The sequence below is a fragment of the Citrus clementina genome, unplaced genomic scaffold (genome assembly GCF_000493195.1).
Source record: "Citrus clementina cultivar Clemenules unplaced genomic scaffold, Citrus_clementina_v1.0 scaffold_3, whole genome shotgun sequence".
Taxonomy (NCBI): Eukaryota; Viridiplantae; Streptophyta; class Magnoliopsida; order Sapindales; family Rutaceae; genus Citrus; species Citrus x clementina.
In genome coordinates this window covers 31,448,396-31,520,484 of record NW_006262339.1, presented here as the reverse complement: position 1 = coordinate 31,520,484, position 72,089 = coordinate 31,448,396, and the positions used below count along the sequence as shown (strand labels likewise).

General features: G+C 33.0%; 6 protein-coding genes across 10 annotated transcripts; 1 reads left to right on the top strand and 5 right to left on the bottom strand.

The window, feature by feature from the left end:
• Positions 1-4,073: 4,073 nt before the first annotated feature.
• Positions 4,074-5,814, bottom strand: LOC18047992 (probable LRR receptor-like serine/threonine-protein kinase At3g47570). Its single transcript, XM_024187363.1, has 2 exons — positions 4,575-5,814; positions 4,074-4,429 (listed from the first exon to the last, which is right to left on the bottom strand). The coding sequence occupies exons 1-2, from the start codon at positions 5,812-5,814 to the stop codon at positions 4,074-4,076; spliced, it is 1,596 nt and encodes a 531-aa protein (XP_024043131.1).
• Positions 5,815-5,991: 177 nt separating this feature from the next.
• LOC112099859 (receptor kinase-like protein Xa21) lies at positions 5,992-8,704 on the bottom strand. The gene is made up of 2 exons (XM_024187362.1): positions 8,152-8,704; positions 5,992-6,587 (listed from the first exon to the last, which is right to left on the bottom strand). The coding sequence occupies exons 1-2, from the start codon at positions 8,702-8,704 to the stop codon at positions 5,992-5,994; spliced, it is 1,149 nt and encodes a 382-aa protein (XP_024043130.1).
• Positions 8,705-29,367: 20,663 nt separating this feature from the next.
• Positions 29,368-36,619, bottom strand: LOC18047991 (pleiotropic drug resistance protein 3). Of its 2 annotated transcripts, none has more exons than XM_024188740.1 (24): positions 36,264-36,619; positions 35,968-36,091; positions 35,795-35,877; positions 35,616-35,700; positions 35,341-35,500; positions 35,155-35,231; positions 34,937-34,990; positions 34,754-34,844; positions 34,361-34,662; positions 33,999-34,280; positions 33,595-33,908; positions 33,238-33,398; positions 33,053-33,156; positions 32,816-32,969; positions 32,591-32,728; positions 32,422-32,495; positions 31,999-32,331; positions 31,616-31,906; positions 31,408-31,491; positions 31,162-31,295; positions 30,849-31,076; positions 30,537-30,708; positions 30,195-30,449; positions 29,368-29,634 (listed from the first exon to the last, which is right to left on the bottom strand). In XM_024188740.1, exons 1-24 carry the CDS (start codon positions 36,617-36,619, stop codon positions 29,368-29,370), a joined length of 4,323 nt encoding a protein of 1,440 aa, XP_024044508.1. The 2 variants fall into 2 exon arrangements, with proteins under 2 accessions (XP_024044508.1, XP_024044509.1); XM_024188741.1 differs by having other exon boundaries at positions 31,999-32,304; positions 32,422-32,498; positions 32,657-32,728.
• Positions 36,620-48,582: 11,963 nt separating this feature from the next.
• Positions 48,583-55,433, bottom strand: LOC18047990 (gamma-glutamyl hydrolase 2). 4 transcript variants are annotated; one of them, XM_006442327.2, is made up of 10 exons: positions 54,818-55,432; positions 54,622-54,708; positions 52,935-53,024; positions 52,290-52,384; positions 51,424-51,484; positions 50,612-50,701; positions 50,424-50,486; positions 49,392-49,480; positions 48,876-48,968; positions 48,583-48,771 (listed from the first exon to the last, which is right to left on the bottom strand). In XM_006442327.2, the coding sequence occupies exons 1-10, from the start codon at positions 55,229-55,231 to the stop codon at positions 48,738-48,740; spliced, it is 1,116 nt and encodes a 371-aa protein (XP_006442390.2). In that variant the 5' UTR covers positions 55,232-55,432; the 3' UTR covers positions 48,583-48,737. The 4 variants fall into 4 exon arrangements, 3 of the variants coding, with proteins under 3 accessions (XP_006442390.2, XP_024045489.1, XP_024045490.1); XR_002906727.1 differs by lacking the exons at positions 48,583-48,771; positions 48,876-48,968 and adding an exon at positions 49,690-49,870 and having other exon boundaries at positions 49,393-49,480; positions 54,818-55,433; XM_024189721.1 differs by lacking the exons at positions 50,424-50,486; positions 50,612-50,701 and having other exon boundaries at positions 54,818-55,431.
• Positions 55,434-55,933: 500 nt separating this feature from the next.
• Positions 55,934-59,035, bottom strand: LOC18047988. The gene is made up of 3 exons (XM_024188746.1): positions 58,264-59,035; positions 56,680-56,797; positions 55,934-56,508 (listed from the first exon to the last, which is right to left on the bottom strand). Exons 1-3 carry the CDS (start codon positions 58,914-58,916, stop codon positions 56,290-56,292), a joined length of 990 nt encoding a protein of 329 aa, XP_024044514.1. The 5' UTR covers positions 58,917-59,035; the 3' UTR covers positions 55,934-56,289.
• Positions 59,036-63,806: 4,771 nt separating this feature from the next.
• On the top strand, positions 63,807-65,124 carry LOC18047987 (small RNA-binding protein 11, chloroplastic; the record flags this gene model as incomplete). The annotated part of the gene is made up of 4 exons (XM_006442324.2): positions 63,807-63,897; positions 64,683-64,751; positions 64,833-64,939; positions 65,017-65,124. Coding segments are annotated over 4 exons (375 nt in total), but the record flags the coding sequence as incomplete, so codon positions are not given.
• Positions 65,125-72,089: the final 6,965 nt, after the last annotated feature.

Sequence of the window (72,089 nt, the reverse complement as noted above, 5' to 3'; positions counted from 1 at the left end):
ATCATCATCTATTAGGTATTATAAATTAATTTCTTCTATGATTACGAAAATAGATATTAAATATATGAGAAGATATTATAATTTAAAAAGATAAAAGAAATTAAGATTTAAGAAATTAGATTAGTTAAATTAGATATTAATAAAAATTATCATGTGGGTGTACTTAAAAGCTATTTACCTTTTTAAGTCATTTCATATAAGGAAAAAATAGGTATTAGTATAAAAGTGATTAATAAGGGCTAGTGAGATATAATGAGGGGGTCAAATGTCACAACTCTTCCTAATATTGCATCCTTATATTTTGATTAAATAGATTTTACAAATAATAAAATATACCTCTTGTATTAATAATACTAAAATTATTTTATATAATATTAAAAATAATTTAATTTTTTATGCATTTATTTTAATATTATATTTCTATTTATTATAAAATTTAATTTAATATAATATAAGATTGTAAAAGTATTAAAATACTTTTTAAATATTGAAATCATATATGTGTGTGTGTGTGTTCATTTATTTTAATGTTCATTTATTTTAATGTTCATTTATTTTAATATCATACTTTTGTTTATTTTAAAACATTGGAGTTAGTTTTTTTGAGTTAATAAAGTTAAAAAAATGTCATAGTCAAAAGAGGATTTTGGTGTTCGTTACTGAAAATATGGGGTTTACATGATTATGTTTCTAAACTTTGGAGGTATAAGTGTCTAAAGATTTATGACATATTTAAGTTTGAATTTTGGAAGAGAAGGAAAGAGATAATTAATTAGGAGTTAGCTAGTTAGGAGCTAGACCATAATTAAAATTCAAAAGAGAGGTAATTACATTTTTTAATATATACCCAACTTTTTAATCAACTATGGTGGAAATTTGCAAAATGGACATCAAGTTGTAAATGAGTGACTAGAGCAATTTTTCATCGAATGGTTACTTTGCGCAATAACCCGTGCGACACTTAAACAACTTCTAGCACAAAAATTGCTTAGTAAGCCTATTGAACTTCTGAAACTAGTCAAGCAAGATGTTTGCAGAAAATGGTAGAGAAAAGAGAGAGTAAAATGGAGGGTCCCATGTGGCTTGTCTCTGTCTAGAGCCTTCCACACAAGTTGCGCAAGTTGCCTAAATATCCCCTAGGTTGTAGAATACATAAGTGTAGAATTGTTTAGATATTTACAAGTTGCAGAGAGTTGTAGAGATTTTTAGAATCAAGCTGGGCTTGCTCACTTTTGCTTGTGAATTTAGTTTGTTCACTTACTAAGCACACCCTGCTGCTGAGCGCATCCTACCTTTGGATGGACTTTTATTGAGCGTACCCATGTGTGCCAACTTAACCTTCGTTAGTGGAAAATTTGAGCAGCTCATGACAAATTGCTATAAATGATGTCATTGCAAAGACTTTTCAACAAGAAACAACGCGCGCACGTGTGTGTGTGAGTGTGTGTGTGTGTGTGTGTGTGTGTGTGTGTAAAGGAATTGTTGAGAATAAAAAAAGGCTTCAGTTAGGTGCTAATAGCCTTGTTTAATACTTTGCTTAAATGATCACATAAACTCTTTTAATTTCGTAATTAGTTAGTCATACTTTTTTATGAATATAGCCTTCAATTACAGTAACTCAAAATTTGATTTTAAATAAATTACTATAATAAATACAAATATAATATTAAAATAATATGATACGTAATACAATGTAGATTATTAACTTATTTTGAATGTTAAACAAAGTTATTGTAACGTAACTATCGTATATGTTATAATATTGATAAAATATGTTTCTTAAATAGTAATGACTTTAAAAAAAGGCCATGTTTGATTTAAAGAAAGGGAAAGAGAAGAAAAAAATGGAATGAAAAGGAAGGGAGAAGAAAGGATTGGAGGAGAGTAGTGAAATTAAATTTTATTTTTTGGTTTTGACATAAAATTTGATAGGGAAAGGAATTACAATTTTTTTCTTTGGATAAATTAATCCTTTGTCTTAAATACTAAATTATCTATATTAGTAATGAAATGTAATTTAATATCAATACCAAACTTTTTTAATATCAAAAAGTCGTAAAACAATTCAAGAATTATATTTAATATAAAATATAAAATAATTTAATATACTAAACTATTTAATATAATTTAATATAAATAAACACCAGTCAATGCTGGTCAATGGCGGCCGGTGACTTTCCGGTGAAATTCCGGTGATGGTCTGAGTGTCCAACGATGGTCCGGCGAAACTCCAGTGAAGTTCCAGCGACGATCCAGCGAAGCTCCGACAAAGTTCCGGCGATGATTAATTTATATTTCTATATTTTCAAAATAAATAAATAAATAAGTTTGTTTATTTTATTAAATTTCTTAAATCATTCATTAAATTTAATTAATATAAAATTATTTATAATATTAAATTGATAAAATAAAATTATAAATAATGATTATTAATAGTATTAAACAAGTTAAAATATTGAAGGACAATTTTGGAAACTTTAGTTTTCAACATAAGAGGAATTTAAATTCTTCACTGCTTGGTGTGAAATTCAAATTCTATATTATAATGGATATTAAATTCTAATGAAAATTAAATTCTTATATACTTTGTGTAACCAAACAATGGAAATAAAAATAGAAATGGTAGAGAAAAGAGAGAGTAAAATGGAGGGTGCCATGTGGCTTGCCTCTGTCTAGAGCCTTCCACACAAGTTGCGCAAGTTGTCTAAATATCCCCTAGGTTCAAAATACATAAGTGTAGAATTATTTAGATATTTACAAGTTGCAGAGATTTGTAGAGATTTTTAGAATTAGGTTGGGCTTGCTCACTTTGGCTTGTGAATTTGGCCTGTCTGTTTGTTAAGTACACCACAACTCACTAATTGTATGGGCAGTCCACTGTTGAGCGCACTCTGCTATTAAGCACATCCTACCTTTGGATGAACTTTTACTGTGCGTACCCATATGTGCCAACTTAGCATCCATTGGTGGAAAATTTGAGCAACTCATAATAAATTGCTATAAATGATGTCATTGCAAAGACTTTGCAACAAGAAACATCGTGCGCGTGTGTGTAAAGGAATTGTTGAAAAAAAGAAGAAAAAATTAATTAAATAATTTTATAAAAAATATTTTAATAATAAAATTCTTAACTAAAAATAGGTACAACAAAGAATTCTCATACAAATAGTCCTGCAGGAAATCCCGGCCTAATAATAACTGAAGTAACAACATGTTTATCCCTGTATTTTGTGCTTTTGTAAATTAAGATATAGTTTGCTAGTCATTTTTCCCGGCCTAATAATAATTGAAGTAACAACATGTCCATCCCTGTATTTTTATGTTTTTGTAAATTAAGATATAGTTTGTCTAGTTATTTTAAATGGTACCCTGAATAGTAAGAGCATCACCAAAAAACTCTTCAAATAAGATTTTATTAATTATTTGAAGAGCCACCTCAATATTTAAGGCTCCAAAAGATATTCCAATTAAGATTCTTCAAATAAGAAATGATTCCCTCTCTTCAAATTTGGAGAATTGATTTCTCCCTCTTTAATTTATATTTTATTACTTTTCATTGGAGAAAAATAAAGAAGTGCTTTAATTGCTATTGGCGTTTTCTTTAAAAAAATATTTATTTGATTAAAATAATATTAAGTTATTTCTATTTGAAAAGTCTTTTGGAGAATATCATATTTTTTTACCCTTCTATTTGCCACATAAGTAAGTAAATAAATATTTGAAGAGTAAAATTTATAGTCTTTTGGAGATACTCTAAGATGCCTACTTTACAGTTTGCACATCCAGGTGCGTAAGAATATTTGGACCCTTTTTCTAATATTTGGTCTGTTTGAGTTAATCATTGGAGTAGCAATTTTTGATATCGACACAAATAGTCGAATACATAAGAAATTATGAAATTGGGTTGTTGCCTCAGTGATTTATTTTTTTAAAAAAATATGTGTAATATGTAGTCTTATAAATCTCAAAAACAAAACAAAGATACAAATTCGAGGTACATCAAATTTCACAGAACAAATTTTGATCTGCCAAAAACATTGGTTGTTGACAAATACACACATATACGTCTTACATCAATTAGTTGCAGCTCCATCATCCAGAAACTTCTCTCTAATCTTCTTGAGCTTTGCTGCGGCATCTGTCATGCATATCCTCTGTTCTGGTGACTCCATGCAACAATCCAATGCCAAATACATGATGCTTAATAAACAGTCCAATTTGGCAGAAAAATTTTGCTCTTCTCGCACCAAATTTGTATCAACAACCTCAGTCAATCTATCCGGTAATGACTCACTTACCCAATTCCGTAAATTCATTTTTCCGGTAAACATTTCATTTGTAGGTTTCTTTTTGGTAAAAGTTTCCATCAATAAAACACCATAACTATAGACATCACATTTGATGGAAACAATTCCGTTAGATCCGTACTCTGCATTTTTTAATTTCAACTTATCAAATAAGTATGCCGTTATAAAACAAATACTAAACAAACTATCTTTTCATAACTACTAACCCAAACATGCATATGCGTGGAAAGAAAAAAGAATTGAAGATAATTAGGTTGGAAACTTTACCTAGTGCCATGTAGCCAATCTTAGCCATTGTCATAGTTTGGGTCATTGAACCATCTCCCTCACCTAAGAGTTTGGAAATGCCAAAGTCACTCACATGTGCCACCATATTTTCATCCAAGAGAACGTTGCTAGGCTTCAAATCACAATGAACCACAGGTGCTAATGAATGACCGTGATGGAGATATTCAAGAGCCAACCCCACATCTATCATTATATTCAACCTCTCTAGTATGTCTAGGAAATAGTTGTGAGAATACAACCACTTCTCAAGACTACCATTAGGCATGAACTCAAGCACCAAGGCTTTAAAATCTATATTGCAACAGGTGCTAATAATCTTTATGAGATTCCGATGTCGAACATTCCGCAGTATTTCACATTCAGAATCAAAGCTCTTAAATGCTCTCTCTAGTTGCAGATGGAAAACTTTTATTGCAACATTAGTTCCATCAGAAAGTGTTGCTTTGTATACTGATCCAAAACTACCTTTACCAAGCAAGTTACATTCATCAAATCCATTGGTTGCCCGTTGGATATCCAGATACGATGTTCTTCTCCATGTTGCCAGAGGTACCAAAACTTCTTGATTCGCATTTTTTGTGCTTCTCTTGTTGCGGCGTCTTACAATGAATATAATGACCATTGCTATTAGTATCGTGGATATTATGCAAGGAAATATATACTTCAGGACAAACAGAGCAGTTTTCTTGGATCCTTTGTTAATATATTGCTTGCAAGGTGGGACTTGGAGTCTAGATGAACCACAAAGCGCATAATTCCCAAAAAATGATTGAGCTGAGAAGATCTTAAAAGGTCCATTTGTAGGAATTTCCCCTTCTAATCTATTGTGAGACATATTAAGGGTTTGGAGATGTGAAAGTGCCTCCAATGACTTGGGAATTTTTCCAGAGAGATTATTCCCCGAGAGATCTAAGGATTCCAAACTTTTCAAACTGCTGAATGATCCCAGGATAGGACCCTGAAATTGATTACCAGCCAAAGATAGAGTAACTAGATCTTTGAGGCCACCAATAGTTGTAGGAATAACACCTGATAATTGATTTCTTGATAAATCTAAATATATCAAAACCTTCAAATTTTGTATATTTGAAAGGCGAGAACCATTTAATGAATTTGACGACAAGTTTATCTTCAAGATGTACTCTAGACTCCACAGGGATGATGGTATACCAGAATTGAGCTTATTGGAGTCAAAATAGAGATATCTTAGAGATATCATATTTGCCAAGCAGGAGGGCATAGGTCCACTGAGCTTATTTTTACTTAAGCTTAAAAAATTCAACCTCTTCAAGTGGCAAAGATCGTAGGGAATGGATCCTTGTAAATCATTATCACTAAGAGATACACCTTGTAGCTGTTGTAATCTTCCCACCGTTGTTGGAATAGTTCCATTCAACTAATTGTTGTAGAGGCTTAAAACTATCAAGCCACTTAAATTTCCGATTTCTTGAGGAATGTTACCCTTGAGTTTGCAATAGTTTGCGTAAAAGTTCTGAAGAGAAGCCGAGAAATTTCCAATTGATGATGGAAGGATGCCACCTAATGGATTAGAAGCTAAGGCTAAATATCTTAGATTTCTACAATGAGTCAAAGAAGAGAGAAAACTCCACTCTGCTGCAGATGATTCTCTCTTCAAGTAATTTTTCCAAAGGTTGAGCAATCTGAGGAATCTCAAGTTGCCAAAAGTTTTTGGAATAGGGCCTGAGAAAGAGTTGTCGCTCAAGTCTAGGCCAATGAGCTGAGAAGCATTAGTGATAGAATTGGGAATTATTCCGACGAAATTATTGGTCGACAATCCTAAAAGCTCTAAGTTTGGGAGCGAGTGGCCAATCGTTGATGGTAGGTGGCCCGAGAGTTGATTATCAAGTAGATTAATAAGGGTTACGGCTGAAATATTGAAGAAGGTGGGTGGAATAGGACCACTTAAGTTATTGCTTTGAAGAACAAGACTATCCAGCTTTTGTAGATTGCCAATCTCCTTTGGAATTTCACCTGCCATAATGCAAAGTTGAAATACGTTAACAGACATAGTCACTTTGAAGATAGCAGTTATAAAAACTGTGACAATGTACTAACTAGCACACCCATCAATTGATGAAAAAATTGATTCTTAAAAACAAACTAAATATGTTTCAATGTCTTTAAGAAGAAATTAATATACTTTCAGAACGTGATTAAAATGTAACTCTTTACACATCTAAAATTCAATTCACCTTATTCATTAATCCTCATAATACAGTATATGCTTTTTCAATTCAGTTGCGAACTCCTTATAACAACTTTTAGACTGGTGGTAGATCGGGTGAAGCAACTTGTTGGGCTTTTGAGTTTTGAGTACATAATTACAAATATGTATTTTTATTAGATTTATTTATAATATCTCTGTTAATTTTCGTTATCATCACTTTTTAAAACTTTATTTTTTTTTAATTTGTACACTTTAGCCTTATTTTCTCTATTTCTACAATCTCGGAGACATTAATAAAAAATTAATTTTAAAAAATAACCCGAGAAAGTAAAATCAAAAGACAAAGTTTAAAAACTATCTTTTGAAAATAATAATCACAACTAACCTTACGGATGGTTAAAAGTTGATTAAGTTATCGTATTACATAGTTATATAAACTGATAAATCTTTGTCTATAGTGACAACAGACAATTAATTATCTTTATTAATGAGTTTTATATCATTATTAATATAACAATTTGTTAACATGATAAAATTTGACAAAAGCTAGTCTAATAATCTACCCATACTTTTGGGTTGTCACATCCTAATTCACAACAACCAGGGAAAGTTTGTCATGTAGGTTTATAAGAATATGGACTGTGCAAATTTGTATGTATATCTAACTATCAAAAATGTTGTGTTTCATTCTAGACACCACTTGTATTTTCAAACTTGTATCAATCAGCCACTATGCTGCTAGCATTGTTAAAAAATCTAAATAAAATGATTATTTTACGCTTAAATATATTAAAAGATCATTTTACCCTTTTAAACTTGGAAAAATTATAATTTTTATAAATTTAGTGAAAAGATCATTATTCATATTGATGATAATAATAATAATGGCCAGTCAACCGACTTCCTTGTCTATCTACAATCATGCTTCTTATGTAATTATAAATTTTTTTATTTTTTAAAATTTTTAAGAGTAAAATAATCTTTTAATGCATTCAAGGATGAGACGGTCAATTTGCTTAGATTCTTTAACAAATACTAATAATCTTATAGTAAATTACTTGATTGGTACAAATTTAAAATCATAAATGGTGCGTAGATCATGTTAAAAATTTTTAGTGATTAAATGTATATATTCAAAATAGAGATGGTATGGAAATAATTTTCCTAACATCAAATTAGCTTGTGTGAAATTTACTCCCATTCTAAAAGTGCCTATGAAAACTCAAACACACACTTGAGAGTAAATCATGTTTGTTCAGCTAACCCATCATGGATTAAAAACTTAAAATATTTGGTAATTTAAAAATGAAAATCTGCAGCCATGCAAATTAATGCAGAAATGCACCACAAAAAGAAGGAGGAACGTACCTTGTAGGTTGTTACCAACAAGATTTAGTAGGGTAAGTTTACTCAAATTTCCAATCTTTGAAGGAATGCTTCCGTCAACAGTATTCAAACCTAAATCCAGCTTCTCCAGCTTTGATAAGTTGAAGAGAGAATTTGGGATGAGACCTCTGAAACTGTTATCACGAAGACCCAATGTTTGGAGTTTGGATAAGACACCAATCCAAGGTGGAAAGCTTCCACTCAATTCATTGTAATTGAAATTAATGTATCTGAGCCGGTGTAATCGCGTCAATTCATTTGGTAAATGGCCATGAAAACTGTTATAACTAGCATCAAGATATACAAGGAATGAGAGGTTTCCCAAGTGTGGAGGAATGGTGCCTTGTAGACCCATATATGAAATATTCAAGGCTGTGATTCTCTGATGGCAAGTAACACAAGAAATACCTATCCAACTACACACTGGATACAAAATAGACCAATTGTTTGTGAGAACACTCCGAGGATCAGCGACATTGTCTTTGAATTCTAGAAGAACAGATTGATCTGTTGTTAGATTTTTTACAGTCGCCATCGTTAAGCTAACCATGAAACAGTACTGTAAAAATAACATAGGAACAGAGAAGAATAATAAGCGCATAGTGATCTTCGCGGATTTAGCAAACTGAGTGCTAAGTTGTCAGATTGATATAGCTATATATATACAATTTTGAACAGAAGAAGGAAAATAAAGTACTTGCAAAGATACTCATCCAGAAGAAGGGCTCGACTTTTACGTCAGCCCCAAAGAAAAAAGAACAAACTCTTTACGTAACGTCTCCACATGATAGGAAAAAATCTCAAGTGCTTGAAAAGCATTAATGGCTCATTTTTCATTCACTTATTGCGCCCCAGCGTGCGCTTTCATCAACAATGACGCAATAAACCCATTTAAATTAAGCGTCAAACAATGCCTGAATTTGAGGCTTCAAGCCACCAATAAAAGCTTAACACAGTGTTCAAGACCCATTTTTTCCATTTCTAAGAAAACTTGATGAGTCCTCTCTTGCATAATTATGCTATTTTTTCTTCACCTTAAAATTATATATATATTAATATTAATATCTCATGATGAGTTTGTTGAAGTAACAGAAAGCATAGTTGCTTGGCTGGAACAACTTTCAACCCTAAATTAAAATTTTCAATATCAACATGAATGCTCTTTTGTAAAACAGGGACAACGCGTTTATAATGCTTGTCAATTATTGTAAGTGCCTCATCCACAATGGCGACGTCATAACGTGAATTAAGGGCTACGGCCTTTTATTTCTAAGTTCTAATTAATACCATGACTTTTTATCTACTTATTTTGATAAGCAGATGAGGACCGTGACTGCGATGAATACCTTAAGTCCACGGATTTCGCTCTCATAAATTTTGTTAATTTTGTCCATACGATAATATTATTTTACCTAGTTGAATATATAGACTGTAACGCAAATAAAGTATCAGTAATTATTACTTTCATATTCGTTATGTATTATTTATCCATCACTAATTAATGTGAAATTTTAAACTACTCATTATGAAATGACATATTAGGTGTTACGTCACTTATAATATAAATTTTCAAGGAGATCGTCAATTTCGTTCCCCATTGAAGCCAATATATACTATTTACTCTATTTTTTTAAAAAATATTTAAAAACTCCCTGACACCAAAAAATTTAACAGAAAAGAAGGGTAAATGGATTATTTGCTTAATAATTTATCTTGGGACTATAAGATATAAATGCATTACATGAAAAATGTTTAAAATTAATAAAAAGTATAACAAAAATATCCTATTGTTAATTTTTATTCACACCGAAACATATATTTCTTATTTCTAATACTTAAATTTTTTTATTTTAATTTCTATTTATGTGATTTAATTAGTTTATAATAAATATAAATAAAAGTATATTTGAAAATAAGAGTAATACTATAAAATTATACTGCTATGGGGATTATTGGCTATTATGAAAATATTAAGAGGGTAAGTGATATATATTGATTTCAGTGGGGAAAACCAATTATCTCCTTAAATTTGCATCTTAAATATAATCAAGACATAAGAATCTTTTGCTTTTTTTTAATAATTTTTATCGAGTAAACACATAAGCATATTGCATGAGACTCGAACTTAAGAACTAAGTTTTGGTAACGCTACCCCTATTGGAGCTAGCCCTTGATATCATCATTTTTATTACCTTTGTTAGTATAGGTATGGGGTATCTTCTTGCATTCTTTTAAATTTCTATTCTTAATTAAGTTGTTAATGTTGGAACATTTTCAACAATAAATGTGTCTTATGGTAAAGACATGTCCTATTAATTGTGCCTTATAGAAAAGGTACCTTTCACTAAAGACTTGTCTAATTAAATGATGTCTTGTTGTAAGGACATGTCCATTTAATTGTGTCTTGTAGAAAAGGTATCATTTTACTAAATGATATAACTTTTCATGGCAACATTTCACTTAGAGATACATCATTTCATGGTGACATTTCATTTGAAATGGTGATGATTCAATTTGGACCATTGATTAAAATCAAATCTAGATCCAATGGTCATGAATGAAGGGGTATCATGAAAGATGATAACCCAAATGAGGGGGCACAAGTATATCTATAAATAGGGGTCATGTTTAAGCCATTTAGACATAAAAATGAATGATCCTACACCACTCTTTTCTTAGCATTCCTTTCTAGTACGAATTTCAACACAAAACACCCATTTCTTTTGTACATTCACATTCCAATATATTGTTTTCTGCAGGAACAATATATTGTTTCTTGGCAGGCTTGCAACATTCAAGAGTATTCTGGTTTGCTTTCGTCGATGCACAACGCAAGCAAACAAACAAGTGCTTCATTGTATCTTGGAGGTGTATTTGCTTAACCCATGTGCATCACTCAATTGGTGGGGGCAAATAACGTCTTAAGGAAAGCGACTTATTGTAACGTGCCTTGAAGCATACAAAATTTCTGCAGTTTCTTCCTACATACAGAGTTAGTTGTAAACACATTACTTTACATAATAAAGTTCCACCATTATTGTTGTATTTCTCTACATTTGTCATTCTCCACAAATTTACCACCAACAGTTAATTGGTCATTTATCATTTTTTCTGAAATTGGAGAAGTATTTTCCTTAGATGCATTATTTATAAACTAACTACTTTTTAAGGAAAATGACGCCTAGTCACCTACATCCCCAAGGTTTGAGGAAATGTAAACCCTCAAATTTTTAATAAAAGAACCAAAATCTCCTTTTGACTACAATATCATTTGACTTTATTAACTCAAAAAAAAATTGACTCTAATTTTTTATAAGGGAAATTATCAGTCATATACCCTTAACTGACACCAGTATCAAACATGCTACAATACTTTTCAAGTGTATCACTCGTATACCCTAAGTTGACGAAACACTTCTGCCGTCCACCAATCCGTTAACTGCCGTTTGCGAGCGCTAACATAATAAGGGTAATCTAGTCTTTTCAAAAAAACGACATGTCATCCCATTTACCTAGTAAAAAATGACATGTCATATTGTATATTTTGATAAAAATGACATGTCATCCCATTTATCGGATAATTGTTAATAGATGCTAAAAAAAAGTTATTTTACAACCGAATCTACTCCTCCAAAATTTAACCTAAATTATTGAAGATCTACTCCTCCAAGCTCAAACTTGAATTTTTTTATGGTATAATATGTATAATTGTAAATAATATATTGTTAATAATTTTTTATGGTATAAGATGAATATTTTTTATGGATAATTGTTAATAATATGTACCATTAATAATTCATATTTTTTTAATAAAAAAAATGTATTGTTAATAACAAAATAAAAAAAATTTGTGTATTGAAAATTTACATTAATTTTCAAAGTAAATTTATTTTTTTACCTCATTTTGAGTTTAAAGGGTAAAATAGTCATTTTGCTCAAATTCTGTTAAGTTCTTAATGGTAGTAAACGGAAAGGTGGACGCCAGAACTCTTTTGTCAACTTAGGGTATACGAGTGATATAAGCGAAAAGTGTTGTAGCACGTTTGATACTAGTGTCATTTAATGGTATATGGGTGATAATTTCCCTTTTTATAATAAATAGAAATATAATATTAATAAATGAAAAAATATAAATATTTTAAAATAATTTCAATTTAAAAAATATTTTAATACTTTACAGTCTTATATTATATTAAACTGAATTTTATAATAAATAGAAACATAATAATAAGATAAACATTTAAAAATTTAATTTGTTTTCAATATTATATAAATAATTTTAAGGAAAATTATCACTGCACCACCTCTCTTTTACCTTATGTTCATCCAACCACCACAAACTTCTAACATGTTCTTTGCACCACATTTCTGTTTAAATTTGTATCAATTAGCCACTTTTGCACTAACACCATTAAATAATTTTAAAAAATAATAATCTACCCCTAAATAAATTAAAAGATCATTTTATTTTATAAAAGCTTTGAAAAATAAAAAAAATTATAGTTATAAAAATACCCATAAATTTAATAAAAAATAAATCCCAAATAGAGGTGCTCAGCTGATTTTTATTAAATTTAGAATTTGAAAATTTTAATAAATATTTTTTATTAAAATTAAAATTTCGCAATATTTTAATAAAAATAACTGAATTTATTAATTAAAAAATTATAATTTTGTAAAATTGTATTTAAATAATTGAATTTATTTATTAAAAAAATAATCCCAAAATTTTAATAATTTAGGGGATTTTTATTAAATCCCAAAATTTTATAATTATAATTTTTATTAAAATAATTTTTATTTTTTAATAAAATTTATAATTTTGGGATTTATTTTTATTGAATTTAGGGGTATTTTTATAATTATAATTTTTTATTTTTAAAGTTTTTATAAAATAAAAATGGTCTTTTAATTTATTTAGGGGTAAAATTATCATTTTGTTTAAATTATTTAATGATGTTAGTGCAAAAGTAGCTATTTGATATAAATTTAAAAAGAAAGGTGGCGCAAGAACATATTAAAATTTTGTTGTGATTGGATAAACATAAGGTAAAAGAGAGGTGGTGCAGTGATAATTTCCCTAATTTTAATATTATTAATAACTGAGATATATTTTAGTAATTGTAAAATCTATTTAACCAAAATATTTATTTAATTTTACAATAAATATAATTTTACATATTAAAAATATTATAATATTATTAGTCTACTAGTAAATTAAAATATTTAGATTATATTTATATTTATTAAAAATTTTAAAGTCGATTTTTTTAATAACTATCTACAGGGGTATTATAGTTAAAAGAAAGCCTTGATATCTCTTATTAAAAATTTGGGTTTATATAACTATTTTCCCAAACCTTACTAGTGTGGGTGTCCTTTTCCTCATTTTTTATAATTTTTAATAATCTAATTTAGAGAATAGTTTATATTGATACATATTGGTCATTCATTCTACAAAATCATTAAAAAGAAAGAGCGCACTTAACGTTCACAAACACAGATTAAATTTCAAATTAATTAGTTGCGGCGACATCATCTAAAAACTTCATTTATAAGGGCATATGGCTTGCATTTTTTCAAACCATACATGCATATAAACTTTTCTTTCTTTTCAAAGCAGAAGAAAAAAAAGAAGACGACCTTGACTTATAAATTGTAACCACACATTTTTCTCTCATGAAATTAATCTGTTCCAATTTTTCTCCATTTTCAGGCCCCTGCTATTAAATGACTTCACAAGAGGTACCAAGCCTCCTACTAAAAACCTAACACAGTGTTTCAGGACTGTAGTTACAATGTTCTATAGTGTCTTTATAATTTACTTTTTTTTTAACTTATACAATTTAATGATTTAAATAAAATTCAATAATTACCAATATAATTTTCAATAATTTAATATAATTTAATTTTCAACATAAGTTTGATAGCTAAATAAATTTTATGAGATAACATGTCATAAAAATCTTTTATCAGTTTAATTAAAGAGTATTAGTGATAATGATAAAGTAGTATACCGATGAATCATTTATAAATATTGAATTTTATATGTTAAAGATAAAATATTTTATGGGTAGTTTGTTACTTTTATCTTATAAAGTTAAAATAGTCATTTTTTTGGTACAAAGTTAAAATAGTCAAATTAAACTTATGTTAAAGTAACTTTAGTTCAAATTTTTTAATTCAAATTTCGAAAGGAAAAAAAAAAAAACTTCAGTTGTGGTCAAAGATAATAAAAACTATGGAGAGCTCAAAACAGTAAAGAATTCGAAACCACAAAGTATGAGTAACAAAAATAAAATAAGAAGAAGAAAGATTTAATTAATTATTTAGTCAAACTAAAATAATATGGACTTTACTCTTTTTTTTTTCTTTTTAAGTGGGTTGTGTTAAAAAAATGGTGTGGAAAAAATCAGTATCCTAACAAACTGGAGTAGTAACATGTTCATCCCTACATTTTCATGGTTTTATAAACGGAGATATAACTTATCGATTTATTTTAAGTAGTGCACTAACCAGTATTCACTTGTCATGCCTATTTTATACATGGTGTGTACTGTGTAAGAAGTATGTTTGATCTGTTTGGGATATCGTAGTAATTTTCGATGGTAAAAACTTAAATGAATGATTTATTTTATTTGACAAAAAAAGTGTGATACATAGTCTTATAAATCTAAAATATACATAAATGACAAGATAAAAATTCAAGGTACATGCTTTGCAGGGCAAATTTTGATAAACAACTAAATTGCGGAAATCATCCATGTCAACAAAGAAAGAGCACGCACAAAGTTAACTAACAAAACTAAACAAATAATCTTTTCATAATAATGTACCCAAACTTATCATCTGCTTAAAAGAAAAGAACAAAATATGAAAATAGTTTTGAAACTTGTAGTAAATTAATATCACACGTGCAAGTTTTATTAAATAAATAAAAGAGGCTTGAGTTAGGTGCTAATAGGCTTGTTTAATAGTTTGTTAATAGGTAACGTTATTTAGCTTCCTTCAAAGAAGAAATTAGGTTTCTAAATAATGAGAAATTTTATTGAAAATCTGAATGAATAAAATTAGGGTTTTGAGATTCTTTTATAATAAGCCTAAATATTGTGAATTTATCAAAATAGAAAAATCTAAAATATAATATGATAATTAAATTCTCCTAATTAAAATAAGAAAAAAAAACAAACGGCACTCAAATCTGAGTTATAGAAAAAAAAATTCCTAGAAGAATTAGGAAAAATAGGGGAAAATCTTAAAAGTAGGAAACAACTAGAAAGAAGTGGAATTTGTGTCTCAACCATGCGGCAGAATGGCTTAGAAGATTTTGATTTTTGTTCATCTCATTGTAAGCTTCAAAATAGTATATTGTACACCGAAAAGGGATACCTATAGCCTGAGTTATGGCCTCCGGAAGGTACCCTGCTTGTGACATATAACACCCTGCATCAGTCCCCCACCCTTAGTAAAGAACTCGTCCTCGAGTTTGGCTTGTGCAATTTCTCATCATCTGGATGATACTCAAACAGATCAGCTACATTGAAAGTGTGAGAGATATTTCAATTGTCCAATAACTGGAGCACATAAGTATTATCGTTGATCTTCTGTGTCACTCGAAATGATCTATATTTATACTTCTCCAATTTAGTGCGAATGCCAGGAAAACGACTCCGCCGTAGATATGCCATCACTAAGTCACCTTCTGAAAACACTTTCTTTTCCTGATGTTTGTCTGCTTCAGTCTTGTATTTAGCATTGGCAGCCTCCAAGTGTGCATGTACCTCGGCATAAATCTTCGAAGCCTTTTCCGCCACATTATCCGCCAACTTGCTTTCTCCAACCGGAGCTACCGTTGGCATGATAGCCAAGTTATACACATGGCGAGAGGGACAAGTGTAGACAATCTCAAAAGGGGTCTTGCCAGTAGAATGATTCACCATGCTATTGTAAGCAAACTCAACCTGAGATAATGCAGCTTTTCAGTTCCGTTGCTTGTCACCACAAACACAGCGCAACATATTGCCCAAAGTTCAATTGACCACTTTCGTCTACCCAACTATCTATGGATGGAAAGCACTATTAAACTGCAACTACGTACCAAACTTATCCCAGAGATGACACCAGAACTTGCTGATGAGCTTCACATTTCTAGCAAAAGTAATGGTCTTTGGAATGCCATGCAGATGCACCACTTCTTGAAAGAAAAAATGTGCAACTGGGGTAACATCTTCAATCTTTTTACACACAATAAAATGCACCATCTTCAAAAACCTATCCACCATCACTAATAGAATCCCGACTCGTCCTTGTACACAGCAGCCCTAACATAAAATCCGTGGATAGATCCAACCAAGTATTTTCTAGAATAGGTAATGTTATGTATAAACCTGTGTTCTGTGTATGTCCTTTGCCTTCTTGGCAACTTCGACAACTCTGCACAATTATCCGCATATCTCTATTCAAATGTGGCCAATAATAACATTCCTTCACAAGTGTCTTAGTCTTATCTCATCCAAGATGTCCTTCCAATCCGCCTCCATGCAACTCCCGGATAATCTATTCCCTTAAAAAACTTTATAGCACATATAACTGGTTAGCCTTAAATAAATACCCATATTGAATGAGGAAATCCTCTGCATTATGATATTAATGTAACGATCTTAAATATGAGCAAAATCCTCATATGCAGCGTACAATTCCTTCAAGCACTCAAAACCAGTAATTTCATTAACAAGAGTTACCAGTAAAGTTACTTGCCTACTAAGCACGTCAGCCACTTTATTCTGCTACCCAAATTTGTGCTTAAAAATAAAAGTGAACTTATGTATATAACTCACCCATCCGCATGCATCTTGTTTAGATTTTGTTGATTGTTAAAGTACTTCAATGCTTGATGGTCATTGTAGAACATGAACTCTTTTTTAATCAAGTAATGGTCCCATGTCTTCAACGCCCTAAGGATGGCATAAAACTTTTAGTCGTAAGTAGACTACTTCTGTTGTGCTTCATTCAATTTCTCATTTATGTACTGAGTTGATCATCCCTCTTAGGAAAGAAACAACTCCAATTCCCTTACCAGAAGCACCACATTCGACCTCAAACAACTTTTCGAAATTTGGCAAGGCTAACACAAAAGCAATAGACAACTTCTCCTTAAGTAAAGTAAAGCTCCTTCTTATTCTTCTACCCATTTGAACTTTCTTTTCTTTAAGCACTCCATAAAAAGTGTGGCTATAGTGTTAAAACCGTGAATGAACATTCTATAAAACTTTGCCAGCCTATTTTCACCCATCATCTTGGGTGTAGGCAGTTCTCCAATGGCTTGTATCTTCAACTCAATTGCTCGAATCCCATCTGCACCAACTATAATACCCCAAAAACTCCATATTACTTTGCAGAAAACTACATTTCTTTAAATTAATATAAAGCTTATTTCTTCGCAAAACCTTTATAATTATTCTCAAATGCTCCAAATGCGTCACCACATCAACAAAATACACCAAAATATCATCAAAATATATCACAACAAATTTGGAAGAAAAGGGCTAAGAACCTAATTCATTAAATGCATAAAAATATCGGCGCATTTGACAATCCAAAAGGCATCACAAGCCACTCATATAGTCCTTCTTTAATCTTGAATGCAGTCTTCTATTCATCTTCAGGTCTAATATGAATATGATGATACCCACTTTGCAAGCTTATCTTTGAGAAAACTCAAGCACCATCAAGCTGATATTGTAAATCTCGAATTGTGGGAATATGAAATCAATATTTCACTATAATCTGATTAATCCACATGCATACGCCAACTCTCATATTTCTTTAGCACCAAGAAGGCTGGTACATCACATGGACGTATGCTCTCACGAATGAATCCCTTCCACAACAACTCATCAACTTGTCTTTATAAAATCACATGCTCATGAGGACTCATGCGATGATAAGGGTAAGTTAGTAAACTTACACTAGGGACTAGATCTATATGATGTTGGATATCTCACAAAGGCGGCAACCCATTTGGCATCTCTGATGGTGTAATATCAGCAAACTCAGCTAACAATGGTTGTACCTCCTCAAGAACAAAATTCACCTCGAACTCTTCTTCCTTCTATAGCTTCTTCCAACCGTCACAATTTTCTTCCAAATGTCCCTTTACAATAGCCGGAAAATTATGCCCTTCAGCTTTAGGATTCTTTTTCTTATTCGTTAAAGACACTAAGCGAACCTTCTTGCTATTCCACCATAACTCGTACACATTATCCCTTCCTCTATGCACTACATTCATATTAAACTGCCAAGATCTACCTAATAATAGATGGCACGCATCCATATCTACTATATTACTCACCACATTACTCTTATAAATCTTTTCAATGGAAAAAGGAACATGACACATTTCTATCACACACGTTTTGTCCCTTTCTTTATCCATCTTATTCTATAAGGTGCTGGATGCTTCTTCATTGAAAGCCCCATTTCATCAACTAGTGCCTTGAAAACTATGTTCTTACTACTACTATCAATTATCACATTGCGCATGTTCTGAAAATCTTATTATATTGTTTATCCTCTTCAAACTTTGACGTCAATAAAATCTTCTGCACAATGCAATTCAGCAACTCTCCCTCATTTGCTTCCAATCCCAAGGCCTCCTCGTCATCCCCATCCTCAACGTCATTCACCTCTACTTTGCTGACTTTTGTCTTTACTAAATTTAAATTTTTAGGACGATATTCATTGGATCTATGCCTTGGTTCTCTACACTTCAAACATTTATTCAGTATAGGCTTTGCATAGGGATTGTTCAGCTGTCTAGGTGGCAACTGCTGCCTAGATGGTTGATGTCTTAACTGCTGTTGCGCTTGACTACTACCAGCCCATGTTTTCTGTTTGTTTTCAAACGCAACACTGTTTGGTCTATTTTGCACGCCAGTGAATTGCCTCTGCTAAACTCTAGACATCACATTACTTTTATTCTTCTAACTTCTTTGCCTTAACAATCGCTACACCCATATGGCAAATTGTGTCTACAATCTCATCTTGTAGCTCTTGTTTCAATCTATCGAGATACTTTATAACTGTCCAAAACTCTAGCTCATCCAAGTTATTCCTTATGTGCAAATGATAAAATTCTTTTGTATATTCATCAACACTATGATTACCTTGCCTATAATTCTGTTACTTGATGTACAACTCCTGCTAATAATCTGCCGACAGGAAATACTCTTTCATCATCATCTACATTCTAGCCTACGACTTAATCAATGGTTTTTCCACAACTCTTCTTCGATTCTGGATGTTTTGTCACCATTCGAATGCTGCATCCTTCAACTTAAATGCCACAAGTTTAACCCACTTATCCTGTGGAATCTACATATTCTGGAAGAAAATTTCTACATCCGTTATCTAGTTTAAAAATTCCTTAATGTGCATCCCACTATAAAAATCTACAATATCAATATTAATCTTGTAATTCAAACTCTTCCCACGTCTTCTATCATAATCCTTAACTTCTTTTTCTTCCAAATCACTTCCTAACTCTTCATGTATGCATGATTGCACTCATCTTGCGAGTTCTAGGTTTTGAGGTACGACTTCGCAATTGAAATTTTCAAGCTATTCGCCATAATTGGCTCCCCGAATTTCTCCTTCGCGATCAGCCCTTTGCTGTTAATGCCTCTCTTAAAAAAGTCTAATACTCTCGATTGCCCGCTCTGTCGCCAACAATCTTGGGTTACAGACACCTTCCGTCGCATGCAAGGCTGCTTCTTGTTGTTGGTTACCTTACTACTATATGGTGTCAATGTGCAAGTGTACACAACAAGTAATATACTAATGAGTATTCAGATCGTCTCCACAGGGATTGATGTTATGGGATTTGCTACAGCAATCTTAATTTATTAGTTTCATTAATTATTTTATTTTAATTAAAATAAAATAATTAATGAAACTAATGAACTAACAAAATTAAAAATGCAAATAACAAGATGCAATAAGAAAAACCTCAAGCCACACACGAGAATGTAATCAATAAGAAGAGAGTAGTTGAGTGATTAAACTCACTTAACGGTGACATGACTCAAAAGTGTATTACTCCCAAGTATAAGAGTATCTAGTTATAATATAACTCGGTTAGTCTGGGGTCTAACCACAAGGAATTTAAAATCTAGTTGTTAATTTGTTAAACAAAAAAAAATTAATTGCGAGAAAAGAAATCACTAAAAATCAATTTAAAAATATGCTAAGGTTATGGGATCCACTCTCAGTATTCAAACTATAATTTTAATATTATCTCATTTTTATATTTTGCCTCACTGTTACTAGTTAATTATTATATCATTTAATTCCCAACTATGTGTGTGGAATAAAGTACCTAATGTGCCACAATTGTATTAATGTGTCGATATTATGTCAAAATAATATGACATAAAAATAAATAGAAAAGAATAAAATAAACTTAAAAACTCACTTGAGAAAGTAATAAATTTAATAGTTTGCAATCTTGAGCTTCACCCTTCACCTTATCTTAGTAAAATTAGCCACTCATATTGAAAGAAAACAAAATACTTTTTTTATTTGATGAACTTTTGAAATATGTTACAAGGAATTTGATTACAAAACAAAAGAAGAAAAAGACAATTCTTCAGCTTCTCTCTCTCATCTCACGTCTCGGCTCATCTCTCTCTACTAACTTTTTTTGATCCCTGCATTTCCTTGCCTGAATGCATTATCTTTATTTATTTTATTATACACACACACACACAATGAAGAGTGTGATGGTCAGGTAGCCAAGATGGCCACTTGACCATCATGAGCAACAATGCTCTTCATTTTTTTATTTTTTAATATTTATTTATTACATCTCCTCAATTATATATTCCAAATTGTTTCAACAGTCCTTCTTTGTTCCCGTTTTCAATTCCAATTCCATCTTTATTCCTAAAAAATATTTACAAGATAAAAATTAACATATTGCGAATTAATTTAACATAAAAATATATTTTAGGAGTATTAAGATAATTTAAAAATAATGAGCGCATTAATCTATACAATAAGTGAAAAACTAATAATTTCATCCTTATTAAATGTACACTTTTTAGTGTCAATCAAATGGTATTAACTATTTTTGTGAATCAAGATTCTGTTGCAACAACATCTACTACAATATTAGGCAGAATCCCACATGCATCTTCAGATGTCGCCTGTTGGATATCTTATATCTATATGCAACTTAACAATGACCAGTTGTTATGCTAACATGTGATATAACATTAAATGCTTTAGGTTCCAATTACTCTATAAGATGAATATCTATGTCCAGTTCTTTACTAATCTTAGATTAAGCATGGTCGTATTCAAATTGAGATTAACTCAACTTGGGAAACCCAATCTAAGACCTTATATCGTCCTAATTTGTTTCACTAAGTCAGTCCTTTTTTAGGGATCTTCTTAGCTAGTATTCACTAAATTAGTGGTCAGCCAACATAGGAAATTGCAATAAATAAAATCAAGACAAAATGCTATAGCAAATTCTGAGCAACACACATATATAAGTCAAATATCCATCAAGCTTATTTATCACTCAACCACAATAAAGCTTAGTTTATGATGTGCAATGAAATAGTAATAAAAATAGTTTTAGTCATCAAATACATTCTTATGAATAAAGAAAAAAAAAAGATGAGGAAGTGAGTATCTGCTAAATCCTTGCGATGTCTCCTTCTTTTCTCTCCTTGAATCTTTGTTGCAACCCTCCAATCTCTTTTATTCTTTGTTTTCTTTTTTTTCTCTGTTATTTTTCTTAATGATGGCTCTCTCTTTTCTTTTCATGCATGCTCTTTTTATAACTCAAAATTAAGGCAACCAAAAGCGTGTTGCCGCGTGTCTTCCATTTTGGAAACTTCAAATCGTAGTTTTTCAGTAATCGCGTGCGAAATCTAGTCTGTCGTTGCTACAACATCTTCATTGTTTCATACTTGTTTTATTTTTTCTACAGCCAAGTTCTTTTGTCATCTCTACAAGTCTGTTGCATTAGCATTTCATCCCTAAAACTTGAGCTTTTTGGCCACCTATAATCACACATAATTAGAGCACCAAATGATCTAAAACAAAATCAATTTATTAAAATAAGCTTAAATAGATGCTCAAATAAAATATAACTAAAATGAACTAAAACACAACTTTTATTCTCTAAGTAATATTAGTTTTAGTCTAAAAGTGTCATTACAACTCTCATTTCATAGAGTTATCACTTCTACAGCCGCCTGTCTGGTAGTTTCTTGATCAGCTTTTGTTCGTGCGGTCGTACCATGATGACAAACAAATTTGCTCTAATACCAACTAATGAAACATAAATGTTATTAAGCTGAAAGAAGAAACTAGGTTTTTAAATAATGAGAAATCTTATTGAAAGTCTAAATGAATAAAATTAGGGTTTTGAGGCCCTTTTATAACAAACCTAAATATCACAAGTTTACTAAAATAGACAAATCCAAATTATAATATGATAATTAAATTCTCCTAATCAAAATAAGAAAAGGAAAACAAAAGGCACTCGAATCCAAGTTCTAGAAAAAAAAAAGAGATAAAAATCCTAGAAGAATAAGGAAAAACAGAGTAAAATCTTAAAACTAGGTAACAACAGGAAAGAAGCAAAAATTTTGGCTTGACTACAGGGTAAAACAACTTTAGCAGTGTTTTGTTTATCTCGTTGTAAGCTTCGAAACGGTATATTATACACCGAAAACGAATACTTATAATTCGAGTTATGGCCTTAAGAAAGTACCCTACTTGCGACACACAACACCCTACATCATAGATATTTGGACTTGAAGATTGAAGATTTTTGGGTGCTTTTTGAACAATACTTTTTATCTATTCACTTCTTACCATTGGAGTTTTATTGGTGTTTTAAAATACTAATGTCCCACATTTGAGGGAAGTGAGAGCAATCACTAGTATCTTTGATTTGAAATTAGTCATGTGTTTGATTTACAAATTAATGTTCAATAAGTCAAATCTAGATGTGATTTGGATTGTTTATTAAATTAAATTAGAGGCACATCAATGAATAATTCTAATTAAATAAAGAAAGTAGGTGACTAATTTAAATTGAATTAGGAAAAAAATTATAGAGGGTTTCTCCATAAAGAGTAGACATACGAAGCCTTCATGGCACAACTATTATCTTTCCTTTTATCTTATATTTTCTTCATCAATTTTTCTTTTGATGTGTCAAACTATTGTGCTTGAAGTGCAACTTCATAACAGTGTTATTAAATCTTGAAGGTCAATCTGCTTTATCTGTTTCCTTTTGTATTGGTAAATCTTCTTAGAGGAGTGAAAATTGGTCTCAATAGTAGTGCTTCGCACACACCTTGACGAATTTATAGTTGTTACTTAGTGAACAGGTCGTGAATAATAAAATGGCAATGGGGAGGGAAGGTGACAGGATCGACATCCTCATACCTATCTCCGATGTTCTGCATATGTCCCTGTCCCCTCCTTATCTTGTTAGAATTACTTAAGGGCATCCTTGTCCCCTCCCTAAATAATAATAGGGGATCCCTAAGGCTCTTCAATCCCTGGATAATTGATAGCTTTTTAGTTTCGGAAAATTAATCATATTAACCTAAAAATGTATTAAATAAAATGAGAATGATCATAAATGGATTTTATTTCATTCTACTCCATCAAACTTTTGATATATATAATACTCAAATAATGATTTTCAAAACAAAATTCAAATAATGTGATTTTACACAATATTGATGTCATATTGTCTATGAGCAATGATACCTCTTGGCCACCAATTATGACACAACGAATGTTGCGAGTGGGGCTACTGGCTAATGTTGCCACGAGTGGGGCTACTGGCTAATGTTGCCACGAGTTGGGCTACTCAGCCACCGACAATGTGACGTACTATTGGTTTATGATAAGATAAGGACAAGCAGGGTGCTAGCTACAACTTGAATAATTGAGAAAGAATGAGTGAGATTGTGAGAGAGTGGCTTAGAGATTGATTTGTGGATTGTGAGCTTGTGGGATTGTAGGCTTTGGGCTGTGGTTAAATTTAAATTACATTAAAGTCTTTATTTTAACTCCTATTTATATTATTCATATAAATATTTTGTTATTTGTTATTTATACTAATATTTAATATTTTACAATTTAAATTTTATTATTCATTCATTAATAATTCTAGAAAAATAAAATAGAGAAATAGAGAGGGGAAGGAGATTCCAATCTCATCCTTATTCCTTCCCCAAAAAAGAAATTAGGTAAAAAATTATTTTCATCCCTTTCTTAAATAATAAATTAGGTATAAAACTGTCCTATATTCTCCTCAAATGGAGAAAATCCTCAAGGGACTCCGTCCTTGTGAGGATTTTTACCATCTTTATAGATAAATAGTACTAATAAACAATGATATAAATAGTACCAATAATTGTTATTCATGTTTTAAACTTTTACAAAAATAATATTGACTCATATTTCTAACACTTAGTGTGTACATGCTTCTATTAATCATGATGATATGCATACACCCGTGATGATAGTAAACAATAAAGTGAATAGCCGAATGACTAAAGCAAATACCAAAGTTATTACCCGCATTTGAATGACTCAGCAGGTAAGAGCATCACGTGCTGGCTTTATTTAATAAACTAAACAGGCACACTAAACAGATACTAATGCTTAGACTGTTAAGCAGCTACTAAGGCCTTGTCTTCAAATCTTCGTAGATTTAACAAATTAACTAAGTGGTGAGTGAGACATTGATATATTTTTTGTAGTGAAGAAAAAATAGCTTACATATGGACAAGAGACTCATGAGTCTTCTTCCATATCTACTCCCTATGGCGACCTTGTAATGAAATTTAGAAGGGCTTGTGGCACACTTCGTTGATGTAATTTATAATTTCTTTTTGTTCGAAGAAAATGAAAACAAAGAAGAGTAGAAGACGACCTTGACTTACTAGCAACCAAAAATTTTGCCTTCATGAATTTATTTAATTCCGATTTTTCTACAAAATAATTAACAAAAGAGACAAGAGAATACCAATACCAGCTTACTCGACCCACCGTTCTTCATTTCGCCTTTGCCAAGTATCTCCCTCTGTCTAAACAAAACTTGTGAAGGTCATTTTGGTTCTCCTACTATTAAACCAAATTTGTCCTCATTTTGGCAAAATATCATTTCTCTTTGAACATGTGCTTCACAAATAAATCTCCGATATAGAAATGAATTGGTTTGTTGAACCAAAATAAACTGAACAATGAAGTACTTTCGCAATGAAAACGTTGTACGATAAAATAAAGAGGCATACTTGGGGTGCAAAGCATACTTCATTGTATTGCACATATTTTCGAGCTTTGTATTCTTTGGAATATTTTAATAAAGCTTTCCACAATAGAAAGAAGGAAAGATATGCTTTCCACGAAAGTTTTCAGATGAAATATTTTATTCAGTATAACTTTGCTCTCATTGGATTAATTAAATACATAGCTTTTAAGTTCAAAATTTATTATAAAGTCGTACGCAAATCTAATTCATTTATAATTTATTAGTGCAGTTACATAAACCCAATGGAATCCATTAAAACAAGGTCCAAGATATAATTTGAAATTTAATTTAATTTAACCTAAATGTGCAACTTAATATTAAAAACTGATCAAAATTTAAATCTATTATTAAAAGACTAAAATTATCCAAAACCAAATACTCGTTCTTCAATCTTCACAATCTGATTGGCTTATTAAAGCTTTGGTTTCTCAAAGCGTGTAAAGAGAAATACAAGAAGATTACAAAAGCAATGAACTAAAGCTTGTAAATTTTACACCCAATGCTATTATTTTCTGTCTCTACCACTGTATGAAATGCTTTTAATAACTAATTCATCATAATTTTTCTAGAGAACGTCAAATGCTTCAGAAATTAGCATTTTTTATCGAAGGTGCAGTGTGTTTTGAGGCTGCATTTAGACCATTTTTAGCCTTAGAGATGGCAATGGATTAGATTAGAGTTGGACTCAGGCTTGGTCAAGTCCTAACCCGAAGGGTCGTGGCCCTTAAAAAATCCAACTCTCCAAACTAAGGCCTGGCCACTATCGGATCAGGGTCAGATGCGCCCCATTTCTTTGTGAAGATTTAAAAAATCTATTAATTATTAATTATTTGTTTTCAGTTGCCCAATGGGCCACCGCCAGTCCACCAATAAACCATAATATTATATAAAATCACCTATTAATTAATTATTCATTCATTAGAATTGATTGTTTTTTCTTTTTTAACCTCTAAAAGAACATCTTCGGTTTCGTTATAAATAAGAGGAATCAGACGACCACCGGCGGACTCAATGAACTTAACATAGGATGCAGCGATGTACGACGCATTCGTCGTGTTATTTAATCTCCCCGAAGCGCCATCGCCTGGATGATTAACGTTACCGATTACCGGGCAGTAATTTAATTTCGAGTCGGGTTCGGGGCACCGAGGGATGGAGAGTGGATAAGCTACTTACGGCGTCGTATTGTTGTTGTAGCAGTTGTCGTTGGCTCGGTAAGAGAATCTTTGTCTGAGCATCAGTTGAAGAGAATTCTTTCGAGAGAAAGAGAAAAGGACCTTAATCTAAAGATAGTTCCACATATCGGAGGGAGATGAGGAACAACGAGAAGGAGCCGAAATGGAGATTTCTTCTTTTTTTTTTTTTTAGGATTTTGAGCGTAAATTCATTCCAATTCGATAAAAATGATTACAAAAAATTCCATATTATTTTTGTATGATTATTGGGTGGAATTTATTTCAAAAAAAGGTTTAGAAAGAGAGAGCATAATTAATCTGATATATGATATGTTAATTTTTATTTACTAATTTGTTTATTTTAAGAAGATAGACTACATAAAAATAAACAACCTTATTAACGTATAGAAGTCGGTACATATAAAAGTCGGTTTTGTATTTAAGGAAATTAGATTTGTATATCATTGTGAATCTGTAATTTTAGACAACTTAGGATTTTATCCTTATTAAGGCTTTAGGATTGTACACACACACACACATATATATATATATATATATATATATGCAGCAACGTTAATGCAAAAGTAGTGAAGAAGCTTTATTCATCAACTCGGTTCTTTATTTTTCAAATCTCTTAAAGAGATTATCAGTTGCATTAAACTAAATCGACATAGGATTAATAGGTAATAAGATAATTATTTTTTTTATACGAACTTAACCAGTATAGTCTGGATTTCTTCCATATTGAGGAACAATAAGAAGATCAAGATTATCTTTATTGGCTTTCTCATCATCGAGCATACTTGAAATTTTCCTAGGATGGCCCTCCAACCACTCGTCTTTTCTTGAAAAATTCATATTAGAAAATTTATTCGTGAATACATATATTAAGAGAAAAAAAAAAAAACTCAAATGAAGTTGCCCTATTAAAAACCTGCCCAAGGGGTTTTCATAGTCTTCAAATTAATCAGAAAATATCTCTGCTAGCTTCTGCTGAACTATAATCAAAACACAAAAGGAAGTTGCTTTTGCGAGTTCTTGCGGGTTGGATATAACAATATAATGTATATAGTGTGTATATATATATATGTAATGAGGTAGCAGACAGTGCAAGGTGGTTGAATGGGAAAGCTAAAATAATAAATCTTACTAATATTGCCAACAAATTATTGAGTGCCAACAACAATAACAATTGATTGAATAACTTTTTGACTCCGGGGGTATAGATTGTCGGCAATCATTAATACAAGACAACTAATATCAGTAATAGATCGAATCTTTTCTTTAGCCTTTCTTTCAAAGCATTATTTTCATTTTGAAAATGTGGCCAGCACAGAACTGCCAAAATGTGGTTGTTCTAGCAAAAGCACTTCTCTGCTTTGTCTTTTTTTATGTTTGAAGAAGTGATTTCGAAAATGTATTCAGGGCTAGCTTTTACTGTATGCACGTGAAGCGTTTTATTTCTTATAAAGATTTGACAAAGAAACTACAAAATGAACACAAAAGCGTTTTTTCTATAATGCCAAAAGACGGGACTCAGTAGCCAAAATTAACTATATTGAAGTAATTAACTGTTGACGAGCTGCATCAGTTGAAGCATATATGCAGCCAATTGGTGAAAAATTCAACTAAGTTTGGAGGGACATCTTTGTGTATAATAAAAATCTCATATCTTCGTTAACACATCTATGGCTAAAAGATAGCATAATACAGCGTCATAAGACATTTTAGAGTAAACATGCAAGTGCATATATGTACATGGTTATAACTGATGATAGAGTCACTAGGTAAGGCGGTTCAAAGTACAACAAAAGCATTTTGTGGTAGGAATATTACTTGAATTCTCAAAAATTTGAAAATCTCCACACTAAAAGAATAATGAAGACAGATAAATTTACAAAGATTTATCTTCTTTTAATAGATTTTGAAAAGAGAAAAAAAGATAAAATAAAATTTTTCTGCTTGTTAATGTCCAGCCTGTTCGATTTTAGAAAAGACACTTTGTTTAATATTAGTATAATTTTTCTTGTCACAATGCCAAATTTTTTGTTCAATTTTCAATTTGTTGGGGGTGCCATCATTTTTTTTTCATGTGGACATGTTATTATTTAGTTATATGACTTTATAATTAATTAGACACTGGCTCTATATTGAACAATAATTCTTTTAAAATATATGGTATAATAGCTTACTCGTATAAAAAAATAAAATAAAAAAAAGAGCACGCCCATATGAGAGAAGGACTCAATATGTAGTTAATAGTAAGTTATCAGAAAAGAAAAAAGAAGCAAGATATAACCATACCCACGAAGGTATATTTACTGACGTTCAAGCTTTTGTTGTACAAAACTATAGATGATAATGAAGTTGTTAACATGCTCTTACAGGTAATTGCAGTTGAAGATTCTTCAATCAGAACAGGATAGTTCAACTGGAATGGAGTCTCTCGAACATTTCAATATTGTGTCTTCTTAGATTCTTGGATTCGATATCTGTGCTGATATAATGAATATGCGGTAGTGCCTTGAGTAGAGGCATTTCAAGTGGCCAGAAGAAAAGGCCATCTTATAACTTAAGTTTGCTTATGCTACAACAAGATTGTCCGTTCCATTTCTTCAAGCTTTACAACTCCAATAAATTAATTAACTAACTAATGAATTAATAATACACTCATCTCCTTTGGAAGTTCAGCTTTCCAATGAAGTATGCAAAAAGAGAAGCGAATACAATGGGGAAGATTAGAAGCACAATACCAACAACTCCTAAAAGATCATGATTAAAGCCGAAGTAATCATCTAAGAAACCAGAAACAGTTTTGGTTTCGCCAAATGCTGATATTTCTTTCTCTATGTCTCCATATTGTGAAGATAGCATCCCATTTAGTACCCAAGATGTGGGACACAAGTAATACGCCCATATCCACCACTTTGGAATTTGCTGCAAGAAAGTAAAAAAAAATCAATCAGCACCGAGCATCTGTATTTTGTAAATTACAGACTTGCTCATAGCTAATGGTAACTTAAACGCTGAATTACTTGAACTTGACATGAGTAATTAGCATGAAGCAAGACGAAATGGAAGTCCAAAATCTACATCGCAGAATATCCAAACTGAATATTTTATGATTCATGTGTCAGAATTGAAATAAGTTTGAGACATTTCAGCATCATAATGAATATTTTGATGGTAACAATAGTTGTTGGTTGCTTTGTGGCAGCTTCATAGCCTGAACAAGAGCTAGTAGTCGGAAGAGATTTGTATATTTGGCAATGAAAGCAAGAGCCAAGTTGGCCATTCTATCACTGTGTGTTCATAAATTTTGACGGAAGGAAGAATCAATGTCGAGGCTCAGAAGATAAATGGAGACGGATCTTACATAATGAATGCCAATAAGTCCTTTCTTTTTTTTTCTTTTTTTTTCTTTTTGTGGGTTTCCTGTCAAAGATCAAGAATCATAATCAAAGTTTGTTGCATTTGAACAAGATATAGGAACTTACTCGTTTTGTTATGCTGTACCCGCAAAACAGATTAAGCATCGAGTAAGAAGATGAAGCCAAAATAGAAGCCAGTTGAACATTTGGTGTCAATGATACCATCAGCATTCCCATGTAGTTGAAGTATAGAAGATTGCAGAACGTGCCGTAAAGTGACCAGAATATCTTATATGCAGACCAATAATAACCGATCATAGGATATGTGATGATCACATAAATAACTGCTTGAATGAACAAGTAGGGAACCTCAACAAGCACCTGCAATTACACAATCTCAGTAACTTGAAGAAAAAGTAAAAGAGTTATGTTGACAAGCTAATGCATTTTTGCAAAGTAAATTAGAACCTGTGCAAATGAATATGCCCATGGGGAGTACATTCCTGCAAATCTTTCTCGGTATAGGACTGTTCGCTCTGTTGCAACAAGCGGTACAACTGACGAGCAGTTGTTTATGCCAAAAAAGATTGCTGCCGAGTACATTGCACCAAAGATATTGAACACTTCTTGCTGGGTTTTTCTGGGGAAAAAAAGAAAAAGAAAAAAAAAGAAACACATTGTCATTTCGAAGGGCTTTTTTGCTTGCAAAAGTGCGACAAGATTAATTCAAGCTCATTTTCAAAGTAATGAGATAACATCAGTAAGATTGGATTGACCCACATTTTCTTTCCTTGCTGCCAAAACAGTATACCATACAGCAAAGACATAGCACACGTAAAAACAATGCGTCTCAAGTTGTATGAAGGATTTCTCCAATAAGATAAGTTCTGTTTCCACAGGCATGCTTTAAACTGCTCCCAACCATTTTGAGGAAAATGGGTAGGAAAGTGCAAGTCCTTTGAACCAGGAGATGGTGAACTCAATTGCTTTACCAGTTCCTTGTTATCCCTAAAGTCAGAAAGGTGAAAGAGTAATTTATAAGCTAAACACTGGAATCTGATTATTTGAAGGGCATCCGGAGATTTTTACTCACTGGTACAAGGTCGATTCCCTATAGATTTGCGCAAAATCAACACCAAGCTCAGTCTCTATAGAGCTAGAAGAAACCTCTAGCATCCATGTTGCTGGATTATAATTGTCCTTAATCTTCAATACCCCGGGGATACTCTATTGCAAGAATTAAAAGGAAGTAAAATCAGGATCAATGATTTTAGTTTGTAAAAGGGAAAGATGAATATTTTGAACTTCTACTGCCAAATTTGTACAATAATAAACTGACCTGAAAGTAATCGATAACTTTACATGAATGCTGACCTAGTGGCCCAGAATAGATGATGCGTCCTCCGTTCTTCATTAGAATTAACTGCATTGATATCAAGGTGTATTAGAATTGTTGTTAAATGGTATAAAACTGTGATCACGCACATACCATTCAATTTTCTTTTTAAAATTTTCATCAGATAGATACTTGGTGACCAAAGTCTTACATCATCAAATGCTTCAAAGATATCGATGCTTGGTTGGTGGATGGTGCAAACGACTGTTCTTCCTGTTTCAACAACGTTCTTCACTGCTCTCATAACAATTGCAGCTGCTCTAGCATCCAAACCTGAAGTGGGTTCATCCATAAAGATGATGGAAGGGTTGGCAACAAGCTCCACAGCTATAGTTAGCCTCTTGCGTTGCTCAGTTGATAATCCACTCACTCCTGGCAAACCCACTAGTGAATATTTAATTCCGTCAAGCTCAATAGTTTGAAGGACTTCATTAACAAATTCCTGAGGGAAGGTCAATAAAAATAATTCAGTTTATTCAATCAAAATGATTAATCCAAGAGCAAACATTCAGTCAAGCCCAAGAAGAAACATACAGCTTTAGTTTTTAAATCAATCTCAGGTGAAAGTCGCAGCCAAGCAGAAAATATTACTGATTCTTCAACTGTAATATTAGGAGAATGGATGTCGTTTTGCTCGCAATAACCTGATATCCTGGCAAATGTGTGTTGAACCTTGGGGTACCCACCAATTCTTATATCTCCTTCAATAATACCACCCGTTTTTCTTCCCGAGAGAACATCCATCAGAGTTGTTTTCCCAGCTCCACTAACACCCATCAATGCTGTAAGAATGCCAGGCCTAAATGTACCGGTAATATCAGACAGAAGCTGAAGCTTTTTCTGATTGAAACCTCTCTTTTTCATTGCCTGTGATGAAAATAATAACATAATTAATTAACCAACCATGTCAGCTCGTATATATTGCTTCCTACACTTCAGCATTAGTTATATGATTACCGAAGGGGTGTCTACATAGTACTGCACATCCTCAAATGTTAATGTCAGGGGCTCAAAGGGTAGAACCATCTTTCCTACTTCATCAATGAGTGAGACCCGTGAGAAAATGTACAAAAGAACTCATTATCGACATGGATGGAAAAATAGAAACAAACTAATGGTTGCTCACCCCTTTTTGGTCCTGCAGTAGTTTTTAGAGGAGCATCAATATGTTTCTTGTCTCTGTCTGAGCCACTGCTGCCATCTTTCTGATCTTGTAGTTTTGAGTATTTTTCGTAAGCAATTATGGTGCGGGACTTTCCTGGAGCTGAATATAGATCAATTTTTCAGTTGACAATTAACACTATGACAAGTGATTCTAAAGAGTTGAGTAAACAGTGAAAGGAAAACTCACATTTCAAGAAAGTCAAAGCCAAGGTAAAAACAACGTTGAAAAGCACCGTGAAACCAATCAAAGCAGCAATTGATATCCAGTAGAAAGAACTATCAAAGTTCAATCCACGGCTTTCCAGTGTTTGCCTCCCGACAGTCGTGTTTCCAGATGTTATCTGTGAATTAAGCAACTTTTCATTTTTGTTTGGATAGTACGACGAGACAGTTATTATCTATCTGTTCAGTATTAAATTATTACCTTTTCCCAGCGAGGAGCAAGAAATTCGTTAACAGTCAGGCCTATCTCCCCATATGTCAGAGGGCAGACCCAAAATCCCCACTTAAGCCAAGAAGGCATGGATTCTGCAATCACAAACCAGTAAGTGCAATTGCTGTATGATTATTTATTAACATGGATACAGATGGGGCTTTGAGAAATCTTACTTTTGGGGATAATAAAGCCTCCAAATAACAAAAGCATTAATATAGCCATAGTGCCAATCATCAAAGAAACAGCCACAGTTCGGAAGAGTGAGGCAATAGCACGAAATAAGGATATTGATGTTAGGTGCACGGTGAATAAGAGAAGGAATTGGCGAAAGAACCTGAGAAATGCAACATAGTTATGCTTGTTGAAGAAGAAAACTATGCACACATAAGCAAGATTTTATACGTGCTTAACAAGAAACAATTTTGGTACTTCTCAGTTGAACTTTTAGAACGTTAGTATTTATCTCTGAAGCCTAAAGTTGTTATTTTTTATCCCAAGAAGCTTTAAATAAGTATGTACATAAGTCTCACCTTCCAACCTCAGGGCTGTAACCAATAACGTAGTAGGTAAGGGAGGTCCAAACAAATGATTCTAGAAGTGAAAGTGGAACTTTTAGAATAGAAGCTGGAATAGCATAAGCCCAAGCGGGATAAAAACATAAGTCTCTCTGTTTGTAGAAAACTGCAAGTCTTGAGGCTGTCATGTTCAATTCTGGAAACCCGTTTACGATGAGTATCATCAGTGCATAGAACAGAGCACCCAGGTATGCATTTGCATGAAGGACATCAACAGCCAATTGTGAGCGCAAAAATGCAGTCATTGTTATTGAAGCTATGATGACCAACTGCAGCAACAAAGAATCCAAAATTGCATTTACATAAAAAGGTATATTGCCGTCATGTGAATTGAACCATTTAAACATAGAGGAAGCTACCTGTGTGGATTTGAACACGTATATGAAAGAATTTCTCTTCATTAAAAGGAATTCCCTTGTTGCGCAAGCTTTAAGCAGTTCCCATTTAGTTAATGAGTACTTTTTAAAAGATAGAGCCTTCTTGTGACTTTCAGACTTATTAAATGAATGTGCAAGCTCCTCCTCTAGCTTCAGGCCAAGATGAGAAGTTTTAAACTTTGTAATGAACTGGTCCATAGAAACATAACTATACGGATGGTCTTTGCTGTGCCAATATTGTTCTTGATCTTTTCGAGATATAACCTGAAATAATATAAATTAGCAACACAATTCTCATTCATAGAATTATACAAGTGAGACAAATATGGAACGTTTCAACCTACCTCCTGAAGGAAGTCAGCAACGCCTTTTCTTTCCGGGCACCTAAAACCACAATCCTCAAAGAATTTGCAAATATAAGACCGTGGCCCATGATACACAATCTTTCCTTCTGCCATTAGCATAACATCATCAAAGAGATCAAAGGTCTCTGGTGCTGGCTGAAGTAGTGAGATCAATGCAGTTGCATCAGTAATATGCACCAAATGCTTTAGAAAGGAGACAATCTGGAAAGTTGTGGAACTGTCTAAGCCATTTGAAATCTCATCCATGAATAGTGCTCTAGTTGGCCCTACAATCAGCTCCCCTGCATAACACGACCAGCGTAAGAACTGATAGTCTTTTGAACCTAATACAGTTCATATAACAAGATTTATCAACCCACATCAGTACACTACCAGTAGTTAACCGTTTCTTTTGACCCCCTGAGACACCTCTTCTCATGGGATCTCCAACGATTGTGTCAGCACAGATATCAAGTCCAAGAATCTGCCGAAAAAATTACAATGCAAAATTATATCTCATCAAAGTGCCGAGGTAGAAGCAAGATTTAGTCATGTGGAAGAGATTTGATGAAGTACCTTCAAAATATAGTCTGTTTGAAGGTTCTTCTCCAGTCCTTCAACAGATATTGCCTGTCATAAAAAATGCTGGTCTGAGTTATGCACTGCCAGACAGTCAGTTTTCGATACCTAGCATGATATAGAAGTATAAAGATGCTGTAGAAGTACTTACTAGAGGAATCAAATTGAGCGGCCTAGTGAAGATATAATATAATTCAGAAATGTTATTTATGTACCTTCATGTAAGCATCTACATCAGGGTCTGGAAAAATCCCTGCCAGCTTCTCTAGTTTAATGACTTCCTTCATGCTGTCTTCAAGCTCAAACAAAATATTACTCAATTTGTAACGATTTTAGAGCATGGTATGGCAAGCAATAAATATAGAGAAATCACCATTTTTTTGTGACCAAAGTGTGCTTACCAGCTCGATGTCCTGTACCCTGACAACGTGCAGAGAAATCAATTGTTTCCCTCACTGTCATCTCAGCAATATGCAGATCATATTGGCTTATATAAGCTGATGTTTTTTGAGGAACAAATTCGTCCAGTCTGTATCCGTTATAAGACACTTCCCCTGAAACCTGTAAAAGAGGAATAAAAATCCTTAGGGGAGAGGAAAAAAAAAATGAAACTTAAGATGCAAGTAAATCCAGAGAATATAGAGAATGATGCACAAAATTAACTGAGTCATGAAACCTTAAGAGAATGACTTAGTTTTCCAGAGAGTGCTAATAACAATGTGGTTTTGCCACACCCTGGATGTCCAAGCAATAATGTCATCCTGCAATGAGCAAGAGCAAAGTAAGCAAACATATAACGCACAAAAATTTTAGAGGATTGAAAGACGTTAAAAGTCTCAGAATTTAAGATTCTACCTTCCAGGCTTAATAATGCCATTGACATCTTTTAAAATTTTGATCTTTGCTTCTTGCTTTGAACCGAACAGACTGGGGAAACCCTGTTACAAACATAAATAACTTGACAGTCAAGCTAGCTATTTAGACTGTGCCTGTAAGTCAGGGAAGTTAATCAATACATAGGTATTTACAGAAAGCGCGCTCTTGGTTGTGTTCCAAAGAGTGGGGAGAGGCTTCCCATGAACGACTTCACATTCTGCTTCAACACCAAGATTCTTATATCTCACTTCTACAGTAGGCAACTGTACACCAACTCTGTAAAACACAATACATTACAAACTAGTGTGATAACCTATATGTACATCTAACTTAAATGTATAGGTATTCGGAGAGATTTGTTGCACGAGATTAGAAAGAGAGTTGATAGGTACATGCATATAGAAGTGGAAACAAAAAGGTTAAATATAATATGTATATACATGTATACCTGTCAAATCTCTTTCTGATCTTGTGCAGCAATCTCAGGTTATCATTTTCAATGTGTTTGATGAGCTTCTCAATGAACAAGTGCCGCTCCTCAGCTCCAAGTTTGGTGATATCAACGAGTCGTTTGCCATCTTTGTCATCAAACAAAGCTGTAGTAACCCTTTCAAAAGTTGGCAATCTGTCAACAGCTGCCCATTGCGGGTCACATTCTTCATCATCTTCATCTTCATCATTGTCATGTATGGCACCACGAAAACTTGAGGCGAAACTTCTAAATGAGGATCTTATGCTTCTGCCAATCTCAGCTAACTCAATTCTCAGCGACTCAATTTCATCGGCACCTGCCAATTGAGCCATTGTCAACAACTCTTGTCTATCAGTATTCTATACATGCACGTATAAAAGATGGATATACATATAGTCTAACAAGTTGATGAGTCAATGCAATGCGTCAGAAATTAATGCCAGGGCATGCTGTTAAACATGCATGATATATTCTGATGAAGTGGAGAGTTTTAAAGTGATTAGAGATGTTCGATTCCTTTCACATCATTATTAAAAGTTAATTTCAGTTTATCGTTAAATAAATTGAATACCTACCGTATCACCAGCGTTGAAGACATACATGGAGAGTTTTAAATTCTATTTTTTAAGATAATAAAAATTAATATTGAACAAAATGAAACGTTGAATTTTTTTTCTTTTTAGAAACTCGAATTTCATTAAAGAATCAAGAAAATATTACGAGACTGCACTGCGCATTCTTCATCATTAGACAAGAGTTTAATTAAAATATTAAGCTTACAACCAGAGTAAACGATGATTCCGTTGGCTTCATTAGACAATATTATAATTAACTCAGGGACATATACTAACAGGGACATTAAATATTTATTTATAATTAAACTAAATTCACTGGTTTATAGATAAAATATTGTGCAAGTTTTTCAACTTCCTATCTGGGACATAACAAACACAGCATGATCAGCATCGTCGGAGTTGGTATGTCATGTCATTCAAAAATGAAAAGCTTTGTCAAACTCAAACATGCTGGTTTATACGTATAAATTAATTGAAAATAAATGGAGAATTCTGAAATGCTCCGCAATTACATTTTTTAATATTACTTCTCACATTATTAAAATGCAAATTAATTAAAGCAGCATGATTCATTCAATGAAGCTAATAACTACCCATGAGTTGCATCCAATAATTTATGTATAAATTATTTTAAAATAAAATGAGAAAATTTTAAATGCTCCACAATTACATTTTTATTATCACTTTTCGGAGATCAATACCGTAATAGACATAAATATTATAAATTATACATAGAAATAGTATATGTAAAGTACAACTAGTAAATTTATGCACGATTATTAATTATTTAAAAAGTTAACATTGTTTCTAAGGAATTTGAGTGCAAAATATTTTATTCATTTACGAAAATATTTTCTTTAATTAAACAAAAAATTATACTAAAAAAAGTAGAATAATTTTATTGAATTGGTTACCATAAATTCTATATTTATTCTAGGACATTTGTATACTTTTTTTTCCTATTTTCTATGATGGTATCTATTCATTACACATGTTCATTAAGCGCAATTATTTATCTTGATGTGGTTCAAGTAAAAACAAAATAAAAAAATATATTCTTATATTACTAGACACAAATATGATATATCAATAAAATTATATCTAATTTGAGTATTATGCATATTTTATGTAGTTTCAAACTTTTTACTTGTATTTGGATGCCATTTAGGGTTATTGTTGAGGAAGTGTAGAAAGACGCAAAATAACCTCATCTTCCAACAACTATGAAAGATATTAAAAAAATTTCAATCCAATTTTGAGCATAAATTTCATCCTTAATAAAACATCACATGTATTACACAAATGCAAAACTAACATTATTCAATTTAAATTAAAAAAATCAATAAATATATAAGGTAATAAACTTTCTTTTTTACGGTAACTCTTATATTAGTTTACTTATTTTGCCTTTTAATCATAAGTTTTAGGCATAGTCTACAAACTTTATGTTTTATTTTGCATTTAATATTGATTTACTTGTTTTATGTTATATTTGTAAATTTTTGTTTTGTTTATCAGTAATATATCAATTTACCAGTTTTATAGTAATTTACTTATTTGACCTTCATTTTACAAGTCTTGTGTTTTACTTCTAAAATTTATGTTTTATTTTATAGTTAGTGTTGATTTACTAGTTTTATGTTATATTTATAAGTTTTTGTTTTGTTTACCAGTAATACATCAATTTACCAATTTTATAGTAATTTACTTATTTTACCTTCTTTTTACAAGTCTTGTCTTTTATTTCCAAAATTTATGTTATATTTTACAATCAGGGTTGATTCACTAGCTTTATGTTATATTTACAAGTTTTAGTTTTGTTTACTAATAGTATATCAGTTTACCAGTTTTATAGCAATTTACTTATTTTACCTTCCTTTTATAAGTCTTATGTTTTATTTCTAAAATTTATGTTATATTTTACCATTAGTGTTGATTTATTAGCTTTATGTTATATTTACAAGTTTTAGTTTTGTTTACTAATAGTACATCAGTTTAAAGTCTGAGAAAACTTTAAAACCGCATGGTTTTAAAGGCTTACAGTTTTAAGCCTTTTAAACTATGCGATTTTAAAGTTTTCCTAAATTTTCCCGCACTTTAAAATCTTATACTAGAACATCTCTCTCTCTCTCTCTCTCTCTCTCTCTCTCTCTCTCTCTCTCTCTCTCTCTCTCTCTCTCTCTCTCTCTATATATATATATATATATATATATATATCTTGGCTTCGCAACAAAACCTTTTTAGTTAAATGCTATTAGTTAAAAATGAATTCTGCAAACATGCAATACACATAAGTTTGTATGATTAAGATACAGGCGCCTAAGCTCACTCAAATTTCCAATCTCTGAATGAATACTTCCATTAATTATATTAAACCTAAGTACAAATCCCCAGCTCTCATATAAGTTGAAAGAATTTGCAATGGGACTTGTGAAACTGTTATTACAAAGAATCAATATTTGGAGTTTGGATAAGCCACCAATGTATGATGGAAAGCTTGCATTCAATTCATTTTTAAAGAAATTAATGAATCTAAGTCGACGTAGTTGCCCCTATTCATTTGGCAGATGGCCATGAAAATTGTTATAATCGAAAATAATATACATGAACGAATGAGAGATTTCCTAAGTGTGGAGGAATAATGGTACCTTGGAGACCCATTATTGAATGATCAAGATTGTGACTCTATGATGACAAGTACCACAAGAAGTACTAACTCAACTGCATATTAGGTACGAAATAGACCAATTATTTGTTAGAACACCTTGAGTATCAACGACAAGGGCTTTGAATACAAGAAGAGCATATTAATCCGATATTATATTTTTTAGAGTCGCCATAATTAAGCTCGCCATGAAATAGTACTGTAACAATAACATAGGGACAAAGTAGAATAATAAGCGCATATTGATCTTTATAGATTTAACAAACTATGCACTAAGTGACATTGGTATAGCTAAATCCTATATATATTTACAAATTTTAAAGTGAAGAAGAAAATTTACATATATACAAATCATCTAGGATTTTGGTAGAAGAAAGATCTAATTTTTTCTCCTCGCCAATTTGGAATTGATGTCAAATAGAAATGTTAAGCGTGAACTAGAATCAAAGTTCTAAAGCAAACGACATTGTCAACTGAGTTAGTGAGTGTTCGAGAATGTGTCAGTTGCAAGCTTCAAATTGTGCATACGACATCTAATGCATGTCATACAATCAACGTTAGTAAAGCATGTGGATATTACGTGTTTCACTTAAGATTTCATAAACTTAAAACAACAGAATTGGACGTCATTTAGATCACTTATGATTCTCACATGTCGTGCGCATGGAAAAGCTATTAGTGACAGTTGAAAGGCCAGGAAAATTGTAGATTTGTTATAAAAAAAACCAGGTCAAATAGACTTGCTGGATCTTTCTAGAGCTATATATAAATCTTGGTGGGTGTGTTTTGATTCAAAGGATTCCTTGTAAATTCTCTTGAAAACTTGTATCTCGATTTGCATTAACGGAGGTCATACCTCTGATTCTCAAAGAGGATGTAAGCCACCATCGTTGAACCTCTACAACTTTGTTCCCTTGTTTTTCATCATTTTTCATTATTGTTTCAAGTTCGTTTGTCTTTGATATCTGTAAATAGATTCTTAATTCATTAATCAGTGTGTAGCAATTGTTCTTGGGGTATTAGATCAAGAAAATACTGATCAAATTCCAACAAACTGGTATTAGAACTTTACATCTCTGATTCTTAGATCAAAAATGGCTATTCAAAAACTAGATGTAGAGAAGTTCACTGGAAAGAATGATTTTCATCCATAGAGGCTCAAGATGAGGGCATTGTTGGTTCATAAAGGGATTAAAGAGGTCTTAGGGGATATATAAAGCTCCAAGAAACTTAGCAAGATCAAAGAGGATGATCTTCGAGATGCGGTGTTATGTTTGGAGGGAAAGGCGCTTGTGTGATTTCAATGGCGAGAATAATGACAACCATTGAGGTCATGGGGTCAATTTAAGGACCGACTATTTGAGAGATTCTGGGCCACTTAAGAAGGGGATTTGCATGAACAGTTTTTTGCCTTGACCTAGGAGAGAACAATCATGGAGTATAAGGAAAAGTTTGAGCTGTTGTCGGAGCGTATAGGGGAAGTCTCAGAGGTAGTGTTGAAAGGGAATTTTATGAAGGGACTGAAGTCCGAAATCCAAGCCACGCTACGCTTGTTGAGGCCGAGAAGGTTAGGGGAGACGATGGAGTTGGCACAGATGATTGAGGACAAGAACACAGCAAAACGGATTAATAAGAGCAATTCAGTCGATTTTTTATACTGAAATAACATACCATCGGTAGGTTAGAAAACTCATACCTTGGGGTTCTAGCGAGAGTTCTAAAGCACACTACTTGTAGGTCAAAAAACACAAATTAAGGGGATACAGAGAGATTCCCAAAGGGATTGAGCTAGTGGCGCACGGCCAGGAGTGATTTTCAAATGCCTCACAGAGACAGAGATTCAGGACAAGAGGGCGAAGGGGTTGTGTTTTCAATGTGATGAGAAATTTTTCCCTAGGGCATCGATGTAAAGACAAATCACTACAAGTCTTAACTGTATGTGATGAGGAGGAAGGCGGAGAAGAAGCCGAGGAAAAAAAGGTGGAGGAGGAAAAACATCCTCATTTGAATGTCGCTGAGGTTTCACTTAATTAAGTATTGAGATTTACACCGAACCATACAATGAAGATAAGAGGGAGAATAGGGGAGCAGAATGTAGTAGTGTTAATCAATAGTGGTGCAACCCATAATTTTATTTCTAATAAAGTAGTAGATCGGTTAGGACTTTGTTTGAAAGACATTAGTAGTTTTGGGGTGGTAATGGGTACTAGGAAGGTATAAAAGAGTAGGGGAATATGCAGAGAGATGATCTTACTATTACCAGAGGTTCAGGCGGTGGACGATTTTCTTCCATTGGACTTAGGAAATACTGACGTAATTTTGGGAAAGAAGTGGTTGCAGACGCTAGAAGATATGAAAGTGAATTGGAAACTATTAACAATTGAGCTTCAGGTAAATGGTCAGGTGGTAGTGCTACTGGGTGATTCGAGTTTGAGCAAAACTTTAGTGTCATTAAAAACCATAATAAAGGCGATTCAAGACTCAAGGTAGGAATTTCTTGTGGAGCTATATAGCATGGGAGGAGGACAGACAGAGGCATCAACGGTTATTCCGAAATCAATTCAGCAGTGGTTGGAGCGATTTGAGGGGGTTTTCTGGTTGCCTAATGGCCTATATCCGCGACGGGAACATGAGCATGCAATAGTGTTAAGGGAAGGGGCTTCACCTATTAATGTCTAACCATACCGGTACCTTCAAATACAGAAGATCGAGATTGAGAGGCTAATTAGGGAAATGTTGGAGGTCGAGATAATACAACCGAGCGTGAGTCTATTTTCGAACCCGATCTTGTTAGCGAAGAAAAAAATGGGAGCTGGAGATTTTGTATCAACTACTGAGAGCTGAACAAGGAAACGGTACTTGATAAATTTCCTATTCCAGTGATCGATGAGTTGTTGGATGAGTTGCATGGGGCATCAATGTTTACAAAGATAGATTTGAAGTCGAGATATCACTAGATACGGATGCGACCAGAGGATGTGCATAAGACTACATTTCAGACTCACGAGGGACATTACGAATTTGTGGTTATGCCGTTCAGTCTTACAAATGCGCCACATACTTTTCAGTCATTGATGAATAAAGTATTTCAGCCTTATTTGAGGAAGTTTGTCCTTGTTTTCTTTAACGTTATCTTAATTTACAATCGCACTTTGAAGGATCATGTGAGTCATCTGGAGTTACTATTGAAGGAGTTACAGAAACATCAATTGTATGCCAATTAGAAAAAGTGCTTGTTTGCGTAGACAATGGTGGAATACTTGGGGCATATGGCATCGGTAGAGGGGTTTCAGCAGATCAGTCTAAGATAGCGGCAATGCTGAAGTGGCCTTTACCTAAGACACTAAAAAAATTAAGAGGTTTTTTGGGGCTCACCGGATATTACCTAAAGTTTGTGAAGGGGTATAGTACCATAGCATGGCTTTTGACAGAGCAGTTGAAGAAGGATAGTTTTCAATGGGGGGAAGTAGCGACGCATGTTTTGAAAAACTAAAGCAGGCCATGACTAGTGTTTCGGTGCTAACATTACCAAATTTGCCAACCATTTATCGTAGACATATGCATCGAGGTATGGGTTAGGAGCAGTCCTTATGCAAAATCAACGCCCAATCGCTTACTTTAGCCAGGTATTGATAGCTTGGGCTTGGCGCAAGTTAGTTTATGAGCGCGAACTCATGGCAATTGTGTTAGTTATTCAGAAGTGGAGGCCATACCTCTTAGGGCGACGTTTCATTGTCCGAATCGACCAGCAGAGTCTCAAATTCCTGTTGGAGCAACAAATGGTGACTGAGGAACACCAACGCTGGTTGTCGAAGTTACTAGGTTATGATTTTGAAATACAGTATCGGCCAGGGTTGGAGAATAAGGTAACAGATACCTTATCACGACGAGAGGAAAAACCTCGGTTGGTAGCTTTATTGGTGTCTTTGGTGATAGATTGGGACGTATTGTTACAAAAAATTGAAGCGAATGAGGGGATGGCAAAGATTCGGACAGCGTTGTTACGTGGGGAACCGGGATACCCGGGTTATTCCATGGATAGACAACAACTGTTATATTAGGGGCGCCTAGTGCTGCCAAAGGACATCACTCCAAATACTGAAGTTATTACGAGAGTTTCACGAGAGTGCTATTGGGGGACATTTCGGTGTTCTAAAACTTATCAACGTTTGGCCGCAGAGCTGTATTGGGTTGGGATGAAGAATGATGTTAAAGAGATGGTAGCGAGGTGTGATGTGTGTCAGCACCACAAATACATGGCAATGATGCCAAGAGGGTTGTTGTAGTCATTATCACTACCCAAAAAGGTTTGGGAGGAGGTGACGATGGATGTTATTGAGGGATTGCCACATTCGAATGGATACACGGTGATCTTGGTGGTGGTCGATCGACTAAGCAAGTACGCTCATTTCATACCCCTACGACATTTATTTACTGTTGTGACGTTTGTGGCAGCGTTTATGCGTGAGATGGTACGTTTACATAGAATTCCGGAGACGATAGTAACGAATCGAGATAAGGTTTTTCTTAGCCACTTTTGGAGGGAGTTGTTTAAGATACAAGGTAAAATTTTAAAGAGGAGTACAGCTTACCATCCATAGACTGATGGGCAGATTGAGATAGTCAACTGATGCGTAGAGACTTATCTATGATGTTTTGTATTGGACAAGCCTGAGCAATGGACGAGGTGGTTAGCATCGGCAGATTGGTACAATACTTTTTATCAGACTACTGCACAGACCACTCTTTTTAAAATCTTGTATGGATGCGATCCTCCTCATTTGGTGTACTATAGATAAGGTTTGACACATGTATCGTAGATGGAGGCAACACTTGGAGGAACGAAATCAAATACTTGATGAGTTGAAGATGCATCTATCTAAAGCGCAACAGATAATGAAAAAATAGGCCGATGATCTTAGGAGGGACGTATAATTTACGGTATAAAACTGAGTTTATCTAAAGCTACGACCATACCGGAAGAAGTCTCTTGCGCGACGGAGGAATAAGAAGCTCTTCCCTTGGTATTTTGGGCCCTATGAGATCGTAGAAAATATTAGAAAGGTGGTGTATCGATTGAAGCTGTCACCAACATCGGTCATTCACCCGATGTTTCATATTAAGACGAGCTATTAGAGACATACACCATCTCATTTGCTTCCGTCGATGCTGACTGAAGATATGGAGGTAATGCTAGAACTAGCTGCTGTGGAGGGAATACGCCAAGGAATAATTGGACAACCTACTGATAAAGAAGTGTTGATTACATGGAATGACTTATCAAACTATAAGAAGACATGAGAGCCATATGAGTTAATACAACAACAGTTTCCTAGATTCTACTTTGAGGACAAGGTGTCTTTTTAGGAGGGGGGTAATATTAGACCAATGAAAACTTATGTTAGACGCAAATATAAAGATGCAAGGGCAGTTTAGTAATTTTAGAGGTGGAGGCAATTTAGTAATTTTATTATTAATTAGGGTTTAGATACAAATAAGAAATTATGAAATCATTTAGGGTTTATGTTGAGTTTTGTCTGGTATTAGGAACCATTAAGAGTTTTAGGAGAGATTGACCTACCTCTCGAATTGTATGTTAAGATTGTTTGTTTTCTTTTGATATAATCAATAAAAGTTAGTCTTAATTTAGCTCTAAGTCCTATCAAATAAATGGCTAGAAAGGGAAGAAAAGAGAAGATACAAGTCCAAGAATAATACTTGAAATGTTTTCAGTGCCACCAAAAGGACACCTTAAGAGGGTTTACCCTGAAAGGAAGAACAAGTTTAAGGAGTCAAAAGAGAAAACTAGTGATATTGTTGTTATTTCTAATGACTAAGAAGAAGGCTATGACTCAGCTGGAGTTCTTGTGGGCTCTTGTAGCCAGATTGAAGGTAAATTGGCTATTGAATCTGGTCACACTTACCATAAGTGCCCTGATAGACATTTGTTTACTAGTTATCAGTTATATAATGGTGCTAAAGTGATTATGGGAGATAATTCATCCTGTAAGGTTGTTGGTATAGCCTCTATAAAGCTAAAACAATTTGATGGTTACAATTAGAGATCTAACTACTGATATGAGACATGTAGCTCAGATTAAAAGGAATTTAATCTCTCTAAGTATGCTTGGTAAGGCAAGGTGTACTATTTGGGTTTAATCCAGTGTCTTGAAGGTTGCTAAAGGGTCTTTGGTGTTGATGAAAAGTGACACGTAAAATGATTTGTATGTGTTACAAGGTACAACCATTACAAGTAATATAACTATTGTCGTAAACCAAAGTCAAGATAAGATATTATTGTGGCATCTAATGTTGGGACACATGAGCGAAAAATAGGTTGAAAGAACTAGAAAAACTAAGAGGTCTAGGGAATGGTAAGATAAATGCATTAGGGTTTTGTGAGGAGTGTATCCTAGGTAATTCCTCAAGAACTAGATTCAAACTGCCAAATGATTTAGGGTAGGACCCTAAAATTGATTACCAGCCAAGAACAAATTTACTAAACTTTTGAGGCCACCAATGGCCATTGGAATATAACCTGATAATCGATTTTTTGATAAATCTAAATACATCACGGCCTTCAAGTTTTATATATTTGAAGGAAGAGAACCACTTAATAATTTTTATGACAAATTTATCTGCAAGGAGTACTCTAGACTCCACATTGATTAAGTTGAGTTCTCTTGGAGTATAAAGTGACCAAGCACTGAAGAATATGTCCAGAAAGCTTATTTTCACCTAACCACAAAAAATTCAACCCTTTCAAGTGGCAAAGATCCTAGGGAATGGATCCTTGCAGATTATTGCCAGTGAGATCTAAAGCTTATAGTTGCTGTAATTTTCCCACCGATATAGTTTCATTGAAGTCATTGTGGAATAGGCTTAAAAGTATTAAGCCACCTAAAATTCCAACTTCTGAAGGAATGTTGCCCTTGAGTTTGCACTCGTATGCATAAAAATTTTGAAGAGAAGTTAAGAAATTCCCAAGTGACTATGGAAGGAGGCCACGTAATGGATTATAACCGAAGCTTAAATCTCTTAGATTTCTGCAATTAGTCAAGGAAGAGATAAAACTCCACTATGCTATAGGTGATTTTGTCGTCAAGTAATTATATGCCAAGTGGAGATTGTTGAGGAATCTCAAGTGGCCAAAAGTTTTTGGAATAAGGCCAAATAAAAAGTTGGAGCTCAATTCTAGGTCAATGAATTTAGAAGCGAGTTTGGAATTGGCAATATAGTTGCATTGGTGATACAGTTTGGAATTGTTCCAATAAATTTTTTCATCTCCAAGTTTAAAAAAAACTAGGTTTGGAAGCGAGTGGGCCATTGTTGATGGTAGGTTTCTTGAGAGTTGATTTTCAAATAGAGCGATGTCTATTACTTAATCTCTTTCCAAGAAATAATTTAGAACAAGCTCTCTAAATTTAATTTAATGAAAGCATTAGAATAAAAAAGAAGAAGATATAGGCTAAAGCAAGAAACAAACACACAAGTTCAGTTTATTTATCTTAAATTATATTCCACATGCAATCAAACAAAAATAATTCATAATCTTGATCACATTCTACCGATTAGGTTTAGCTCTTTGACAATTACAGATCAAAAACCCTAAACCAGCAATCAAATCACCATCAACTTCATCTAGTAAACAAGTAAGATAGCAATCCTTGAACATTAATTAGTGAAATATAAAACTTTCTAGAGAAAGATGGAGAAATTCTGATTTTGAAACTTTGTTAATAAAAATATATGTTTAGGGTTTTGAAATCAACCCTGACTAATTAAAAAAAAAAAAAACTACTCACACATGCTTGAATTATTGAATATCAAATCCAATAAAAAAAAAACTAAACAAAAGACAAGAGAAAGAAAGACTTATTAATTGAATTATAGCTATGGTAGCCAAGTCTTCTCTCCAATTTGCCCACTCCTCTCTTCCTTGCATTCTTATTTCCTTTCGAACTGATTCTTCACGTTTTTTTCTCATCTTAGGCATTTTACTTCTTGCCTTCATACAGAATTGCTATCAAATCCTTCTAGGATTAGTGAAACTCTTTCTTATTCTCCTTTTCCTTATAATAATAGGATTATGACTTAAGGAAATAAGTATATGTGGCAAAATAACTCCAAAGCCAGTTTCTATTGTAGGCCTAATTAACAAATCCGACCAGTCCTTCAAGAATCAATCTTTATGGTCAAATCTAATTCTCAACCATAGTACATGTCTAATATAGCCCAATAAAGTGAATAAATTCTAAAGATTCGTCCAAGAAGCAATCAAAATCCATGAAGTCGCAATCTGACTATTCTCCACACTAATTTATAACTTTTCTATTCCTTTTTGTTTCTTTAGATAAAAACTCCTAAAAAACATAAAAAAAAAAAGACAAACAAAAATTCAAGAAGTTCATGAAAAATATCAAATAATTGCAAAACTGATGTGAAATTAAGCACTCATCACAACCCAGTCGCTTACCAAGTACAAAATGGATCAATTATTGCCAAGTCACCCGGAGAATCAATGATATGGACTCTGAGCTCAAGAAGAACTGATTCAACCGTTACGTTTTTTGCATGTTTTTTGCAGTCGTCATAGCTAAGCTACCCATGCAGCAGCATAACAGTACCATAGGAAATATGTAGAATAAGAATAAGCGCAAATTGATCTTCATAGACTTACTAATGAAATAAATGCTCGGAAAAAAAAACAGCACTCTTATACATCAGACTCACCAGTCTTCTTCCATATATATATAATGGCGACCTTGTAACAAAAAATACAAGAGCTTATGGCACACCTTATTTCTAATCATAAGATGGAAACAAAGGAGACGACCTTGGCTTACCGATAACCACAAATTTTGCTTCATGAATTTAATTTGTTGCAAAATTTTATCCATTTTCTGGCCCCCCCCTGCTGTCGATGTCTTCGCAAAATTTTCATAATAATTTTGCAGTGAGAGCAGAAATATATTTAATACTTCGATCCAGCTACCTTTCCCCAGGGATAAGGTTACTCCAGATTTTATTGTGACTTGAAAGCACCATCATCATAAATATTAATGTCAAATATATTTCTACAAGAATGGTAAATATTTGTAACAAAGTCCATAACAGTGAGAGCAGTGTATACACTTCTAACAATAACACATTTTCCAAGCTTTGAAGTTCGTTACAATTGGTACTTTTACAGAGAATTCAAGGTCGAAGTTAGGTAAAGATGTAAACCTCATCGTATCCCCTCCTGCGGTGAAGCGAATTGATATACAGCAATCAAGTTCAGAAATTTATGTGCAAATATTAATATTGAACTAGCATCAAAGTCGAATGACAGAAAATATTGGTTACCCATCCTTCCCACAATAGATGGGACTGTAATTGTAAATGAGGTTGTCAAGCACTTTCCGAGCAGGTGGCCTGTTCAATGACTTCCTAGCCTCACTGCAAACAAAGACACAGAGTCAATGTTAGCCTCAGCTCCTTACACTTGTTTAGGTACAATAAAAAGCAAAGCCCTAATTAAATTTCTCCAATAAATCATCCTCCAATGGTGTTCCTAAGTAAGTTTTGGTCATTGAATTGATAAGAACGACTATTAATATGTAATTTCAAATAATTATCTGTTTGCAAATTCAATCATCTTTGTGCATGAGTGCCAATGAGAGTTATTAACAGAGTATTACAATTTATTGATTTCTGCTTTTCCATCATATATGTTAAAAAAAAGAGGGGCATTTCAGGAAAAGTAATAAGCCTTGTTGAGACAATGCATAAGCTATAGAGGACATTGCCCATTGCAATGTGCAGCGGTGGAATTTTCTATGTAAACCACAAATGCTTTTCTTACAGTTATCGAGAACTAACCTGACAAAAAAGTTTGCAACATGTTGAGTCACCAGAATGGCATCCTCCGAGTGTGGAACTCCACTGAATCCCCATTCAAAAGCATTTTTCTGTAGAACAGTTGGCAACCTTTTAATCTCTAAAACAGAAACAGTCACATTACTGCAAAATTTATGAACAAAACACCTGAGAGGGAGAAACAGAATGAACGCAAAAATGAATTTACACACAGATGCAAACAGAAAACAGAGCTAATTAGCAATGCAGTAACAAACATGTAATGAATACTGAATAGAAAGAAATTTGACTTGAGATGTACATGATACAGATGTTCAAGCTTGGCCTGAATTCAACCCAAGCCATGAGAGACAAATAGGCACTGCCAGATAGCTTCACTGCAAGATCTTGAACATCTAGATCTCAGCTCCCCAGCATTGCTCAAAAGTTTCACCGCAAAAGGATTGATTAACTTGGGGCACAGCATGAGCACCTCATTTAGACTTCAGTTTAACAATTGAATATGTTAAAGGAAAATCAAGACAAGGTGACTGAGTACTACAACAATATTTCAGCTACTAATTGAAAATACAAGGCTTCTCCATTCCCAAATACTGTTTCATCAATCTTGATATTGCAATTAAAATCACAAAAAGTTCCTGCTTGATGATTTTCATTTGCATGTGAAGTAACTTGTATACAAGGAATCTTATAGCAAAGAAAGTACAGGAACATTAATTTGAAAGGAAACTTTTTACAATTCATGCCTCTGAAATTTGTTTATTTAACATAATTGACTTCTGTTTACCAAACAAATCATTTGAATGTGAACTTCCAGATGTTAGAACTTATACTAAAATGCCATCCATCAAGCTACAAACCATACAGCATGGATGCATTGTATAAATTTGAAGTGAAATTAATCTCCACATTAAAACAGTATATATTCAGAAGGGTTGAATGATTCTGAAACACTTCCATGCATCTGTTAACCAAAATAATAAATAATTTTGCAAGCACAGCCGAGCACGATGCAATTCGCTTTCAAGTTAATACCTCCGGATGCCATTGGAAGCCAGTAAATGGATAGTTATAAGCTTGCACTGTAGAGACATAGACCTGATAATTATTAATAACAGATGTTAAGAGTAACATTGCATAAGAATATAATATAATTTAAAGCATTCTTGCAAATTCTGACAGTATATTAATTTAAATATAAAAGGAATATCTATGCAATGTACCTTATTATATATATCCTCACTTGTTGTCAAGATCCTAAAAAATTTAGATAGATCCAGATTCTCCTGCATCCTTTCAGGTGAAATGCCATACTGTTGCAACGGTACACCATAAATTTTAGATCAACTACCTATTTACAGATGCATCCGTACTCCCTACTTTTACAATCCATCATTTCCCAAATTCTAAGTCCAATGTTCTAAAAGGATAAATTGAAGCAAAAGCCAATTAGAATGGAATTCCTCCATGACCATGAAACAAAGAGGATCACAACAAAGGAAAATTACCATATAAACCTGCATCTTACACTTGACTCTTTCATCAAACAAAGAATTCATGAGTAACACAATTATTTTTATTAAACAGTCTCTTTGATAGTTGTTCTTCAAAGGACAGCATATTGTTAGCCCACTTTACTGTAATATGTAAAACCTGGGGGCAAAAGAGAGATCAACTTTAGTTGTAAAGAATATAATGGATTTTAGACTTCAACAATCCTTCCTTGCTTCATGTACTTCGATTTAAAATTCAAATCAAGAAAAAAAAAATCTATACTTTATTTTTAAAAATTGTAGTTTTCTATGCATGAGCACTTGCAGCACAAGCCACCAGAATGTTTCAGCCTGAAGAAATCACATGGGACAAATTATCCAACCAAGTGACTGCGGAAGATGTGGGATCATGCAAACAGGACACTGAATCTAACAATAAAAATATGCTGGTTTTAGAATATAAAGCTTAAGTCATTTTCAAGTAATTGAATCTGGATACGGAAGCAAAGCAAAATAAGCAATAATGAAAACAGGTTTCTTACAATGTGCTTCTGCATAACAAGGCAATCCGTACTCAACTTTTTAAGCAACTCCGGCGCAAATCTGCAAAAAGCATCAGGTTAAGAAAGTGTGACTTGAGCAATTAATAACTAGTTATTCTGATGATGTCATATAAGACACACCAATAACAAATGAACATATGTCATTTTTTTATTCTTTTTGAAGCTGAACATATGACAATTAATCTGTGCGAAAATATAAAAGGTGTTGAATTATTTTATTACGTTTTCACTATGGCACGAAAAAACTATCTACAAATTTATAACTGTTTAAACATCAAGGATGTGCTTTGACTAGCCATAAGACAAGTTTCCTAAAGAGACTGCCTTTTGGAAAATAATAATAATAACAATATACAAGGCATCAGAAATGCTAAAATGAAGATTCTATCTCATGTGATGTGAAACTTAAACTTTATGATATAGCCATGAGAAACAATCTTGCTACCAAATACCAATCCCTTCGTTATTCTACAGTTTATTACTTTTCAAGAAATGGCATCACAGGTTCTATTGAATTGTATGATTGTTCTTTCCTGCTCTTCTTCTTCCAATTGTCTCTATTTCTTTTCATCTTCTTTCTTTCTAGATGTTTGCATAAATCTTTTCTTAAAAAGATGAGTTACGTTTCTTTCAGTTCATGTCTTGTTACAAATGCTGGAAAGCAATAACTCAATCCACAAATTTTGTTCATGGAAATTGCTCGCCAGCACAGGACAGCCTGACAGCAAGTGAGCAAAGTTGTTAGGATAGGAAGTCTTCAAAGAGGACCATTGCATGTGATGGGATGCTATAATCATTAATTGTAATTTCATTAAAAAATTAGAAAGAAGTGAAATATTATGTACCTTTGAAACACGGTTCCTTCAATTTTAGAGTTTTTGATGAATTTAAGAGTAGATGCCTGATCTGCACCATTAAATCTTTCAAGAATGTTTCTGTCCTATTATCAAGGTAAAAAACCGGTGCATTCTTAAAATCACACTTCATTGAAATATTCCAAGGATCCTAATGATAGAAATAAGATTTCACTCAAATTCAACAATGAAGTTTTTCAAAATAGACAGGGATGAATCATCAAAACAAGAGACGCAAAATCTGCATCAAATTCAACAATGCAAAATTCCTCTTTCATCAAAAGCCACCTTAAGTGTCAAGCTACTAGTAATATGCCAAAAGGAGTATCATCACAAATTTCTCAGTAAGCAGTAATATTGGAACATTCTCATGTGCAGGATATAAATTAAAAGCATTCAGTCAAGCTATCAGAAAATTTAGAGAAGTGCGTTATTATGATACATCCTTTATTAAACCTTAGAAACCATATTGAAATTGAATACCAGGACATTAATCAAGACATAGAAGTTGACTAACCAGGTAAAAAATAGGTGATTAAAACCTAAGATGAGTGTATTTCAAAAGGGTGGATTGCACGTATACAAATCAGAAGATTACATTAACCATACACAAAATAAAAAAGAGAGAGAAATTACCTTGCTGATAATCATTGATATAAGTTCAAAGCCTAAGCAAATGGCATATAGAGGGAAATATTCTCCTGCATCGTTCTTCTCTAAAATTTTCTGCAAGAAACAGAAAAGAATAGGCATAAAATTAGTGAAGATATCTTACAGTATGAAATTCAATAGGTAGCAATATTCCATTTACTTGCTTAATGCGATTGAGAAATGTAAAAAAGCAAGCTTAAGCGATAAACAATCAAAGACAACTATCACATAAGCAAGATTTATAATAACCACACAGAATATTACGTATGTACTAAGAACTCATAGAATGTACACTTTTATTTTGGGTAAGAAACTCAAAAATGTATTAATGAAGAAGATTTAGACTGATAGTGGACAAGTGCTGTCCACTAAGAATACAAAAACTAAGTGTATACAACATACACTTAAGTGTTGGCCATAAAGAGCTAGGGAAATCATAATTCACTTGAGAGCCTCCCAATATCATCAAGAGTGGCTTGTGTTACTTTTGTAGTGTCATGGGGACATGAATAGAGATTTATTCAAAATAAGAACACTTGATGTGCTTTTCGCAAAGCACTTAACAAAATTTTTAAAAACTACTTTTTGGATATAAAAGAGCAAACACTTTAAGTGCTTTTTCAAAAATTATTTAACAATTCCTTTTTGATAAAACACTTTCAACTATTATGTAGATAATGCAATTTTACCTGAAAGTATAGCATTTTTGGATTTAAGCACTCAAAGTACTTTTTTGGCAGAAACAGAATATAAAGTAAACTAAAAATAACAAAAGTCAGAAGGCAATTAGAAGAGAGAGATAATAAAAGTAATATTTCGAGAAGCATTTAAGCAATTATTTTCCCAAAAAAAAAAAAGTTTCAGGTAAAATACTCAGTGACACTCCGTGAAGAAACAAGGTCATTGGCAAATATACATTTTGCTTGCCATATTAGATTAGATTAGATAGAGAATTGGACTCAATCAATTATAGATTATAATATTATGTTTTGTGTTTGATGTATCATGGTTCAGACCCAGTGGTGGTACAAAATGAATAAGATAAATAAATTAAACAAAATTACAAGGTCAAATAATTAAATCTAAATGCAATGCATATTAATTCAAATTATTTGTTAAATATTTAAAACATTATATTTAAAATAATAAATTAGACAGTATATGTACTCTCATATTACTAATCATTTATGTTATTTATTAATTAAGATTATTCAAATAAAATTAAAAAATAGTAACTTAAATTTATTATTAAATTGTTGGATATTAAATTTAAGTTAAAAAGTTAATGATTAAATATTTAGCAAAATAAAATAATAAAAATTGATAATAATTAACTACGAAATTAAAATTATGATTATATTTTTTTTAATTTTTTTTTATACTGCCAAGGATACAAATAAACTTATGATTAAAATGAAAATAAAGCAATAAGCATAAAGATAGTTCCATCAATGCGGGCCACGGAATTAGGTACCCATAATTGTTATGGGCTACCACTAAAATGATAGGGCCAGGTGTAATAGTCCTTTTGTACTACATCACCTGTTATCCCATGCACCAATGACTGCTTTTTCCTCTCATAAATCGCTTCGTGCTGCTTCCACACAAAAGCGATTTTTAACTCTTGTATGTATACATACATTAATACATATGAAAATGGAGGAATAATTACCTTGAAAATCTTTTCAACAATCTGGAAGTACAAACCCTTCTTAGCCCATCCGCCAGTCAACAGTACACCATTTACCAATTTCAGCTTCTGCAACAAGCAACGCAACGATCTCAGTTTTCACGACAAAGAACAAAATAGCTAAACAAAAATTAATTTCATATTTTTATTAACTTAATTTAATTTAATTATTTATCACCCCAAAAAGAATCTCTTCAGGCTCGTTATAAATAAGAGGAATAACACGAGCACCGGCCGATTCAACGAACTTCACGTAGGACGCCGCAATGTACGACGCGTTCTTCGAGTTATTCAATCTTCCAGACGCGCCGTCACCTGGATGACTTAGGATTCCGATCACTGGCCGGTTGTTTAATCTACGATCGGTTGCGGCAGGGGAGCGAGGCACCGAGTCATTCTTTCGCTGCTGACTCGGTAAAAGAATCGTTGACTGGGGTTTGGATTTAGAAAGTCGTTTGAACAGATAGAGAAATATCGTAATCCAGATGTAGTTCCACGTGTCGGAAGGAGAGGAAGAAAAGGAGGAAACGGGGTGGATTTGGGAGGCCGTGGCGGGGGGAGAATCGGAATTAGGGAATAAAGTGGGGGGCATTTTAGGGATAATGATCGAAGGGATGGGAGCTTGTGAGTGGAGGAACGGGACAGAATTTAAGCTGCTTGGCTGAGTTTTTAAACTCACGTGAAGGAAATGATTCAAATGAAGGAAAAAGAGGATGATAATTACTACTTTCACCTATAAATATGATTGACAAAATTATGTTTATTTTTCTCCCACTGCTTTCAGATTAATACAGATGTTGCATTAAGTTTCGAGAAGTGACAAATCTCTCCCTAAATGCATAGGCTGTTAGCCTGGTAGTGCGTTAGAATTTAGAGAAGACTGTTAAATGACCAGAGAAATTTATTGAAGTGACTTTCAAATAGCCTCAGTTTTATGAAAAAAAAAAAACTTCAACTGAATTTTAACACAACAGAAGCTTTCCATATCTGTCGGTGGAGTGCCCCCACCAAAAGTGAGTGCATGGGTTCGATTCTATTCTAGGAATTCCTAGTCTCTTCGATTATAAATTGAGCAAAGATGTGGGCCATAAAAGATTTAATCTAAAGGTGGTCTTGGCAGCCGGCAGGTGTCTGATGTTAAAGGAAACCCAAAAAAAAAAATTCCATTTCTTTGTTTTGTTTTTTCCAGAAGAACATCACTGCCTTCACTTCCATTGCAGAGCAGAATGGTTTTGTGCATTTGTGTTTCTAGTAAAATTATTGATCATCCATTCAAACAAAAAAAGAAAAATAATATTACTCGTCTCGACATCTTTGGAAAAGAAAAATATCGGGCAACAAAATAATAAGCAAGTTAATTACTGTGCCTAGAACTATCAATAAGTTGATAAAGGAACACAGCCCCCCATCAGAAATCAGTTGAATTCCACTTTCTGACATCAACACAAGCAGAAATTGGAATAGATAATTGTACCATCAGTCGTCAGTCTTTATGTCAAATTTCCTTCTCACCGATTTTTGCATGCTTGTATTAATGATCTGCATCTCTGAAATCTTTGTCCCTTGTGATATGCCGTCAATAGTTCACTGGGAAGAACTACTACAAAAGCAAAGTAATTCCAGTGCGAAATTTCTCAACAAATACCTGGACTATGTTGTAGTAGTTCGACTTAGATTGATAATCTCCTTCAACACTCGATGGACAGAAGCCTTTACTTCATCTGACACTGCCAGCTGAGGAGGCACAGACTCCAAAGCATACAAAGAGATAACCCTCATAACAGCATCCAATTTCAAATCCTTGGTCTGACGATTCCAGCTTTCATTTGCAAAGTTGCAAGAGTCTTTTAGCACACATTTGCAACATACCTGAAATTATTGCAAAAAGGAGGAAGTTCAATGACAAAGTTCTACTGAGATAAGCAGGCAGTTAATAACCATGGAAGCAAAAGCAAAGGGGATTTCATAATAAAAATGTACTGAACATGCAGATGTAGTTAATGACTGGAACATAGAAGATTCAGGGACATATTAGCTTACAGTGTCTTCTTCAATTTCAAAATAATGGCGCAATTGTTTAGCAGAAAAAACATTCTTCCTTGAAAGAGAAGGACAACCAAAGAGCGCCACCTTTTTCAAGTCACTGCCAGACAACCATCTGCAAATCCAAAATACAGGTTGTTATTTAGAGCACAATAGCACTCACACATTGTTCCTGGCAAAGAAGTAAGTAGAATTAGAACAGGCATTCTGAGTTGAACAAAAAAGACTAATATAACAAGTCAAACATCTGTCAAATTTTACCATGACATTGGATTAGTCAATACTTGTACAATCTATTTTATTATCACATGGAATTGTGCCGATATTTGCAGCTGAATAAAGTTTGTAAATGAGCATTGCATCATTAATCATTCTGTTTCTGAGATAAATACATGCTGCATACTACATATCATTTTTAATATGAACCAACAGTTTCCTATTACTTTATTTTAACCCCACAGGTCCATAAATGCTTTAAGTCTAATACCTTATCATATTCAATGCAGAGACTGATACCCTCACACCTATGGCTAATAAATCTTAGGTTAGCCATTGCTCTTAAAATCCCAGTACAGATTGATATCATAGTTCTAACTGCTTCAAGAGGGCATTTCAGCACACACAATGCTTTGTTCTTCTATTCTTTGTTTCTAATTTCTGAAAAGAAGTGAAAACCTAAACAAACCTATTATTCTAAATATGGAGAGCAGTTCATTTTATCATTCTTAACATTGTTAGTCCATCTCATTTATATGGAGAGCAGTTCCCCCAATGTATCTAAGCATTTTCACCAAAAGGAAACCAGTAAACAAGTAATATTCTAAATATACCAATGACCTATTACAATTTATATCCAGAGCATAATTAGTTTGCCCCATGAGCCCATAATGATTTCCAAACTCAAAACATTCAGCTCAATGTTAATCTCCATTGCAAATTTAAATTAACATAACTTCATAAATCATTACCTAATACAGGCATAACTATCAAAAGTCAAAATACGATCATTGAATAGACACCAATTACAATTTCACCACATGCAGTACCATAAACTATAAAGCAAAAGCCCTTTCTCAACTGAGACTAATAGTTCTTCCTTTCCATAACTAATTAGCTTTCAATAGTTCTTCCTTTTCATAAACCAGTACCATAGAGTTAAAATCTCACAGTCTTTCCTTCTTTTTGTCAATTCCTCAAAACTCTAAATAGACCACAAATAACAATCAAACACATTCAAAGCACATTTAACAGTATTTTTGGCACTTGCAAACGCATTCTTATATTCATATCGTAATATTTGAAGGAAATAGACAAGAATGCTTTCTTTTTTTCTCATTTCCCCCTAAAAAATGCTTGATAAGAAAACCAAGGAAAAATTAACTTTTTAGGTCGAAAAGCACTTGAATTGCAATTTGAAGCTTTAGTTAACGTTTGGTTTATGAGAAAGTTTAGCTAATGCTAGTACAAAAATCACTTCCAGTCATAACAGCTTACAACTAAAGCACCAAAATTTCTTTCATAACAATCAATACATAAACAAACAGAAAAAAAAACAATAAGCCAACAAAAGAATCATCTTACTTTGCAAGTTCTTGATGGTCCTTGGCAAACTGTTGCGCCGCAAACTTAACAAAATCTCTGGCATAACTATCATTAAACCGACTAAAATCCAACATCTTCAAACTATCAGATAAAAAGTTCGCTTTCTTGAAGTACCCTTCTTTATATAAATGACTCACAAACATCTCCATTTCCGGTGAAAGCTCCTTGAGAACACTTGCCTCATTTTTTTCTCTCATCCCCTTCTTCTCTTCTTTCAATCGCCTCTCATTAACAAACAACGAGTACAACCCCAATCTCTTCACATTCTTAGTTTCCTCTTTCTTCGCATTCTTAGTTTCCTGTCTCTCCACATTCAGTCTCACATTTTCATTTATATTTGAATCTTTTTGAACTTTTGCATTTGCTTTCAAATTTCTAACCTCCAGCTCCAATTCTTTCAGCCCTTTCTTCAACTCATCGTTGCTGTTGCTTTCGTTATCGCTTTCAGCTTTTTCGCGTGATCCTATTACCTCTTCGAAAAGAACCGAAAGGGGTTTCTTGTTCTTGTTTTTGTTATGGGTTGTTTGTGAAGAGGATGAAGCTAGGGTTCTGGCGATGATTGAAAGAATTGAGTGAGATTTGTGGGGAATGTGAGGTGGGTTCTTGGCTCTGATTCTGAAGAAGACAGACATCGGCACAGAACCGTGAGGGTTTTAGGATTTAGGCGAGGTTTTAGACAAAAACTAAAAATAATTGAAATGAAATTTGGGAGGAAATGAACGTGGGCTGGGTCACAGCTCAGGGAAGTAGGCTGGGGCTAGCCCTATTGAACATGCTTTGGACCTTTTTTTTGTTTTTGGTATTGATATTTAGATGGGTCCGGCTACGATGCAACGGTAATACCGTGCCACCGTTGCATCCAGCCATTCGATCTATTTGAATGGATGAATTCATTGAGATCCAACGGCTGGGTGCAACGTTGACACGGTACACCATTGCACCATAATTTTCTCCTGATATTTAACTACTAATATTCTCTCATAAAACCCCATATCAATTTCAAATTATTTTGAGTGAAATTATTAATAAAGATAAAAGAAAAATATAACTCCTTACTAGCCAATCAACTGGGTAAAAATCTACATAAACTTCCTAAATTAATTTTGTAATAAACTATTTGGATATCTGGTCTAGAATAGACTAAATTTACTTTTAAATAATCAAAAGAAAACTTTGTAATACACTATTAAATAAAATAAAATAGAAGATGAAAAATTGAAGTAACCATTATATGAGAAATTTAAGTAAAGTGAACCCAACCCTATTAAATATACTGGAATAAAAAATGAACCAAATATAAAGCGTTTGGGTGAATAAAATGAACATCATATCACTTAGTGCTATACATATGTATATGTATGTATAGACAATAGACAAATAAACATATCTCACGGACTACAACAACAAATCGATCCGAGATTTTGGACGGTCGCAGACACCATTCTTAAACAAGCAAATATAATTAATCATTAGTTTGAGTCGTCTGTGCTGTGGAATTATGAGCATCAGCATCAATGTTTTTGTTATCTTCTTCGACCTTCGGCTTCAAGCCATTAACAGCAGCAGCATTGCTCTCCGTTGGCATCAATGTCATTTTCTTCTTATCTGCAACTGTGAGCACATTATTGATTTGTGGATACCTTCCCTTGCTGCCTGATGGTCTTGGGGGTTTACAGCATTTTCTGATTTAATATATATATATATATATATATATATAACTATAATCTTGTAAAGATAATTTCATTAACAATCAAATGAAAATCAGAATTGAACAAAATCAACTTTACATTATTTTCACAGCTCTTTGTGAGTGGGATTTGGCAGTGGATATGGGCAAAGATAGCCTGTTTGTTGGCATGAAATTGCTGCTTGCTAGAGCCATGAGCAAATGATTCTTTCTTCTTCCTTTTTTTTTTTTTTTTTTGACTCAACAACTCTTGAGACTCGAGTGAAAGGGAGCAGGTTGTGGGTGTGTTGAGCCGAAGCCAGTGTGAGATCTATATGCCAAAAAGTCAACTCTATAGGTATTTTGAATAGTCAAAGTCATTGCAACTCTCCTTTTAAAAGACATTATCCATCCAGCCACCCCCCCCCCTTTTTTTTTTCGGGGTTACATTACCTATTGTCTTTGCTCACTTCATCATGATAACGTACCTAATGTCTTTGCTCAAGTTCATCATGCCAACGTTTTTAAAATATTGCATCCATCAGCATATAATTTTTGCAGTCCTAGAGGCTAGCCTAATGTTTGTTGAGGTTTGCTCTACAGCCATGTAGCATAACAAAAAAGATTAAAAAAAAAAAAAATTACTTCTACAATACACTAGAAGTTACTCAAAATCTCAACCTCAATAATGAGACGAGAATATGACCATCTCAACCTCAACAGCTTTACTGTGTCAAAAAAAAAAACCTCAACAGCTTTACAAAATAACTGTAAGCCAAGTATTTCAATTAAAAATCATGGATAACGAAAAAATTACCTAAAACAAAGAACACGTTGCTTTTAATAATATACGATATAGGTGCATTAAATTACTAATATTACTCAACTATTAACCTTTTCACGACAACATAGTAAAAGACCACCGCAAAGGTTATATTTTCCGGCGTTTGTTTTACGATGGGAAAATTCGTACTCCAGAAAATAATCAGAACACTCATAATCTAATAAAATTTATTTTACGCTGCTAAATTATTCGTTATGCAATTTACCGTTATAGACAATTAGACTTAATAGATTTAATGTCTTTTTACGTATGTTCTTTGCTCAAAAAGGAAAATCTGATTCTATCTCCCTTAGTTTTTTTTTCTTTTTATTTTTTCTAACATTTTCTCCTCCTCGATTTCACAAGTAAATATTTATGCTAACAAACTGTTATTTAAAAAAAAAACAGACAAACAAATAAATAAATAATTAGGTTGCTATTTATCTTAGAAGAACAAATAACAAGAATGTCCAAAGTATTATTTATAATTAAATTTTATTTTATTTTATTTAACTTCAAAAAAATTGGGGACTATAATTTGGTTACAACCTTTAGAATTAGATAGAACCTCCCTCAAGTCTCGGGTCCAAAAACTTATTCTTGTAATAACGTTATGTATTTGTCATGTTAACATAATTTTTCCATAATTGCAGTCACTGTCTGGAAAGAGAGGAAAGGCACTCTCTTTCATGGAAATTCACGAACGCGAGAAAATAAATCAAACCGTTTTAGGGTGCGTGGAAGTTAGGCATGCAATGTCCGCTCAAGTTTTATAATTATAATTGACTTTGAATCAAGAAATGGCCCCTTTTCTCTCTTATTTCTATGACTAGTTAAATAAATTATTTTATTAAAAAAAACAGTGAAAATTGAAAGCAAGAAAAATTGAAGTAAACGACAAACTTAATTGAAATGCCAGTAATCAAATGCAAAGAAGACCTGCTTAGTCTTTGATTATAATTTATAATGATTATTGTTCTATGTGCTTTTCAAGAGCTATTGGATCAATTCAAAGTTACCGATATAATGAAAAAGGGGATATAGCTTTCAACAAGCAGTCTAACATATTTTGAATGAAGGCAATCTAACATAATATGTTAAGAGAACTACCCTCAAGAGTAGACTAATGTTATGAATTCTAACAGTTAAGTTCTAATTGATGTGTGTTATTAATCTATTATATATTGAATTTCATGACTAGAAAAAATATTATTCTATCGCACCAAATTAAGAGTTGATCTTTAGGATCCCAAACACTACTGTGCAAAGTAATATATTGGGCATTTGTAAGTCAGTTGGAGCGAGCGAAAAATTCACCCCATTTACAAACCATCAGATTTCTTTTCACAGCACAAGCATTCTTGTCACCCGCAATTCAGAATTGCAGACAACCATTCCATCCCTTTCTCTACTCAATACCTTCCTTAAATTGTTCATAATCTTAACCTTTGATTGTAAGTTGTTTCTTCTTAATTGTTCATAGCCTTAACCTCTGTTTAAACACATGTTTCTTAGCAATTTCTTATTTTAACATGCTTTCATCTTTTGATAACCAGCTAGGGCAATTTAATAATACTGAAACTTTCAAAATAATTAAAGTTAGATGTGATGTAAAAATAATTAGTTGTGTGAAGATAAATTGTTAAGTTTTTATTTTTTTTATGCAATACTAGATATTCTAACATTTAAGTCCCAATATGGTCCCAACAAATATAACATTTACGAAGTGATTAAGTAATTTTACAAACTATGAAATCTATTATTTAATAAATGAATGATACATAATATTAGGATTCAAATATTAAGATCCTTAACATCATTATTAATAAGAGTCGGGATATTTGCACCCCTCCAAAATCTTTTTGAAACCCCTTTTTCAATTATATTCCATTTAATGCCAAAAGTACCATTTTTCTAAATAAACACTATTTTTATTTATAAATCTTACAATTTCTAATAATTTTCTCACTCTTTAAGTTTTAATAATTGTATTCTAACTCTTTCAGTTTTAATAATTGTATTCTTCTCTTCAAACTTTTTTTATTATTTAATTTCTAAAAAATCTAAAAGAAAAAGTAAGAAAAACCTTATAAAATATTGAATATTTTATGGGTCCAACACAATTTTATCGTAAATAGAAATTTTGGGTGAAACAATTAATTTGAGAATCCTTAAAAAGTTATTTGTAGTGAGATAAAATGTCTCTTCATTAATAGAGGAGAAAAATATATATCTCTCTTTGATATTATATGAGAATAGGAATTTGGGCTATATTAGTTTAGAATTATCAAAGATAATCAAATGAAATTTTGATTGTAAATATTAATATAATTCTAATTATAATATATTAATGTAACCACACAAAAAAAAGAAAAAAAACTCGTTAGTCCTTATGATTACTTGTTTCCATAAGCCACCAATAGCTTACCGTTGCTTTCATTTACAAATAATCTAACAGCCGTTTAAGATACAAAGTTTGTAGCCCTCATTCTCTATTTTTTACTTTTATTGTTTTTCCTTTTTGAAAAAAAATTAAAATTATGTTATAAACATTTCGTAAATTATTGTTTTATTTTTCAAAATTACATTGCAATCTATTTATAAAATCAGGTATTACCCTAATTTTAATTTTAATGCAAGTTTTCGTTATTTTTTTTTTTTTTGGTTTTGACCACGAGGTACCCTGGGGAGGGCTCCAACTGTGGGAGGTACCTTTAAACCCGTACCACAACTCAGACTAGAAGTCCCCGCTCGAACCGAGAGACACGGGTTCTCCCAACAAAGGCGACTTTCCTGCGACTTGAACTGGGGAGCAAACTCAATCAAACCACTTAAGGGGACTCCATTACCAGTAGAGCCAACACTTTGTTGGTATGCAAGTTTTCTTTATTATTAAAAAAGATACAGCATAAATTATTGGAAACAACAGAATTAAACCATTCAATTTTGATCAAATACATGGCATATAACTAAACTGGGCTGCTTCTGCTCCCCTCTTACTTTGTTACTTATTTCTTTACTCGCCCCTACAAAAATGGCGGCTCAGTCTCTCATTCAAACTCGAAAAATTCAGCAGTTCAACTCGTATTTTACAGAGGATTCACTTCTAAGCTTTTCGTCAAAGGTATTCTCTCTCTGCGAGTGTTTCTATTATGTCATTTTGCCAACAAAATATTTTGTCATGCATCATGTTAAAGGAACCGATTCTGTGGAATATAAATTTTGATTAGGGAAGTTTAAAACCCGATTTTATATGCTCAAATTGATCAGTCGAATCCAAATGGGGGGATCTGATATTTTAGGTTGTGGTGGAACCGACGGAGCGATATAATTGGATACTGACCTTGAGATTTCTTTGAATAATTTTATAGTGTTGCTCAAGTTATATTGTTTCATTTTTTCCGAAATCAAAACCACTTTGATTTGATTTTGAACTTTTCTGGTGAATAGTTTCTTCACCTTGCAGCCTTATCAGGTCGTTAATTATTTCATTCTTCACTGCATAGTGAGACCATCCAGTGATTTAATCATGCAGCTAGTGAATGTGAGCTTCTGGAGATGCATCAGTAGGTTTTTGCTTGTATTTAGGCCCTCTACTCTCATAGGGAAGGCAATTGCATTGTCCACACTAATTTGGTTGCATGGAATTGCTGTTTTTCTTAATTATCTGGATCCATCTGTTTGCCCTGTTCGGTCCAAAATATCAAATATTTATAAATTCAACCATGCCATCATCTAATTCCCTTGAACTTATAACTGTTTCACAAGTTACTTATGCTACTCTTAATATTTTGAGATTGAAAACATGTTCATATTTGATTTCCTTCATTCAGTTGCGTACTACCTTTGGCTGCAGAATTTGCAATCTTACCATCTAATTTTGATAAAATTAACTGGCATTTTTTGCAGGCGTATCTTTCTCAACCACTAAAGAGATGTTAGCTGATGCTTTTTCACAATTTGGCCAAGTCACTGAGGGTTTGGTCTATTTACGTTTTAAGTCTCAACCCCTGTTCCCTCTTCAATATTTTCTAATATCCAATTCTTTTCTTTTTGCAGCTACAATAATAATGGATATAGGTAAGAATAGATCAAAAGGTTACGGGTATGTGACTTCCAGTACAGAAGAGGAAGCCCAAAAAGCCTTGGTAGACATGAATGGGAAGGTAAAGTTGCATCATTTTTCTCTAATCTACCATGCTTATATTGTTGAGTTTAAGCATCTCACAGTATGTGCTTGCAGTTACTGGATGGACGAGTTATTTTTGTGGATAATGTAAGACCCAGCAGACGTTACAATACTGACGCGTCACTTGCGAGACAACCTGCTCAGTCTCCTGAAGAAAATTGATATTAAATCGTTTTACGTTTTATATGAATATATAGCGGTGTCCTAAATGCTGGATACATGGATGCTCATATCATTTCATCTATAACAAAATATGTTTTGCAATTCTGTTGTTCTTTTATGATTACCTTCTTGTTGACATGGGATATCTCTGTTTATCTTTTGACTAACTGCAATGAGGAAGGAGCAAAGATCTGGGAGCTTGCGCTGGATCTGCGGCTGCCTTCCAATCGTCAATTTATGATAATATGAACAGAGTAGAGAACGGGAAAATGGAAGACCCTTGGTTTTGGATTTTAGATGATATAATTGCCATTAGATTGATATCATGTGCGCCCTTGTGTAAACATGACCTAAGTCGATTTGAAGTGCTCATAAGCTGGAAAAAAAAAGTATTCCAAAATTTCTCTCTCTCTCTATATATATACAGAAAAATTTTATATATATATAAAATGCATTACGAGACTACATACAAGCCAATGAACAAGCATCTTTTGTTGTTAGAAATTCCGCTCATAAATCATCTACTGCGACAAGCAAAAATTAATTCATGTTTCCATAATTCAGACATTTTTTCTTGGCTTACTGCCTCCATCCGCTATAATCACGAAGTTCAGAAATCATATAAGCATTATTCTCTGCCCCCCCCCCCCCCCCCCCAAAAAAAAAGGCCAGCTGTAATATGAGGAAGAAAAATGAATCTCAACAAAATTTTTTCGCATCTTAGATTTTCTGTTTTTGGCACAACAAGCTATGGACATCTTTCCTAGGATCAATTGCTGGAAACTATCCTTCGTGTCACTAAACTAAACCATAACACATTCGTAGTTGTCATTTGCCAACTTCTCCTGGGAGACTTCCACCTGGGTTACGAGAGAAATCTTCTCTGAAAAAGTTACACAGGACTGGTGCAGCATCGTGCTTCCGCATCAAGCTGTTTCTACCTTACGGGATGGGGGTCTTCGAAACAAACTGATTAGATCATCAAGACCCTGTTGGAGAACATTGTTAGCTACTTGGAACTTTTGGAGTTTTCTATTCTAATCCATTTGCTCAAGTGTCACCACGTTCATTGAAGTCAAATGTAAATAGGGAAAAGCTGAAAAGTGAAAAGCAGTAAAGAAGAAGATATATTTATGACAATTCAACAATTTCCAACACTTTCCACGTGATCATCAAAATAAGCCATACATGCATAACCGTGAAAATGTGAAAGAAAGAAAACCTTTTTCAGTGCCATGATAAATGGGTCATTCTTTGAGATAAATTACGCCACTCGAGAAGTTTGTGACAACAGATCCAACCAAGACCGTATGTAAGAGGGGTTGACAGCCAAGCTACTGTTGTCTGCAAAAATTTGAATATTCTTTCCTTGGTAACCATAAATATGTCTCTGGACAAGAAAGGAAAAGGAACCATCAGAAAACGTTAAACAATGAACTTTTACGCAACTTAAATAATAATCAACTTTCAAGTGCATGCAAGATAGTTGGAAGAATTAACTTATTGATCCAGCAACAACTCTACAAGTATTTTATTATGCAGTGGGGTCAATGATCACTCAGTTTTTACATTGGGAGTTCCCAGCAAGCTTCCTGGTATCTAAACTATGATATATACACTAGTAGAGTCAGTCTCTTAAAATAAAACTATAAGATGCACACTGGTAGAGTCAATCTATAAAAATATGCATATACAATCAGATGAAACATTATAACCAAGATGTATCTCTCAATATATTAAACTCACAGCAGGAGATTCGGCAACTAACTTGACACTTCTGATAATTGATGTTTCATCAACAAAATGCCCGCACGGGATCAATAGTTCAGCAAATACAATCTAAATCCAGTAGAAACTCTAGGAATAAGATATATAGGATTAAATTTGAAACGTAACCTGCTATCCAGCAAGCCTCCAATGCTTTCCAAAAGCTCAGGAGCAGAGAGAGCTCAGAAAGGGTAGCGGCAGTAACTCTCAGTCTTGAAAATTGTTCATGCTCCCAAGCTGCCTACAGCAGAAAGCAGCTTTATCATCTGAACTAAATAGACAAATATGAAAACAAAACCAAAGCAAGATAGACATATCAGATTTCTTCAATTATCAGTTAGATAAATTGTCCAACAAAACGTTCGGCCCAATATATACTTGATTGCAGATTAGTGAAAAGAATTCATACATGGAGTATGAAACATGAACACAGAGACATTTATAGATGAATTAAGAAATTTATGGCATATTCTAATTATTTTAATGCTAATTCTAAAGTAACACTTTCTCAAGTTGTCACCACTTCCATCAGCCACTGAATGGCCAAAAGGTATTATCCTCATTTACATTTGTAACATTCCCAGATAACATAGCCATGTAAAATCGTAATCGAATTATCCAGTTGGGAAGATGAAATCATATTAGTTATCAAACTAAACATATAAGAACTTGAGGTCGTCCAGAGTTTTCCATTAAATTAGAGTCCAGAAGATTTGGAGCTTATGCTTTCAAGGCCAAAGAAATAACAAAAACTAATGTAACTGTAAACTCTCACCAAATGACCACAAAATTCTAGATGCACCTATTATTCCAACAGAGAATCTACCCAACAAAAATCAGAGGCATATCTATTTTTGGTTCTTATTATTTATCTAGGAATTTATGCAATAACATTAGAACATGCCACCATTGGGGGTTCTTTCTCTGTTGACTTCACGTTTTGTTATTATTGTTCTTATTAATACTAGTGTCTTTGTTTCCTTTCTTTGTTTCATATACATACATGTGTGTGTGTATCTTTGTTTCACACACACACACACACATATTAGAACATGCCACCTAGCTTACACAAAGCCTGTCAGCATCACTCATGGCTATCATCACCTACCAAACATCTAACCCAGTCATATCCACTAGCTATTTCTTGACTTCTTGTGATGACCCTTAATGGTTTTAGTCTGCTCAGTAAAAAGATAAAACAAAATCATAAGATTAAGTTCAATCATTCATATACATCTACTTACTCGAGGATTCAAGATATTTTTTTTCTTGTGCTTTAGGCCAACTTTGAAGCCCAACTCCTCAGCTACTGTTGTGAAAATTTTAATGTACTTGCAAGCGCACGAATCTAGAAATAGAGTAGTGGTAACGAGGTCGATCCCACATGGATTGTTATAAATTGAAAAAGTCTAATTTAAATCTAAAATTAATATTAATTCTAACCTAGTTGACCAAATTGAGTTTTAAGAGAAATTAAACTAATTAAACTAAGAAAACAATTAAAGCAAATGAGAATTCAATAAGATAAAAATTGCCAAGGTTTCGGAATCCATCACTATTCAACTAGTAATTATCTAATTATTAATTAATCCCCAATTTTAGAGTGACAACTCGAAATCAATCTATGTCATCTCATGGATATAACAATTAAGCCCAAGTAATTAAATCTAATGTAGGTTCTTTTTCTGCTTAATAATATGACATCTAAGAATCTCATGTAAACATATTGAATAACAAAGAGTCAAAGTTTCCTAAGCACTCCATGTAAACAATTTAATGAAAGACATAAAATCAAAGATAATCATGTATAAACTTTATAGATCCAAGCATAGAATTAATCGAATATTAATCCTAACAATCAATAATGCATGACAGAATTGATGAAAAGATTTTATTAACATCCAATTAATCATGTGAAATAAAAACTATAACCATCAAAGAACATATATAGGGAATTAATTAAATAAAAAGATAATTATTTTATTGAATAGGGTTTCATCCTTAACCTCATTGTAAGAAAATTAGCTAGACATACTTGAATTGAGAGCAACACAAGAAATAAAATCAGCCATGGAAGCCGAAATATTGCTACTACCGATTGCTCTCTCTTCTGCCTTGCGTCTGCACTCCCTTCTGGCGGCTCCTCTAATTCAAAAGCAAAACTCCCTTTTATATTGCTTGGCCACCGAATCCTATTGTGATTCTAATAACTAAACCAACTTTTACAAGCTAAAGCCCTAAGCTTGCCACGTAATTGAAAACAATAAAAGCCAAAAGCTATTGATTTCCTTCCTTTATTCTACTTTGACTTTCCATTCAAAAGCTTAATTAAGAGCTTTGTTTTTATGTGCTGCTCACTTTAGCTTTAACCTTCTTCTTTGTTTGCACGTGGATGGTGAATGCATTTGTTGAGTTCGGTTTTCTTGGCTTGAATTAACATGCATATAAGCATAATTGCTTCCAAGTTAATTAATCTTTAATGCCCACAAATTGAACTCCTTTGTGCCCTTTTTATCCATAATCTCCAATTAATTCCCTATTCAATAAAATAATTCAATTAATTAAAAATAACAAATAAATATAACTAATAATTATTTAATTAATGGTAAAATATTTATGTATTATATGCTCATCAAATACCCCCAAACTTGGATTTTGCTAGTCCTCGAGCAAAACTAAAACTAAAAACAAAAAAAAAAGTAACGAAACAAAAAGTAAATCCTAACTAAATCACTTTCGCAGGTGATCACGATTGCATTTAGCGTATGCAACAAGCCTTTAAACCCCTAGGCGGCCCTAGTGGACGAGTTATAGTCTCGTGAGGGCTTCAGTGATGATACCCACAAACATCATTTTTTTTTAAAAAATAAAATAAAATAAAAAGAATAACAAACTTTAACAAAACATGAAGATAGCCTCAAAGATTGCATAAATTATATAGCTCAAAGAAAATTTCAAATATTGGCAAAGTTCTAACTTTAATTCAATAATCAATCCCATCTCTCTTTCGATTCTTGTAGTGTGTGTGTGAAATCAATTCAATCAAATCCATTCCCAAAATCCTCAACTTCAACAACCTTCGCCTCAAACAAAGAAAAGAGTAGGTCAAACTAATCTTATCATCTTGATCTCCAATTTTTTTTTCACAGGCTTTTATGTGCATTTTCTTTTGATTTTTTTTTCAGCACATGCACTTGATTTGATTTTTCTTTTTCTCTTTTTTTTTCTTCCTTTTTTTTTAACCATAGTCAGGAGCTTTCACTCTACCCCTTAAGGTAGTCTTCTTCTCATGGTAGATTATCCTCTACATACTGGTGGTACATAGGCCCAAATTACTCAAGGATAGCTTCACTCTTAAGGGTTATAGGTAGCTATTTCTGACTTTGGTGCCCGTGTATACTATTTTGTATTGTGGAGATAAAAATCAAGACAAACAGTCATTTACTCTATCTAAAATTCTCAACTCAGGCTGCATCAATCTCAAATTTCAAGTCAAAATCATGAAAGAACTGATATTAGTGCTCATGGTTTAAAGAATCTCAATCAAGAGGAACTAACACAAGAATCAAGTATAAACTAAGACAATATTCAACCCTTTCTAAAAACCATATTCATTGTCAATCAAATTCTTATCATTGGCTTTTCACATAAAAACAAAAAACACAAAAAAATTTTTTGAATTTTTGAAATTTAAAAAAAAAATTGGTTTTTTTTTTTTAACAAACAAAGCACACACTATTCCCACCCCCAAACTTATTTGGAACATTGTCCTCAATGTTTCACAAACAAAAGATATGCATGCAAACAAAGAAAGAAAAATAATAATAATAATAAAAAACATAAATAATAAAGAGAAAGTTGGAGAGAACACACCTGGATGGGCTGGAAAAGCTTAAAAAAAATGACAACTAAAAAGAAAACGTTAGAAGAAATATAAATAATGAAATAAAATAAAAAAAATAAAAAAAATCCTACTAACTAACAAATTAATGTAAACAACAAATCAACTAGGATCAATAAGAATTTGGTGAAAATCAAAGCAATTATACAGAAAATACCAGAAAGCATAATTGATTAAGCACTGGAGCATTTTATCCATAAAAGGATGATGGTAATGAAACTCCTCAATATCGCACTGCTTTGATTTCTTCTGTTCCAAGCTTTCCTGAGAGTTATCTGAAGTAGTATAAAAATCTAATAATTTAAACACTTTAGATCTTACCACCTTTTTCATGTCAGAGTGTGACCTATGTTGTACTACTTTAGGAAGTAGCTCCAACTTAAATGGTTCAATTTTCTCTTCAGGAGGAAGTGGCTCAATCTTTTCTTTCCACTTAATTAGATCTATGATAAGAGTCGAATCAAGTAAAACATTAACTTCTTCAATACCACTATCAACATCAACAGAGAAATCAGAGTCAATTGTGCATGGTATTAATGGATTGTCACAGTGGTTAGAAATAAGTGAGTCATCAATTGATGCTTCTATCATATCTACTTCAACGACTTCATCATCTTCTTGTGCCTGCTTGGGAACATTAAAAATGTTTAATTCCATGGTCATGTTACCAAAAGATAATTGCATGTTTCCAGTCCTACAACTAATATGAGCATCAGCTGTAGCTAAGAAAGGACGACCTAGAATAACTGGGGTGTGTTTCTTAGGATCTTGTACATGCTGAGTATCAATAACAATAAAATCAACAGGATAATAAAATTTGTCAATTTGTATCAACACATCCTCTATAATACCACGAGGTATTTTCATTGACCTATCAGCAAGTTGTAAAATAATAGGAGTTGATTTTAACTCACCTAGTCCAAGCTGCATGTAAACAGAATAAGGCAAGAGATTAACACTAGCACCTAAATCCAATAATGCTTTATCAAAACATTGGTTCCCTATAACACATGAGATAGTAGGAGAACCTGGATCCTTAAATTTTGGTGGCATTTTACATTGAAGTAAATTGCTAGTTTGTTCAGTTAAAAATGCCTTTTGGTGACATGCAAATTTCTCTTTTTAGTGCATAAATCTTTCAAAAACTTGGCATAGGAAGGAACTTGCTTAATAGCATCGAGTAAAGGGATGTTTATACTTACCTGCTTGAAGATTTCCATAATCTCACATGTTGAAGTCTCTTTCTTTACCTTTGTTAACCTTTGAGGAAAATGAGCCTTAGGAATGTAAGCTGGTG

What these genes read in the sequence shown, in the direction of transcription:
- LOC18047990 (XM_006442327.2), bottom strand. Translation starts at nt 55,231, where the DNA reads ATGCCCCCCACTTTATTCCCTAATTCCGATTCTCCCCCCGCCACGGCC. An exon ending in TTGTTATGCAGAAGCACATT is followed by an intron (nt 50,702 to 51,423) that starts GTAAGAAACCTG and finishes CCGTTGCAACAG; the next exon opens with TATGGCATTTCACCTGAAAG. An exon ending in GTGAGGATATATATAATAAG is followed by an intron (nt 50,487 to 50,611) that starts GTACATTGCATA and finishes AATAATTATCAG; the next exon opens with GTCTATGTCTCTACAGTGCA.
- LOC18047992 (XM_024187363.1), bottom strand. Translation starts at nt 5,814, where the DNA reads ATGATATCTCTAAGATATCTCTATTTTGACTCCAATAAGCTCAATTCT. An exon ending in GATTGGCTACATGGCACTAG is followed by an intron (nt 4,430 to 4,574) that starts GTAAAGTTTCCA and finishes TAAAAAATGCAG; the next exon opens with AGTACGGATCTAACGGAATT.
- LOC18047991 (XM_024188740.1), bottom strand. Translation starts at nt 36,619, where the DNA reads ATGGCTCAATTGGCAGGTGCCGATGAAATTGAGTCGCTGAGAATTGAG. An exon ending in ATCAGAAAGAGATTTGACAG is followed by an intron (nt 36,092 to 36,263) that starts GTATACATGTAT and finishes TGTGTTTTACAG; the next exon opens with AGTTGGTGTACAGTTGCCTA. An exon ending in AAACAGACTATATTTTGAAG is followed by an intron (nt 34,845 to 34,936) that starts GTACTTCATCAA and finishes TTTTTTCGGCAG; the next exon opens with ATTCTTGGACTTGATATCTG.
- LOC112099859 (XM_024187362.1), bottom strand. Translation starts at nt 8,704, where the DNA reads ATGGCGACTGTAAAAAATCTAACAACAGATCAATCTGTTCTTCTAGAA. An exon ending in TGTTGGTAACAACCTACAAG is followed by an intron (nt 6,588 to 8,151) that starts GTACGTTCCTCC and finishes GCATTATGGCAG; the next exon opens with GTGAAATTCCAAAGGAGATT.
- LOC18047988 (XM_024188746.1), bottom strand. Translation starts at nt 58,916, where the DNA reads ATGTCTGTCTTCTTCAGAATCAGAGCCAAGAACCCACCTCACATTCCC. An exon ending in GACCATCAAGAACTTGCAAA is followed by an intron (nt 56,798 to 58,263) that starts GTAAGATGATTC and finishes TTGGATTTGCAG; the next exon opens with ATGGTTGTCTGGCAGTGACT. An exon ending in TTGAAATTGAAGAAGACACT is followed by an intron (nt 56,509 to 56,679) that starts GTAAGCTAATAT and finishes CAATAATTTCAG; the next exon opens with GTATGTTGCAAATGTGTGCT.